The sequence below is a fragment of the Spinacia oleracea genome, chromosome 6, assembly GCF_020520425.1.
Source record: "Spinacia oleracea cultivar Varoflay chromosome 6, BTI_SOV_V1, whole genome shotgun sequence".
NCBI lineage: Eukaryota > Viridiplantae > Streptophyta > Magnoliopsida > Caryophyllales > Amaranthaceae > Spinacia > Spinacia oleracea.
This window is the reverse complement of record NC_079492.1, coordinates 72,227,453-72,299,541: the sequence shown is the minus strand read 5'-3', so window position 1 is coordinate 72,299,541 and position 72,089 is coordinate 72,227,453. Positions and strand designations below refer to the sequence as shown.

Here is a 72,089-nt window from a genome sequence, read left to right as displayed (position 1 = left end):
ATATACTATAGTTAACTTTTATATAGTTATCTTTATATACTATAGATACCTTTTCTTATAATATTTTTTGTACTTTTAATTAAATTTTCATATTATGTTCCATATTTAAATTTATGTATTTTGTTTTTTAGGATTTTCATGGTCAGTGGTTGTTGATGAAGAGAGATCTGGATGTAGTTTCAGCCATCCATGCTGAAGAGCTGTTCAAATTAAAGGCTTCAATGCCTTCGCAGAACCATGGCGATGATATTTTGGAAAATTCCACTTATCAAAAGATGGTTAATGAGTTGGTGGAGATTCATCAATTGGTGAAGAATCTACCAAATGGTTGGGATGATATTTTTGGTTCAAGTAACAATCCAGTTGTTACCGTTGCCCCTCAACCTTCTGCCGTTGTTCCAACTGAGCCTGCAAGTTTGTGTACTGCTGCTATTATTGATGCAACAACATCTACCCAAGCATTTATTCGAGAAGTTGATCCTGACACTCAAATACATGAAGTTCTTGATTCTTTGAAAAGCAAAGCTAAAGAAACTACGGAGGATGATGAAGAAATGTAAGAATATGAGCGCGTGTGGGCTGCATTTCAAAAATGCATCATTAACAACCATGTTGTATCAAGAGTGAATGTCAGTGTCTATGGCATAGAGGAAATGTGATGTTTATGTCTCCGTTTATGATAGCATTTGAAGATTTAATGAGGAATCTTCCAGCATTTGTTCAAGTAGTTGTGGACTTTGCTGCTTTGGCTGATGGAGAGGGTATTTTGAATGAGTAAGTAGAAGTTTTTTCATTTAATAATTTATAGTTACCTTTCATATAATATAGTTACCTTTCATATAATATAGTTACCATTCATATATTATAGTTACCTTTCATATGTTATAGTTACATTTCATATAATGTAGTTACCTTTCATATAATGTAGTTACCTTTCATAATTTATAGTTACCTTTCATATAATATAGTTACCTTTCTGAAAAGTGAAGTTGCTGCCTTAACTTTATAGTAACCTTTCATATAATATAGTTACTATTTGTATACTATAGTATCCTTTTGTTTACTATATTTACCTTTTATATTCTATTGTTACTTTTTATTTATTATAGTAACCTTTGTAATTCTTCTGACATATTTATTGTTTCTTTTTTATGTTTTTCAGTGATAAAGTTGTAGAATACAATCATTTTATTGCGGTAGCAAGAGATGACATGTGGACACTTCCTTCTACATTTGATATTCTTTTGATTCATATTGAATCTTGGGCTTTCTTATTGAATGAAAATGAAAGGAATCCTGCCGGTTCTCCTCAGAAGCTGTTTTTAGGTGGCACATATTGTGTAAGTTATATTTTTAATAATATAGAATGTTAATTATTTTAAATTTTTTTGGCCTTTGTTTAATTTTTCTTTTAATATTGATTTGCAGAAATATGTTGCTGATTTGATTGAGAAACCAGACAATGAAAAAGTCTTGTCTGAATTGTGTGTTTGTCTTAATTATGGTGTGAAAGATATAAATGGAGTTCAATCGTTGAAAGATTGTAATATGGTATGATTTATATTTTCTTTATATAACCATATTATCTTCTTTTTTTTTGTCTTCTTTCTTGTAGTTGTAATTTGTTGTTTTTCTTTTTTATATAGATTTTTGCTCCTGTTCTGATTGAAGACCCGAAGAATTATTACTTGTTTGTCCTTAGTATGAAAGACAAAAGTGTCAATTTCGTTGATAATATGCTTCTGGAACCAAAAGAGATGGAACAAAGGAAGAAATCTTATTCTGTCTTGGTAAGTTTTTTTTATAGTTACCTTTTTTTTTGTAGTTACTCTATAAATGTTATAGTTACCCTTATATTAGTCTTTCTTTTTTAGAGGAACTATATTTTTGACAAGGTTACTATTTGTTTAAAACAGTAACTATGTTTTTAAAATAGTTACTATCTTTTCTAGAAAGTAATTTAACTTTAAAGCAGTAATTATGTTTTATAAATAGTTACTGAGTGATTTAATAGGTTAGTACTATAGTTACTATATTATCTGAAAGGTTACTATATGTTATGCAAAGTTACTATACTGTTTTAGAAATAATTATGTGTACAAAGAGTTACTCTTTATAAAATATAGTAACTCTTTATACAATAGTTACTATATGATTCCAAAGGTTACTATATGATTTTAATGGTTCCTATATGATTTTAATAGTTACTATATGATTTTAATGGTTACTATATGATTTTAATGGTTACTATATGATTTTAATAGTTACTATATGATTTTAACCAACTGGTAATAGTTACTATATGATTTTAATAGTTACTATATGATTTTAATGGTTACTATATGTTGGTAATAGTTACTATATTTTTGTACAGTGTTCTTCATTGGAAAAACTACTGAAAGATATGGATAACATTCATCATGAAGATATTAGAAACTTCAAATTTATCCCGGTCGGTGGTAATTGGAAGCGAGGTGCTTATGACAAAGATTGTTGTGTCTATTTGATGATGTTTATGATAGTCTTTCATGGTGTTGAAACGGTACAAGATGGTGTTGGGATTTTTGACTTTGATCCCTTGGCAGATGTAAGTTTTTGTGTTAAAAATAATTATTGTTATTCATATTTTCTTTTCATTCTTTATAGTTATTGTTTTGTTATCATAGTTACTGTTTTTATTATAATAGTTACTGTTCAAATATTTGCAGGAGGATTTCAGGAAGTTTCTCAGGGCTTGTATGTGTGGCACCATTGTGTTGTCAGATTTGAATTGTTGCAGAGATGAATTTCTGAAACGAATGGTTGCATTCAGGAAAAACAGGAAACAAGATGTTTTGGATGCCCTAATTAAACAAAGGGAAGAGTTGACGCAGAAATACATGAATGTGTTAGGTTATGATTCATATGACATAACATAAATCATGCGGAAAAACCATAAAGCCAGGAAAGCATATTATTTACACATAATCATTTAGCATAGTTTAGATGCATACACTTTGTTGCGTGCCCTCCCTAGCTGCGCCCGAACCGAACAAGAACAAGTCTTTAGGACTCCAAGTGTCGTCCCTCTGTAGATAGTCCACAGCACGTCCGGATCCGCCTTAAGCTTGACCAACTAGAATCGCCCTTAAGGTAGCTTAGGAATTTCGGCTATTAGGTGCAAGTGTATGGCTGATTTTTCTTCAAAATCTTACCTTTAGAATACTTCAATTGTATCTATAAATTATGACCCTAGGCACCTATTTATAGAGGTATGGAAAAGGAACTGGAATCCTACTAGGATACGAATTAATTAAACTAGAATCCTAATAGAACTCTTATTTAATTAATTTATCCTTTTAGGATTATGAATTTAATCATATATCGAATCCTGATAGCTTTAGGATTCGTATATGAACACAAACACTCACACGCACGCACAGCAGCCCACGAGGGTCGCCATGCGCGCGCGCGCAGCCCGCGAGCACTCGCAGCCCATTGCCACGAGGCCCACACGCTGCCGCAACCTTGGGGCACGCTAGGCCTGCCTTGCGGTGGGCCTGGCGCAGCCTTGGCTGGTGCGTTGTGGCGCGCTGGCTTGCTGGGCGATGGCCCGGCTTCTTGCTGGGCCTTCGTCTGGCAAGCCTCGTCCGATTCTAATTCGTACGATACGCTTCCGATTAAATTCCCGATTCCGGAATTTATTTCCGATACGAACAATATTTAATATTTCCGATTCCGGAATTAATTTCCGTTTCGAACAAATATTTAATATTTCTGTTTCCGGAATTATTTTCCGATTCCGATAATATTTCCGATTCTGACAATATTTCTGTTTCTGGCAATATTTATGACTTGGATAATATTTATATTTTCGATACGATCCATATTTCCGTTTTCGGTAATATCATCGTTTCCGGAGTATTCATTTCTTGCTTGTGACGATCTCAGCTCCCACTGAAACCAAGATCCGTCGATTCCGAATATCCATAGATGGAGTATTTAATGCCATTAAATACTTGATCCGTTTACGTACTATTTGTGTGACCCTACGGGTTCAGTCAAGAGTAAGCTGTGGATTAATATCATTAATTCCACTTGAACTGAAGCGGCCTCTAGCTAGGCATTCAGCTCACTTGATCTCACTGAATTATTAACTTGTTAATTAATACTGAACCGCATTTATTAGACTTAATATTATATGCATACTTGGACCAAGGGCATTATTTCCTTCGGTCTCCCACTTGTCCTTAGGGACAAGTGTGCATTACCTAATTCCTTTGTCGCTTGATGCTTGCTCTTGAACATAAGGTAAGAGTTGTCATCCTTATTATGTCCAGAGGTGTTTCTCGGTTTCAGAGTTCAACTGATCAAATAAACAGATAATCATAGCCTATGATTCATCCGAGCACGGCCATGCATTTTACAGTTTCTAGCTCTCCGAGTGGCCTTGTACAACTTTTAAGCATCTCATCCCGATTTATGAGAGGACAATCCCAATCTTGCGATCTTGAGATTAGACTTCGTTTGATAGGTGATTACCTGAGCGTTGCCTTTATAGCCTCCTTTTACGGTGCGACGGTTGGTCAACGTCAAAGCAACCAGTTCTCAAACAAGTAATCTCAAATAACTCAGGTATTGAGGATTTAGTGTCTAATAATTTTAATGAAATTTACTTGTGACGGATTTTCATCTCTTACAGTAAAGTTTCATAGGTCTGTCCGATACTAGTCTTCCCAAAGTAAGTATCTATGCAAATGATTATGACATTGCCATGCCCACATAGTTCAAGAAACAGAACTACTAGTCATCTTGCATTCTAGTCGTCTAACGTCTTCTATGCGTCCAATTTTATAGAAAACTCCGACCAGGGACCATTTTCAACTTTTGACATTCAAGTTCACTTGATAGACATTTCTTAGTCACATGACTGGTCCTGACAGTCTATCTTGAATATATCGTCAAATTGAAGGGACTCATCATTTAATAAACCACAAATTAAATGGAAAAATGAATTCTATTCATTTATTGTGAATGATTAACCAATAATGTTTTACAAAGAATTAAACTCTAAAACTTTTAAAACATTAAATAAGGACATCAAAGCCATTCTCCAATATGCTTGATTCCCATAGCTGCAGTGTGCGAGTTGTGCTTCGCCTGCGGCAGAGGTTTAGTCGATGGATCTGATATGTTGTCATCAGTTCCAATATTGCTTATCTCGACTTCTTTTCTTTCAACGAACTCTCGTAGAAGGTGAAATCTACGAAGTACATGCTTTGTGAGGGGGTCGAAAAAGCACGAGGCTAATGCGTGACCTCGTCCCTCGTGGGTGTGACGCTTCTTTTTTGTCAAATCAAGTGTAATTGGATTTCCTGTGAGTTTACACCCAATTGACTAGTAATATAGGAGTCGCCATTCAGTTTTTAACGACAATGAGAAAAAATGACAAATCCCGGTTATCGTGACATAAAGGGAGTGCAATTATGTTTGACCACGACGGCCGTAGGTTCCCTTGTGATCCCTGGTGGTGGGGATCGCTCAACGTACACCCGCAGGGTAGAGATTGAGGGTTCGGGGGACTGTAACTACCGAGAGGAGTACTCGCTCTTCGATAACTCCAGAGGCAGGATATCCTTACTAGCTCAGCATAAATAATTGAAGGGACATGCGTTAACTATTAAACTAATCTGAGTTGATTTTAATAATATGCAACATATAGTACTAGATCGAGCGCGATTATCTGATTTAGATTGTTTTAAGGGACCTAGCATGATAATACAATTTCCTAAAAATATCATATTTATTAAGCGTGATCGAACAATCAGATTTTAGTTAGTTTAACAGTTCATAAAAGGGCGAGGAAAGCAATTAAACCATGGAAAAGGGACACATTACGACGCACCCTTGAGAGGTGCGTCACGGTTCTCTGAAAACTAACCACTTTGACTTTGCTATTTCTCCTTTTATTTAACGAATCTCAAATTATGGGACAGAATACGTTCTGTTCGATTTAAGGATCGATTGCGACAGAACGCGTGATCAGTTTTGCAGCGTGAGGCTTAGGCTTAGGGGTTTAGAGTCAATACTCAGAATATAATTGTGTGTTGTGTGTTCCTTTCACGTCGAACTAGCTTAAGGGTCTATTTATAGGAAAGAGTTCGTGGAAAGATAGAATTGCAGAACTCTAATCCACGAGGAATTAGGAAAAAACACGTACCAGGTATTTTCAGCGCCCAGAGCCAGGCGTTGAAAATAGGGTCTGGGCTGTTTTTCTTAGTCAGATTCAGATTCCTAGAATCTAGAGTATTTGAGATTTAATTGAGTCCTTTAGTGCGTATTAACCTTGTGACGGGATGCGTCTGGGCCCGTTACGAACTCTAGGCTCGTTAGGATTTTAATTAATACGTGACTCTTACTTCCGAATCATATTAGGAATAGGATTCTCTCGCAATTTCTATCTCATTTAGGATTTATGTTGGAGTGCAACACCTAATTCTGATAGGTTTCTATCTTTTATGACTTGCCACTTTTAACAACTACCCATTACGGCAGTTACTATTTTTAGCAGGTTTCCATAAATAGCAGGTTTCTATAAATAGCAGGTTTCGGGTGAAATGAAAAGGGGAATTGAGATTCGTTATTTTATAGGAGATGCGTTTTCAAGTGGATATTTACGTTCTCATCATCGAACCTTCCCTTTCGGGAATGGGGAAAAAAGTAGGTGTCTACAGTTAGCCCCCACTTTGACTGAGTCTTGGAATAAGACGATGGTCAAAGTACTAGACGGAGTGCGCCACCCAAGCCATGGTGACCTGCTTTTGCGAGGGTCTCACGAGCCCCCGAGTGATAACATTTGACTTAAGGGTCATCACTTGAAGTGTCGACATATCCCTCACGTGTCATTGGGATTCGTCAACGGATAGTATGCAAACTTCCTCACTTTGTCATTGGAAGGATCTAAAGAAGTGTAGAAACTCCCTCACTTTGTCATTGGGAGTAGCTACAGATGTTTTCGAAATCAATGCTATAAAGTGTAATTGGGCCTGGCCAAGCCCAACCACGAGGTAAAAATGTTTTTAAAGATTCTCATTTTCAATTCTAGTTAAACGAGAAAACCCCCTTGTTTTTATGGGACGTAAAACGAAGGAAAATCCAGCACATCGTTCTTTTTCGGAAAAACGGAAAACCAATCACATCGTTCTTTTTTGGAAAAACGGAAAACCAATCCTTTAATTTTTGGAAAAAGGGAAAACCGATCACATCGTTCTTTTTTAGAAAAACGGAAAACCAATCCTTTAATTTTTGGAAAAAGGGAAAACCGATCACATTGTTCTTTTTTGGAAAAACGGAAAAACAAATCCTTTAATTTTTGGAAAAAGGGAAAACCGATCCTTTAATTTTTGGAAAAAGGGAAAACCGATCCTTTAATTTTTGGAAAAAGGGAAAACCGATAAAGGTTATCGCTGCAGCGACTAAGGACCTGCGCGGTTAGTGACGCAGACCCCGCCGGCTAAAGATGGCGAGCCTGTCCGCTAAGGGTGGACACCCCGTCCGATAGAAGTGGACGAATCTGTTTTTGAAATTTGAAGATAAGGACCTACGCGGTTTGTGACGGAGACCCCGCCAGTTAAAGATGGCGAGCCTATTTTGAATTTGAAGACTTTATTTTTCGAAAACTGAGGACCTGCGCGGCTAGTGACGCAGACCCCGCCCGTTGAAGGTGGGCGAGCCCATTTTGAATTTCTTACTTTCTTTTCTTTTTGCCTATGTAGAAGGGCTTTTGTGATTACAACCTGTTGGTGGGTCGCAATATTTCCTGATTAGGTGTGTCCTATAAGTGGGCCCACACTGAGTATATTTCTGTTAGCGATATTTTTAAAATACCGTTTTTTTTTCTTTTCTTTTTTTGAGATTATCCAAACACGGGACTTGTGTATAGCGCGGCCCGGGAATGTGATTTTGATCGCGCGCTCTCTGTTGGAGTATACTTTTCGCGAGCCCCCAAGCACTCGGGCTTTGGTGGTCATTTTTCGCATACTTCATAACGTCTTTTAATCATGTTTGGGGTCGAGCTCGTATGTGCGAGCGACCTTTCATAGTGGTGTGTTACTTTGGCGAAGTCATGGGGTGCGACTTCAGTCTTCGGGCGACAAGGTTTAATATTATTCGGTTTGGCTTGGCCCGATTTAATCCTTTGACAGACAGACATTTTTCATTTGAGAAACCAACGACTTAACAACATTTTTTGGTGTTTCGAAGAATGACCTTGATATTTTTTTTGTTTTGAAAAGTGTACATATATGTTTCTTGAGACAAGTCTAAGTTTCGACCAAGTTTTACCATTCATTTTTGCTATTTGGGAGCTTAAAGGTGCTTTTGGGCTTGATCTTAATTGTACATAGGGCCTCGTGTCTAGCAACATGGTTTTAAGTCTTTTCCTGCTCCGCGTTTTGTGAAATCTGGGCCTTGGGCTGTATTTTTGACGCCCAAGGTTGGGCGTTAAATATTTCGGCGCCCAGCTTCGGGCGCTGAAAGTCATTTCCTGGCGAATTTTGACTTTCGGATTTCTTAACGCGTTTCCGAATGGGATCAGGATGTCACTTGATGCGTTCAGCTATATATAGGGGCTAGATACGTCCCTATTTTCCATCACTCTCAATTTCCTTTTTTCTTTGCTGTGTTTTAATTACTCCTTGCTTTTGTCATGTCGATTCCCACTTTCTCACTCCAACGGGCTGTTAGGCGTTGGCTACGGGCCCTTAATCCTACAGAAAAGGCTTTATTGAAAGAATACCACTTAGAGGCACTTTTAGGCTTACAACAAATTAACATTGACTATAATTTTCTGCACGCAGCCTTAAGCTTTTGGGACTCCGATCATCATGTTTTTGTCTTTCGGGGCAACGAAATATGTCCTTTGCCAGATGAATTTGCTGCGATCCTTGGTTATCCTACTAATGCTACCCCTGCCACTCCTGGCACTATCGAAGAGAGTAAAACAACCATAGGGGCTTTCCTAGGACTAGATGCTAACATGCTTGCTGAAATTGTTGTAGGTGATGAGGTTAATTTGGCAAAACCTGTAAAACACCACTTTAGGCCTAGTAAGAATATGACCGAACAGAAATTGAATATTCGAGCCCTTGTATTTTGCTTGTTGAATCATTATTTGCTGTCGAATAACAATGGCGAGTTCGGTGACATAAGGTTGATCCTCTTGATTAGCCAGATGGAAAGTTGCTATTCTATTATGCCGTTGGTTGTTGCCGAGACTTTGCTGAGTGCGGATGAGTTGAAGAAGGATGCCAAATCTGAACATTTTAAGGGAAGCCCCCTATTACTACAGGTAATCGATTTTTCTTGCGCACGTATACATTTTTTTCATATATATTTTTCATTCGTCCTGCCTTGGGGCTGAGTTTCAGCGCCCAGGGCTGGGCGCTGGAATTTTCGGCGCCTGGTCCTGGGCGTTGAAACTGCGCCCCAGGAACCGTTTTCTTTTTATTATTATTTTTTGATCGTACCCGTTTTTTGCAGATTTGGCTCGTGGAACGGCTTAGGCTCTTGGAAGCTCCTGCCGATCCTAAACATTATCGCCTATAGCCTTGGGTAACCGAAAATACTTGCACCAAGGCCAGGACGAGGCCGAATGGGCCTCCTTTTTTACTTATGGCATTTGTTCTATTAAGTGGGTGGTACCATGGTGGGGTTTGACTACTATGACGGGGGGTTCTGATGTATCGGTTTATGTTTCCTTGTTGGGGCTATCTCGACCCATTTATATTTTCCCTTACCGAGTCATGCGTCAATATGGTTTAAGGCAGACTATCCCCTTTTCTGATACGGTACCACCTAAGGTAGCGGCCTTTTCACAAGCACGGGTTCTAGCGTGGGCTAAGTATTATGATGGTCTCCCGCGTTGGGTCGTAGCTACAAATGGCTTTGTGGGTCTTTCTGAAAACTACAAGTTGTGGATGAGCTCCGATGATAAAGCTGTGAGGATCGAGGCTCGAAATGGGGAGCCGGCTGAGCTTTTGATACCTCGTATTCGTGTTAAGTATGAGGGTCCTGATTTTGCCAAACCTCGTACCTATGGTATTAAGACTGTGAAAGCTCGTCCTGATCGAAAGCGAAAGGAAGTTCCTCCTCGTTCCAGTTTCAGGCCTAAAAAGATGCCTAACATGAAGGGGCCTGCTGTTGTTAAAAGAAATGCAAGCTCTCGCGGAGATCGTCGCCGGAATAATGTATGGGTTAGGAAGGCTCAGCCGCCTGTAGAAACAGTGGCTAGTCTAGTTGATGATAATAATCCTTCTCCCACCATTGCTTGTGCCCTTGAGGCTGAGCGGGCTATAACTGAGAATGTTTCTGAAGCCTTGGCATCTTTGGAAGTTAGTGTCCAGGAGCCGGTTCTTATGGAGATTGATATCGGGGCAGTGCAGAAGACTGTGGGGGTGGATCCTGCGAACATTGCCCTCTACAAGACTTTATTTGATGATCCGGAAGAACTAGAGTAGTGTAGTTCTTGCTAGGGTGTAGGTGCCCTTTATTTATTTCAGTTGTGTTTGTTTTTTTCATTCCTTAGCACTTTGTTTTCCTTCTTATTATTTTTCAATAAAGGCGTATTTTATTTTTTCATTTTCATTCCTTGTTTCTCCTTCTTTTTATATTTTTACATGTCTAACACTTTTTGCACAATTTATGTATGTTTTTTTTTTGATTGGACCGAATCCTTGGTAAGGATTGCCTACGTATCTTGTCAGAATCAGGTCGCGCGTAGTCATGGCTAGAATAAGTTCTAGGATGCCAGATTTTAATAGATATGCCCTGAGGTGGTAGCATATAACTTAATCGGTCAAATGAGTGAAGTATTATCATTATTTTCGTCTGTCGTTTTTGTTTGCCGTAAGTCGCGTAATAAAAAATGAAATTCGACTACTTTTTGTATGGCTATGATTTTTGGTGAGCCTATTTGGATACGTGTTGTACCCCCCAAGTGTTCGTTATTTTTCCGTTATGGGCGGATAAAATGACGAGCACTTAAAAAAAATTAGGCAAGCAGAGAGTTTCAACGCCCAGGCTGGGGCGTCAAAGATTTCGGCGCCCAGCCCTGGGCGCTGAAAATGACTTGGGCGGTCGTTTTTGACGCTTTGCTTCACGTGTTCTTGCATTTATTTCTTTTTTCTCTTTTTTTAGTGCTTTGATTTTGCTCGTATTTAAAATCACTTTTGAGGCTAATTCGGAGGCCTTTTTTACTGTTAGCGTGAGATGCATTTTTGTCCGGATTAATTTTTTTTATCCTGTGACTCGAAACGGCTTTGAAAATGGGGTTAAGGTGTGGAAGATATGAAGATCTTTGTGTAGGCTTTTTGGGTGGATTGAGGTGCGCGTTGTTAGTGAAGGGTATGATGGAATTATGTTTTATGAATCTGTTTTTTTTTTGTAACATGTGCATTATTTTGGATTTTGATTTCCTTTGATTTCTTTGGGTAGCATGGATTGACTCTTTGTGATAACATTGGTTGACTTTTTAGGTTCTTGGGGATATAAATGGGATGGTGCGGTTTATTTTGTGGGTTTCGGGAACTGGTTCCCATGGCACTATTTCAAGACCGAGTGGGCCTCGTTTGTTGGACCTAGAGTGGGCCGCCTCTTTATTTTTGTATTTTGCAAGTACATTTGGTGTTCACTTAGTGTTAGAATAAAATTTTAGGAGAAATATTACGCCTTTATTAGTTTGGAAAGTAAGGAAAACACACTGAAACAAACTTGACCTATATTCTAAGGGGTCTTAGGACCATCTAAAGTCTTTATTACTTTTCTACCAATCTAAAGAACTACTAGGCGCTTTTTACTACGGTGCTCTATGTGACTCAAGCCTTGGGTTTAGTCTCGTAAAACTTTGGTCCTTCACCGGTACTCATCTTGAATTCTATTCCTTTTGCATTGACCCACTGATATGTCTTCACCCATCCGTTCCCGATCTCTTCTAGTGTTGATGCAGGAGCGATTAACCGGGTTGGATCGAAACCTTCATCGTGTAAAGCTAGGGTAGTCGTCACAGTCTCGTCCTCCATGGGCCTCGATTCGTTAAACAATGTCCATAGATCCTGGTCGTCCAATATTTCAGTTTTTTTAGTCTTGGTGAGGTGGGGTGCCTCATCCAAGGTGTGGCAGTCATGGAAGATTTCAAATCCTGGTTTTAGCAAGCCATCCTGAACGAAGGGTTCAGGAAAATCACAGCATGGGTGTCCTTCTCCTTCCCGAACGAACATCCCGTTAAGGGTTCTTTGATATGGGAGAAGGAGGGTGGTTTGTTTGGCCTTGTTGAGGAGTAGCCTAGACAGGCGGTCAGCAAAATCTTCCTCCGTTGGTTCATAGCCTAAGCCAAAGGGAGTAGATTTGTTGGGTAAAGGATGGAATGTGCATTCCTTCTTCCTTATGCCCAATGGGGTTCCAGGGAAATAACCTTGAGCTAACAGCATTCTAGGGATGACTCGGGATGCATGCGGGTCTAGGAATGCTGGATCATAATCTTCGATGAACTGGATTGTTTCTTCCCTTTGAAACCCGTAAAGGTCGTCTGCAGTTTCGGCCGTTCCAACCATAGTACAACTGACGTCGAGAGGAGGGGCGCGGATTTCTAGTATTACCCCGTTATGGTTAAGTTTAACCATTTGGTGCAAGGTAGAAGCCACACCTCCTAAGTCATGGAGCCAAGGTCGCCCCAAGAGGAGGTTGAAAGTGGGTTTGATGTCAATTATTTGAAACTCCGTGGTGCGTGCCACAGGCCCGGTTTGTATGGTGAGGTTGATTTTTCCCAACACAGGCCTTCGGGAGTTATCATAAGCTCGTACCCCTTGCGTGGAGGTTTGGAAGTCATCATTTCCTAGCCCCAAGAAATGGGCGGTTCGTAATGGGCAAACATTGACCGCCGAACCGTTATCTACGAGCGCTAGGGGGATGTTTTGTCCTTTGCATCCAACCACTAGATAAAGGGCTTTGTTGTGAGCACCCCCCTCTTTGGGCAAGTCTTTGTCAGTGAAAACTATGGCCTTTTCTCTGGCATCTCTCGTGACATGGCTAACCAGTGAGTCAGGTGTGATATCTGTAGGTACTGAGATGAGGTCGAGTGAGCGAATAAGCTTTTCGCGATGTTCCTTTGAAGTGCACATGAGATCCCAGATGGTAATTTCGGCTTTGGTTCTTTTTAGGTGTTTCAAGAGAGGATTTTCAATGACTTCCGCGACAATGGTGTGCCGTCCATTCTCAGGAGTTTGCCTAACTGGGATATCGCCCATAGGAGGTGGGTGAATATCCGGTTGGTATATCCTTCCAGATCGGGTGAGGTTGTCGACCTCGGGCTCCTGAGGGGTGGTGTCAATGAGAGCATACCCGGGCCAAGTTTCAGTAAAGAGGTCCTGGCCCGACGCTTGAGATAGGTAAATATCTTCAGCATCATCATCCCACACACCGCACACTTCTCTCTCGATTCGATCCATAGGGACCAGAGCGGGTGGTGCACCTTGGGGCGTAATGTACACCGTAGGGTCGAAGTTCTCATTTTCTGGTTGGTCGAGAGAGATGTGACAAGAGCCGAGTGGGCTCTTGTTGTTGTTAGGTTTGCCAACGTTAGGGAGACGTATCATTTCATCCTCTATCATGTCCTGGATCGTATGTTTTAGATTCCAGCAGTTTTCGGTGTCATGCCCATTTCCTTGGTGGAATTTGCAGTAAGTACCTTCGACCCAATATTTGTTCTTGACAAGAGGGTCACGGGTGGGGCCTATAGGTCTCAACTTTCCTTGATTGGTTAGTCTTTCAAAGGCTTGTACCAAAGTCGACCCGAGTGGGGCAAACTTTCGGTCTCGAACCCATCTTCCAGGGCTTCTTCGGGCTTGGGATGTGTTTCCCCTGTTGTAGGTATTGCTTTTGTATGCGGGTTTACTTTGTATTGTTTTTGCGAGATCATCCTTGATCTTTATTCCCACATCATAAACTCTTTTGAAAGTGTCAAGTCCCAGGTACCTAAGGTGCTGTTTGTAGGCCGGGTCCAGATTGTCAATGAATTTTTGGACCAATTCTGTTTCTGGAGGCCTATTGATTAGTTGGGCCGCCTGATCCCTCCATCTAGCAAAGTAGGTTGTGAAACCCTCATTTTTTTCTTTTGGAAGAGAACTTCCAGCTCGCGCATGGTGACTTGAAAATCCATGTTCGACGAGTATTGCTTGATGAAGACATTGACAAAGTCTTCCCAAGTGGGGAAGAGCTTAGGGTCCTGGTGATAGTACCATTTGAGCGGCACAGGTTTCAAGGACAAAGGAAAGGCAGGTAAATACATGGACTTGTCCACGCCTTTCAAGTTCATGGCATTCACAAAGCTCAATAGATGATCACGGGGATTATCCGTGGCTTTAAACTTTGGTAAGTCCGACGAACTAAACTTTTTTGGTAGTTTGCCAGGAAAAGGTTCAGGATCGAGGGAGAAGTACTTGCTCCCCATGGTTTGCTGTAGGACCATTTTTTCAATCCTCTTCTCGTTATCGAGGTCGTTTTTGGCTTGCGGAGCCGCTAAGGCTTCGTTTTCCATTTTCAGTTGGCCCATGAGTTGGGACATTTGAGCCATCTGCTCTTGCAATTCTTCGATGGACATGTTTGAGGGTGCGAATCGAGGTTGGGGAAGCGGAGATCCTTGAAATGAGGGATGACGGACGGAGCTTGGAGTCACTAAACCTGGTGCTGGCGATGTATCTTCGAGGCGCACTAACCGTTGATTTCCTGATCGGCACCAAGTGGCAGGACCAGTCCTATGCATAACATAAGCTAAAGCTTAGGTCCCAAAGTTTCAAGTATTACTTAGTCTAGACTTCGACTTCTCTATTGGTTTTTCACTCTTTCTTTTGTGGGTACACTTTCTTTTTAGTTTTTCTTTTGGTCATTCTTTGGATTTTCGAAACACTTGCCCGTGTGACATGAATAATTATTAGTATGTTCGGTTTTTAGTGCCGAGCATTGTCGTCGTAGGAGGCCTAACAACGACGCAAAGAGTTATTAATTTTTTACGAGTCGCTTTTGAAATCGCGTGCTTTTCTTACGCCCTCGTAGCAATTCTTTTTTACGAACGTTTTTTTTGTGCTACGTATTTTCCTTTTGCGCGGGCACCGAGGCTGTTGCGCCTGACCAGAAGGCCAAGCAGCAACTTCAGCGCCCCGCGTAGGGCGTGAGAAATTCTGGCGCCCAGCCAGGGGCGTTGAAAATGCATCCCTGGCTGGTTCTCGTTTTCTGTTTGCGTCTACTTTTGTTTACGCGACTTCGATTTTGCGTGCTTGCCTAATAACGTCCTTTACGCGTCGTGCAGGGTTTGTGGGATTCGTTACAGGCCATCCCGAGCGTCGCTTATTTTTGTGGCAATCGTTCGGGTTTGCGAAACACGTATTTCGGTATAACTCTTTGACAAATTGGTTTATGAATGTTTGGGAAATTTTTAAGGTCGTTGGTTTTTCTAGGACAGTTTTTCACACACAATCATATATTTCGCTACACATAACTAACATTCCATTATGAGGCAATAATAATATGTCATGTAGTTTATGATAGGCTTCTATGGGTAGTTATTTGCGCCTGGCTTGGTACCGCTTCTATCGTAGATCCAACACATGCCCCGGTCGAGGTAGTGTCTTCAGCAGACGAATTTCGCTCAAGAGGCCAACCCGCAAGTGCAAGCCAAGGGGGCATGCAGGCGAGAGGGACCTAATGGGCGAGCGATTGGGTTTGGGACGGGTGTACTACTAGCGAAAGTGCCGAGTGGACAACATTCGAAGTGTATGCACCCCCCGGTTAGCGATGGGTATCCTTAGTCCCAACTCCCAAGATGAAACACCAAGGGAGCCAAGATTCGTTATGCGGTTCTGTCCGTTCACATTAATATGCTGATTTTCAGGTCGTCCCAACTTGATTGGGAAATAAACGCGGGGTAGGATCGTTTCACCCTTCGGCTATTTTGATTACCTACAAGCACGAGTATTTCCTTCACTATCCCCAGTGGAGTCGCCACTGTGAGGGGGTCGAAAAAGCACGAGGCTAATGCGTGACCTCGTCCCTCGTGGGTGTGACGCTTCTTTTTTGTCAAATCAAGTGTAATTGGATTTCCTGTGAGTTTACACCCAATTGACTAGTAATATAGGAGTCGCCATTCAGTTTTTAACGACAATGAGAAAAAATGACAAATCCCGGTTATCGTGACATAAAGGGAGTGCAATTATGTTTGACCACGACGGCCGTAGGTTCCCTTGTGATCCCTGGTGGTGGGGATCGCTCAACGTACACCCGCAGGGTAGAGATTGAGGGTTCGGGGGACTGTAACTACCGAGAGGAGTACTCGCTCTTCGATAACTCCAGAGGCAGGATATCCTTACTAGCTCAGCATAAATAATTGAAGGGACATGCGTTAACTATTAAACTAATCTGAGTTGATTTTAATAATATGCAACATATAGTACTAGGTCGAGCGCGATTATCTGATTTAGATTGTTTTAAGGGACCTAGCATGATAATCCAATTTCCAAAAATATCATATTTATTAAGCGTGATCGAACAATCAGATTTTAGTTAGTTTAACAGTTCATAAAAGGGCGAGGAAAGCAATTAAACCATGGAAAAGGGACACATTACGACGCACCCTTGAGAGGTGCGTCACGGTTCTCAGAAAACTAACCACTTTGACTTTGCTATTTCTCCTTTTATTTAACGAATCTCAAATTATGGGACAGGATACGTTCTGTTCGATTTATGGATCGATTGCGACAGAACGCGTGATCAGTTTTGCCGCGTGAGGCTTAGGCTTAGGGGTTTAGAGTCAATACTCAGAATATAATTGTGTGTTGTGTTACTTTCACGTCGAACTTAAGGGTCTATTTATAGGAAAGAGTTCGTGGAAAGATAGAATTGCAGAACTCTAATCCACGAGGAATTAGGAAAAAACACGTACCAGGTATTTTCAGCGCCCAGGCCTGGGCGCTGAAGATTTCGGCGCCCAGAGCCAGGCGTTGAAAAGAGGGTCTGGGCTGTTTTTCTTAGTCAGATTCGGATTCCTAGAATCCGGAGTATTTGAGATTTAATTGAGTCCTTTAGTGCATATTAACCTTGTGACGGGATGCGTCTGGGCCCGTTACGAACTCTAGGCTCGTATGAATTTTAATTAATACGTGACTCTTACTTTCGAATCATATTAGGAATAGGATTCTCTCGTAATTTCTATCTCATTTAGGATTTATGTTGGAGTGCAACACCTAATTCTGACAGGTTTCTATCTTTTATGACTTGCCACTTTTAACAACTACCCATTACGGCAATTACTATTTTTAGCAGGTTTCCATAAATAGCAGGTTTCAATAAATAGCAGGTTTCAGGTGAAATGAAAAGGGGAATTAAGATTCGTTATTTTATAGGAGATGCGTTGTCAAGTGGAGATTTACGTTCTCATCATCGAACCTTCCCTTTCGGGAATGGGGACAAAAGTAGGTGTCTACACTTGACTCTTAGGTGGTGTCTAGGCTCCTTTGCCTGTGCAATAGCTCCGTTATTATCACAATACAAGGTCATTGGTCCTTTAATGGAGGGGACTACACCAAATTCACCTATGAACTTCCTTAGCCATATAGCTTCCTTTGCTGCTTCATGTGCAGCAATGTACTCCGCTTCAGTTGTAGAATCCGCAATGGTGCTTTGCTTAGCACTTTTCCAGCTTACTGCACCTCCGTTGAGGCAGAAGACAAACCCAGACTGTGATCTGAAATCATCTTTGTCGGTTTGGAAACTTGCGTCCGTATAGCCTTTAACAATTAATTCATCATCTCCACCATAGACCAGGAAATCATCTTTGTGCCTTTTCAGGCACTTCAGAATAATCTTGGCAGCAGTCCAATGTGCCTCTCCTGGGTCTGACTGGTATCTGCTCGTAGCACTGAGTGCGTACGCAACATCCGGGCGTGTACATATCATAGCATACATTATTGAACCAATCAATGATGCATATGGAATCCCATTCATTCGTCTACGCTCATCAAGTTTTTTTGGGCACTGAGTCTTGCTTAGAGTCATTCCATGAGACATGGGTAGGTAGCCTCGCTTGGAGTCTTCCATCTTGAACCTTTCAAGCACCTTATTGATATAAGTGCTTTGACTAAGTCCAATCATCTTTTTAGATCTATCTCTGTAAATCTTGATGCCCAATATGTACTGTGCTTCTCCTAGATCCTTCATCGAAAAACATTTCCCAAGCCAAATCTTGATAGAGTTCAACATAGGAATGTCATTTCCGATAAGTAATATGTCATCCACATATAATACTAGGAAAGCAATTTTGCTCCCACTGACCTTCTTGTATACACAAGATTCGTCTGCGCTCTTGATGAAACCAAAGTCACTGACTGCTTCATCAAAACGTATATTCCAGCTCCTGGATGCCTGCTTCAATCCGTAGATTGATTTCTTTAGCTTGCATACCTTTTTAGCATTCTTTGGATCCTCAAAACCTTCAGGCTGTGTCATAAACACAGTTTCTGTTAAAATGTCGTTTAAGAAAGCGGTTTTGACATCCATCTGCCATATTTCGTAATCGTAATATGCAGCGATTGCTAACATTATCCGAATAGATTTTAGCATTGCAACTGGTGAAAAGGTTTCATCGTAATCCACATCGTGGACTTGCCTGTAACCTTTTGCAACCAATCTAGCTTTGAAAACTTCAAGTTTCCCATCCTTGTCCTTTTTCAGTTTGAAAACCCATTTGCTTCCAATGGCTTGGTAGCCATCTGGCAAATCGACCAAATCCCATACTTGGTTTTCTGACATGGAGTCTAATTCAGATTGCATGGCTTCTTGCCATTTCTTGGAGCTAGGGCTCGTCATAGCTTGTTTGTAAGTCGCAGGTTCATCACTTTCAAGTAATAGAACATCATAGCTCTCGTTCGTCAAAATACCTAAGTACCTTTCCGGTTGAGATCTATATCTTTGCGATCTACGCGGGGTTACATCTCTAGATTGACCATGATTCTCACCAGATACTTCTAAAGATCTCTGAGTTTCATCTTGAATGTCATCTTGAGCATTCTCTAGAGTTTGTTGTTCGACTCGAATTTCTTCGAGGTCTACTTTTCTCCCACTTGTCATTTTGGAAATGTGATTCTTTTCCAAAAAGATACCATCTCGAGCAACAAACACCTTGTTCTCAGATGTATTGTAGAAGTAATACCCCTTTGTTTCCTTTGGATAGCCCACAAGGATACATTTGTCAGATTTTGGATGAAGTTTGTCTGAAATTAATCGCTTGACGTATACTTCACATCCCCAAATCTTAAGAAAATACACTTTTGGAGGCTTTCCAAACCATAACTCATATGGAGTCTTTTCAACAGCTTTAGACGGAGCTCTATTTATAGTCAGTGCAGCTGTATTTAGTGCATGTTTCCAAAATTCTATTGGAAGTTCGGCCTGACCCATCATTGACCTAACCATGTCTAGCAAGGTTCTGTTCCTCCGTTCCGATACACCGTTCCATTGTGGTGTTCCAGGAGGAGTCAATTCTGATAGAATTCCACATTCTTTCAGATGGTCATCAAATTCATAGCTCAGATATTCACCGCCTCTATCAGACCGCAATGCTTTAATCTTCTTGCCTAATTGATTCTCTACTTCACTCTGAAATTCCTTGAATTTGTCAAAGGATTCAGACTTATGCTTCATTAGGTAGACATAACCATATCTACTGAAGTCATTAGTGAAAGTGATAAAGTAGCTGAAACCACCCCTAGCATTTGTACTCATTGGTCCACATACATCTGTATGGATTAAACCCAATAGTTCAGTTGCTCTTTCTCCAACTTTAGAGAAAGGTTGCTTTGTCATTTTGCCAAGTAAACATGATTCGCACTTACCATAATCCTCTAAGTCAAATGGTTCTAGAATTCCTTCTTTTTGAAGTCTTTCCATGCGTTTCAAGTTAATATGGCCTAATCGACAATGCAACAGATAGGTGAGATCTGAATCATCCTTTTTGGCCTTTTTGGTATTTATGTTATAAACTTGTTTGTCGTGATCTAGTAAATAAAGTACATTGACTAATCTAGCAGATCCATAAAACATCTCTTTAAAATAAAACGAACAACTATTGTCTTTTATTAAAAAGGAAAATCCCTTAGCATCTAAGCAAGAAACAGAAATGATGTTTTTAGTAAGACTTGGAACATGGAAACACTCTTCCAGTTCTAAAACTAGCCCAGAGGGCGACGACAAATAATAAGTTCCTACAGCTAATGCAGCAATCCGTGCTCCATTTCCCACTCGTAGGTCGACTTCACCCTTGCTTAACGTTCTACTTCTTCTTAGTCCCTGTGGATTGGAACATAAGTGTGAGCCACAACCTGTATCTAATACCCAAGAAGTTGAATTAGCAAGTATACAGTCTATAACGAAAATACCTGAAGATGGAACGACTGTTCCGTTCTTCTGATCTTCCTTTAGCTTCAAGCAATCTCTCTTCCAATGCCCCTTCTTCTTGCAGTAGAAGCATTCAGATTCAGAAGTGGGTTGACTGACCTTCCTCTTTTCAGATTTGGCGCCAGCTGGTTGCTTAGTTTGGCTGGCCTTGTTGCCACCTTTCTTAGCATTCCTCTTCTTTCCAGATTTCTTGAACTTTCCCCCACGCACCATAAGCACATCTTGCGTATCACTTTTGAGCGTCTTTTCAGCGGTCTTCAGCATACCGTGAAGCTCAGTGAGCATTTTGTCCAGACTATTCATACTGTAGTTCAGTTTGAACTGATCATACCCGCTATGAAGAGAATGGAGGATGGTGTCTACAGCCATTTCCTGAGAGAATTGTTGATCCAGCCGACTCATATTCTCAATGAGTCCAATCATTTTGAGAACATGTGGACTTACGGGCTCGCCTTTCTTAAGTTTGGTCTCAAGAATTTGCCTATGAGTCTCGAATCTTTCGACTCGAGCCAGATCTTGGAACATGTTCTTTAACTCACTGATGATTGTGAAAGCATCTGAGTTGATGAAAGTTTTCTGTAGATCTGCACTCATGGTTGCAAGCATTAGACATTTCACATCCTTGTTGGCATCAATCCAACGATTGAGGGCTGCCTGAGTGACCCCTTCGCCTGCGGCTTCGGGCATCGCCTCTTCCAGGACATACTCCTTTTCTTCCTGCATAAGAACTATTTGCAAGTTCCTTTGCCAGTCAACTTCTCCTTTTCGAGAATTGATCGAATGTTGAATGAATTGTTGTTTGCCATAGTTAAAACTACAATTGAAAAGAATAAACAAATAAATAACCATTCACAGTTTCTCTTAATAAACTTAAATTCTAGCCTACATTCATAATTCAATGTTCATTAAGCATTTTATTCAAGTTATGTGTTCCGGCAGGTGTGAATAAAATGATTCCAAGACCCTAAAATCCATTGAAGAATTAAGCACATTATGTATTTAGACTCAATTCTAAAATCTTTTAGGTAAGCAAAAGCCTTTTGCTAATAGTCTAGAAACTATTCTTGGTTGATAGGTACGTCTAAGAACTTATTAGGTAAACCTATCGATTTTGCCACGACATAAAAGGACTCCTTACTTATATCGTTGAGTTTCACCAAAACTAACATGTACTCACAATTATTTGTGTACCTTACCCCTTTAGGACCAATAAGTAACACCTTGCTGAGCGAAAACTATTACTAGATTGATGTAAAGGATATCCAAGAAAGTGTTTATTTTGGCATGGCACCTTTTAACTCAATTTTTTAAAGTTTGGAACTTAAGGCTCTTACTATGTTGGTTAGATTTTAAGTGAACTAAAATCCTTAATCATGCAACATAATCAAGCTTTGATCTCATGCATATTTAAGACATATTTAAAAGCAATAAATAACTTAAAACATGCATAAGATAAATGTGATCTAGTATGGCCCGACTTCATCTTGAAGCTTCAACTTCAAAGTCCGTCTCGAAAATGGTAACTTCGTCTTGAATTTCACCGTGGGAGGCGCCATTTTCTTCAAATAGGATAAGCTATAATTAAACTAATTACAACTATTTGATGGTACGCAGACCATATTTGAATTGAAAAATAATTTTTGATACTTTAGACCAATTACATTCAAATTAATGGTACGCAGACCATATTTTCTATCCTATTTGGGCCATACTAGTCACTTCATAACCTGCAAAACAGTACATATACAATATATACCATTCACCCATTCATTATCATGAATGGCCCACATAGCTGGTTAGTAAAACACGTTATGCATCACATAAATATTTGCAGCAATTAATTAAGGGCACCAACAATCTACCAATTATTCAGTCCTTATTAATTCTAATCAAGTTGTTTAACCTTAAAGGATTTGTAGACCTAATCAAGAGTTTATGACTAAAAATGCTCCCACTTAAACCAATAAATTCATATGCTTTACTAATTTTAAACATAAAAATGTATTTCTAGTCTAACTGGAAACATAAAAATTTAATTAAAATTTAAAGCTCATATAAATTTATAATCGAATCCATTAATTTAATTTATTTCAGTTGAATTAAACGAACTTAAATTAATCAAGATTTAGTTTTAGTAAAATAATTAGTATAAATAAAATTTATAATAATTATATTATTCAAAATTAAAATCCAAGAAAACAATTTAAATTACGAATTTTAAAATTAATTAAAATCGTTTCCGAACTGAAAATTAAAAATTAAATTCAAAGCGCATCAATCGGGTCAAGACGAGGCCATGGGCTTGCGCCCATGCCCCGTCGTGTCCACGAGGCAGCATCGCCCCTCACGAGTGATCGCACAACAAGGCACGAGCAGCTGCCACGCGCAAACGCAGCAAGCCGAGCCACGCTTGCGCGCAGAATCGCTCGCTGCTTCGTAGCGCAGCAGTTGCTTGGCGAGGCTGGGCGAGGCAGCGCTCGTGCTGTGAGGCACCCCTCGCTGCCCGCGCGCGCGCGCCTGCCATGCTCGCTCGCCTTGCTTCTTCGCCCATCCGCCCATGCATCATCGCAGCACTCAACGCAAGGCAGGGCTGCTGCTTTGTGCTCGCGTGCTACTCGCCTTGCTCGCTGCATTCGTACCGCATGGGCGACGAGCTCCCTTGCTCGTCGTCGCATGCCCGCACTATACAACACCCCTTAAGGGTAACACGTAGCGTCCATTGCTTTGTGCGTGCAAGTTTTATGAGCGAATTTCATAAAATTTAAAACTTTTATTTCCAAAATTAATGACAAATTAATAAATCATATTAATTTCATAATTTTAGGGCGAAAAATCGAAAATTTATTAATTAATTGATTTCCGATTAACATGGATTCAAATCTAGGTCATAAAAATTAAAATTTTAACATAAATTAACAAATTTTATGGTGGATTTTAATCATGGATACCTAATTAAATTATTAATTAATTATGAAAATCAAATTAATTCTAAATTATTCGAATTTCAACAAATTAATCATAATTACAAATTAGGTTGTATAATTAACAAGGCTAGGCATTCAAACTTGTTAAACATATACTGTAGGTCAATAAAAATTCAAAATTTATCAACAAGAATCGCAAATATTTAATTTAACATCTTAAATTTACAAACTTTTGCGTTCGAAAAACTAAAACCTCCGAAAAGTCATAGTTAGGCTTCGAATTTGGGAATTCTGGGTTCGGCCGAAAAAAAAAAAAATTTGTCAAAATTTTAGAATGCCTTTTACATGCGGAATTGACACAAAAATCACTCGATTTGGATGAGTAACGAAGAAACTGCCGAAAACTGCGTACATATAATTAAATAAACGCAATTTGCAATTAATTAACAATTACGAAAATTAATCACCCCTTTTTAATTCCTTGCAAATTTGTAAAATTTAACCATGTTCATGAAATTTAGATTATGAAAATAATAAGAGGCTCGTGATACCACTGTTAGGTTATGATTCATATGACAAAACATAAATCATGCGGAAAAACCATAAAGCCAGGAAAGCATATTATTTACACATAATCATTTAGCATAGTTTAGATGCATACACTTTGTTGCGTGCCCTCCCTAGCTGCGCCCGAACCGAACAATAACAAGTCTTTAGGACTCCAAGTGTCGTCCCTCCGTAGATAGTCTACAGCACGTCCGGATCCGCCTTAAGCTTGACCAACTAGAATCGCCCTTAAGGTAGCTTAGGAATTTCGGCTATTAGGTGCTAGTGTATGGCTGATTTTTCTTCAAAATCTTACCTTTAGAATACTTCGATTGTATCTATAAATCATGACCCTAGGCACCTATTTATAGAGGTATGGAAAAGGAACTGGAATCCTACTAGGATACGAATTAATTAAACTAGAATCCTAGTAGAACTCTTATTTAATTAATTTATCCTTTTAGGATTAAGAATTTAATCATATATCGAATTCTGATAGCTTTAGGATTCGTATATGAACACAAACACTCACACGCACGCACAGCAGCACACGAGGGGCGCCATGCGGGCGCGCGCAGCCCGCGAGCACTCCACTAGTGGAAAAAGGGTCATTTGCATCGCACTTTTAAGCACATTTGCATCGCACATTGTGCGTGGCAAAAGATCTCGATGCAAATGACTAAAAGTCATTTGCATCGCACAAAAGTGCGATGCAAATGACCCTTATTTGCGTCGCACATTAAGCAAATGTGCGTGGCAAATGACTTTTCAGGCACCATGTTGAAAAGTCATTTGCCACGCACATTAGCTTAAAGTGCGTGGCAAATGACTTTCAGGCGCCAAAAAAAAGTCATTTTCCACGCACAATAGCTTAATGTGCGACGCAAATGACAATTTGAGCGCCAAAAAATTAAGTCATTTGCCTCGCACATTAAGCTAACGTGCGTGGCAAATGACTTATTTTTTGTTTTTTTTAAATTGGTTTAGGCACAGTTCTGTGCAGATCAGTGCACAGTTCTGATCAGAACTGACCAGTTCTGTGCACTGATCTGCATAGTTCTGATCTGATCTGTGCAGATCAGTGCACAGAACTGGTCAGTTCTGATCAGTTCTGTGCACTGATCTGCACAGCTCAGATCAGTTCTGTGCAGATCAGTGCACAGTTCTGATCAGAGCTGACCAATTCTGTGCACTGATCTGCACAGTTCTGATCTGGGCTGTGCAGATCAGTGCACAGAACTAGTCGGTTCTGATCAGGTCTGTGCACTCATCTGCACAGCTCAGATCAGTTCTGTGCAGATCAGTGCACAGTTCTGATCAGTTCCGTGCAGATTTTCGCACCCCATTTCCCTTACGGTACACCGAAACAAGCTCAAATTACCTTCAATATGACGGATTTGACTATCTTGGATTGTTTCCTCTCTTTTTTTCTTCTACCCAAGCATCTGCAAAATTAAAGGGAGCAGAAGTTTATGGTTAATAGCAAAATCAAAGAGTCTAAGAAAGTAAAAATGACATTTTCGAACCCAACTTTTAACTAAACAACTTAAGGAATGTTTTCAAACTTATTACATGTCTCATATGCATAGTTATAACTTTCTAAGACTCGTACTAATCTATTATTTCACATTTAAGGCTAATTGGGTCGTTATAGTACATATTTAGGCAAAAATGACATTTTCGAACCCAACTTTTAACTAAACAACTTAAGGAATGTTTTCAAACTTATTACATGTCTCATATGCATAGTTATAACTTTCTAAGACTCGTACTAATCTATTATTCCACATTTAAGGCTAATTGGGTCGTTATAGTACATATTTAGGCAAAAATGACGTTTTCGAACCCAACTTTTAACTAAACAACTTAAGGAATGTTTTCAAACTTATTACATGTCTCATATGCATATTTATAACTTTCTAAGACTCGTACTAATCTATTATTCCACATTTAAGGGTAATTGGGTCGTTATAGTACATATTTAGGCAAAAATGACGTTTTCGAACCCAACTTTTAACTAAACAACTTAAGGAATGTTTTCAAACTTATTACATGTCTCATATACATAGTTATAATTTTCTAAGACTCGTACTAATCTATTATTCCACATTTAAGGCTAATTGGGTCGTTATAGTACATATTTAGGCAAAAATGACGTTTTCGAACCCAACTTTTAACTAAACAAATTAATGAATGTTTTCAAACTTATTACATGTCTCATATGCATAGTTATAAATTTCTAAGACTCGTACTAATCTATTATTCCACATTTAAGGCTAATTGGGTCGTTATAGTACATATTTAGGCAAAAATGACGTTTTCGAACCCAACTTTTAACTAAACAACTTAAGGAATGTTTTCAAACTTATTACATGTCTCATATGCATAGTTATAACTTTCTAAGACTCGTACTAATCTATTATTCCACATTTAAGGGTAATTGGGTCGTTATAGTACTTATTTAGGCAAAAATGACGTTTTCGAACCCAACTTTTAACTAAACAACTTAAGGAATGTTTTCAAACTTATTACATGTCTCATATACATAGTTATAACTTTCTAAGACTCGCAAAAATGACGTTTTCGAACCCAACTTTTAACTAAACTACAAATTAACTTGGTGAAAAAAATAGTTGCCAAAATAGTACCTATCTCACTATTTCTCTTTTTCAACATAAAATCCTTCATCATGATCTCGGCGCTTATAACTCATGTCAACATCGTCAATTATTTGAGGGATATGCCAGGAGGAAGGTGGAATCTCATTAAACTGCTCATCATACTCTTCTTCATCATCTACATCCTCAACACCAAGTATTCTTCTTTTTCCTTCTAGAACAACTGACAAACTACGGTCGGCAGGGTCAACCATGTAAAAGATTTGTTTTGCCTGTGATGCTAATATGAAAGGATCTGCAAGATGCCCAACTCGACTAAAGTTTACAAGTGTCAGGTACCCATGTTCATCCTTTTTGACACCGCGACTAATATCAACCCACTTGCACCGGAATAGAGGAATCTTAAAATACTTATATTCCAACTCTAATATTTCTTCAATGACTCCATAGTAAGAGTTCGTCTTATCTACAAGTGTTCTATCTTTTACACTAGCATACTCTGAAGACAAACATATTGCCGTAACACCACTATTTTGCATCGTCGTTTTGTCATCTTGTCGCTTTGTGTAAAAAGAATAGCCATTGATGTCGTACCCCTCATAAGATATGACTTGACATTTAGGACCATATGCCAACCATCTCACCATGTCAGATACCTAATTAGGCGTGTCGGAAAATTGATCCATCACTCGACGCTTGAACCATGTGAGGAATGAACGATTATGCTCTTTTATCAGTTGAGGACCATTTTTTGAAGGATATTGCTCTCTAAGAAAGTTCATGTGCTCAGCCACGTATGGATGGACTTCACTAAGACTTTGCACCACAAACAGCTCAACCTTACACATCATTTCAGAACCGATTGATATCCTTTTCCTGCCAATTGTACCTTGACCCCCAAGTCTCCCATCATGTCTAGACTTTGGTACTCCGACTTCTTTCAAACGTGCCATATATTGAGAAACCCATGCAGCAACTTCCTCCGCGACAGTTCGTTGGACAATACTAGCTTCAGGTTTGGCCGGATTCATCACTCTATCTTTCAAGGTACCCATTTCCCGTTCAAAGGGATACATGTACCTCATACAAACTGGCCCACAAAGCTTAATTTCACGAACAAGATGAATAATCAAATGAGGCATCATGTCAAAGAATGATGGCGGAAAATACTTTTCAAACCGACACATGGTCTCAAGTACATCGGCCTGCAAATCATCAAGTATTGTTGGATTGATCACCTTGCTACAAATTGTGTTGAAAAAGAAACACAATCTTGTAATGGTATACCTCACTTGTGGCGGCAATATCCCTCGAATTGCAACCGGCAGCAATTGTTTCATCAACACGTGACAATCATGAGATTTCATTCCAACTAATTTCAAGTCAGACATGGACACAAGTCTACGAAAATTTGAAGAGTAACCAGCAGGGACCTTTAAGCCATGCAAAGACTCACAAAATCTAGCTTTCTCCTTTTTAGACAAGGTGAAACAAGCTGGGGGAAGGTACCAGCGTTTTCCCCTTTCTTGAGGTGCCAACTCGGAGCGACCCATAGAAGCCATATCTTGTCTAACTTTAGGCCCATCCTTCGTTTTCCCTTGCATATTCAACAATGTCCCAACAATGGCATCACAAACATTTTTCTCAATATGCATTACATCCAAACAATGCCTAACTTCCAAATCTCTCCAATATGGGAGATCCCAAAAGATAGACCTCTTCTTGTAACCACCACTTGGCTGACCTTTATAAGGCTTACTAAACTTTGTCTCAATGTCTTTAACCCGTTCATAAACCTCACACGCACATAAGGGGGCAGGAGCTTCTCTCATCTCCAATTCTCCATTAAAAGCTTCCTTCTCTTTTCGAAATGGGTGATCTTCAGGAAGATAAATCCGGTAATCCATGTACACATCTTTCCCACAAAATTTTAGGCGCCTCGAGACCAAATCATCATGACAAACTGGACATGCCTTCTTTCCCTTTACAGAATACCCTGACAAATTTCCATAAGTCGGGAAATCATTTATCGTACAAAAAATCATGGCACGTAAAGTGAAATTGGTTTTGGTGTATGCATCAAACATCAACACCCCTTCATCCCACAACAATTTCAAATCTTCAATGAGTGGCTCTAGATACACATCTATGTCATTTCCGGGTTGTTTAGGCCCAGAGATTAAGAGCGACAACATGATGTATCTACGCTTCATGCATAACCAAGGAGGCAAATTGTATATGGTGAGAAGAACCGGCCAAGTGCTATATTGGGTACTAAGTGTCCCAAATGGGTTCATTCCATCCGTGCAAAGACCAAGCCTGAGATTCAGAACTTCTTCCCTAAAGACCTTGTACTTTCGATCAATGTTCCTCCATTGTGGAGAATCAGCAGGATGCCTCATTAACCCATCTTTCTTCCTCCCTTCGGCATGCCACCTCAAAAGTTTTGCAGTTTTCTCTTCTGAGAAAAGGCGCTTAAATCTTGGTATAATAGGAAGATACCAAAGCACCTTAGCCGGAGAAGGTTTCTTCTTTGTTGATGTTGCATCATTCTCCACGATCTTGTAACGGGACAATCCGCATCTTGGACACTCATGCAGATTTGCATACTGCTTTCGATACAACACGCAATCATTTGGACACGCGTGTATCTTCTCGTAATCCATACCCAAAGGACACATAAGCTTATGGGCCTCATAGTTAGACCTTGGAAGTTTGTTTCCTTCAGGAAGATTACCGGACGTGGCCTCCAAAAACTGTGAAAAACTCTTGTTGGTCCAACCGTTTTCCACCTTTAAGTTGAAATATTTGATGACGGCACCAAGTACAGTTTGTGTAGAACCGGGATATAAAGGTGTTGCGGAATCTTTGATTATACTATCATACATACGGGGACGCTCAACGAAATGATGGTCTTCCATATCATGCATCATATCATCTATCCTATCTTTCTCCTCTTCTTCCTCACTTTCAACACCAATATCATCCTCAATTTCATTATCATCACCATTATCACAATTATTATGCTGACGCGAGCTCGGCATACTAGAACTTGCCCCATGATCTATGCTCTCACCATGCCATGTCCACGTCGTGTAGTTACCCTTAAAACCGCGACGAACTATGTGATCAACAATATCATCAATATCCTGATACCCCCTTGAATTATTGCAATCACAACAAGGACACAGAATTAAACTTGATTCATGTTCTGATTGATGTTTTAAGGCAACCTTAATGAACTCTTGAATCCCTTGTAAGAACCTTGTAGAAAATCGTTTACTACCATACATCCAACTCCAATCCATTTTCAACCACTAAAGATAAAACAATATGACCAAATTTTGTCAAGATGTTAGAATATAAACTAGGCTATTCATATCATTATAAATCCATGGCTTCCAACAAAACCTACCATAACTAATAACAAGTTCCCATAGTACAATTCATTTCACATCACAAATTCACAAACCCAAATTTTGTAGCAAACCCAAAACATGATTTCATATATCGATCACCTAAATTCATTTCATAACCTAAATTCATTTCATAACCTACACAAACCATCTCATAAACCTACACAAACCCAAAACTTCATTTCATAACTTTTAATTCAACAAAACCTAAATGTAATAAAAAATTAGAATTCAACAAAACCAACTATTATAATAACCTATTCCAATTCATCAAAAACTACAATTAAAATTCAACAAAACCTAAATCCTAAAATGTACCCAATTATTCAACTAAATAATATCCACAATTAAAATTCAATCTTAAATTTCAATTCAAATGTACAACTAAAATTCAATCATAATATCCACAATTCAAATCAAAATGCACAATTAAAATTCAATTAAAATTTAACTAAATAATATCCACAAACTTTCAATCTTAACATCAAAATTTAAATTCAATCTTAAATGTAACAACTTTTTTATTCAACTAAATAAATTCCACAACACTAAATTTAAACCCAATTATATATTGAAAGTATAAATATTTAAAAACAATTTAAAATGTACCTAATTATTAAAAGAGGAGAGACGACGTGACTGAGCAGGGGCGCCGGCGGAGTGTGCGGCGGCGTGGTCGGCAGCGTCAATAGGGACCAGCGCTGCATCGTCTGGAGAATGACGGCAGGGGCCGGAACAGGGGCCTTGTTGTGCGCTGCGTCGTCTGGAGAATGACGGCAGGGGCCTTGTGGTGGGATGCGCTATCAGGACGAACAGAAGAACGACGCAGGGGCCGGAACAGGAACGACGACAATGAAGCCGCCGGTGAAGCAGTGTTGTCGTTTGTTGAGTTTGGGTGTGAAGCAGTGTTGTTTGTCGAGCAAAACCTAGGTTATTGCTCACAATTCGTGGTGGTTTCGTTGGGGAGGGCGGTAGTGTTGAATATTCGTTTTGCAATTAAGTGTGAGCGAGAATTCGAAAAAAAAAATCAAAAGCTTGTGCATCGCAGATTTATAATTCTGCGTGGCAAATGACTCTAGGGGCACCCTAGAGTCATTTGCCACGCAGAATTATAAATCTGCGATGCACTTGATTGAGTAATTTGCATCGCAGATTTATAATTCTGCGTGGCAAATGACTCTGGGGGGCATTCTAGAGTCATTTGCCTCGCAGTTTAACAAATCTGCGATGCAAATGACTAAATTTTATGCTAAAATTTGTTATTTGCTTCACATGTCCAGAATGGCGTGGCAAATGCGGGGATGCAAATAAGCCTTTTTCCACTAGTGCTCGCAGCCCATTGCCACGAGGCCCACACGCTGCCGCAGCCTTGGCGCGCGCTGGGCCTGCCTTGCGGTGGGCCTGGCGCAGCCTTGGCTGGTGCGTTGTGGCGCGCTGGCTTGTTGGGCGATGGCCCGGCTTCGTGCTGGGCCTTCTTCTGGCAGGCCTCGTCCGATGCTAATTCGTACGATACGCTTCCGATTAAATTCCCGATTTCGGAATTTATTTCCGATACGAACAATATTTAATATTTCCGATTCCGGAATTAATTTCCGTTTCGAACAAATATTTAATATTTCCGTTTCCGGAATTATTTTCCGATTTCGATAATATTTCCGATTCTGACAATATTTCCGTTTCCGGCAATATTTATGACTTGGATAATATTTATATTTCCGATACGATCCATATTTCCGTTTCCGGTAATATCATCGTTTCCGGAGTATTCATTTCTTGCTTGTGACGATCTCAGCTCCCACTGAAACCAAGATCTGTCGATTCCGAATATCCATAGATGGAGTATTTAATGCCATTAAATACTTGATTCGTTTACATACTATTTGTGTGACCCTACGGGTTCAGTCAAGAGTAAGCTGTGGATTAATATCATTAATTTCACTTGAACTGAAGCGGCCTCTAGCTAGGCATTCAGCTCACTTGATCTCACTGAATTATTAACTTGTTAATTAATACTGAACCGCATTTATTAGACTTAATATTATATGCATACTTGGACCAAGGGCATTATTTCCTTCAGAATGACGCTTCAAAAATTGAAATTGTTGCAAGAAATAATTCAGCAAGGAAATCCAAACATGTTGAAACAGAAGATGAAGCTGAGACAGATGTCAATGTTGAAGAGAAAGGACGTGGCAAAGGCGGGAGACGCGCCAGAGGAGGCAGACACGGTTATGGACGTGGACGAGGTGCTTCACGTGGTTAATAATCATTGGTGAAAAAACAATTTAATTTTTTGTGTTAGTATGCATGTAGTCAAATTACTGTTTAGAAAGTACAATTAATTCTAATTTTGATATAGCTACTCTCAGTGTTTTTTAATTGTTTGATATATGAGAGTAATTATAACTTTTGCAGTATTTGTGTCATATTGTTCAATTTACTCAGTATAAATATAGTTTCTATTTGAATGATATAGTTACCTTTCTAAAAATATAGTTACTCTTATAAATTTGTTAGTCATATGATTGCATAACGAAGGTTACTATATTGTCAAAATAGTAACTATATTTTATATAGAGTTACTATATGTAAAGAAGGGTGACTACTAAATGTGAAGAGTTAGTATATATAAATAGTGAATAATTTTGTGTATAAATTCAAATAGTTACTATCTTACAGATATAGTTATCTTTAATAAGATAAATTACTCTCTTTTTTATGGTATTTTATTATTTGATAAACAGATTGTTACTATAAGTCATTTTGATTGCATAATATTTTTTTAGAATAGTAACTATATTGTATTAAGAGTTACTATATTGTCAAAATAGTAACTATATTATATAAAGAGTTACTAATTGTCAAAATAGTAACTATATTGTATTAAGAGTTACTATATTGTCAAAATAGTAACTATATTTTATAAAGAGTTACTATATTTTCAGAATAGTAACTATATTGTATTAAGAGTTACTATATGATTCCAAAAGTTACTATATGTTGGTAATAGTTACTATATGATTCAAAATAGTAACTATATTGTATTAAGAGTTACTATATTGTCAAAATAGTAAACTATATTGTATTAAGTGTTACTATATTGTCAAAATAGTAATTTATAAAGAGTTACTATATTTTCAGAATAGTAACTATATTGTATTAAGAGTTACTATATTGTCAAAATAGTAACTATATTTTATAAAGAGTTACTATATTTTCAGAATAGTAACTATATTGTATTAAGAGTTACTATATTGTCAAAATAGTAACTATATTTTATAAAGAGTTACTATATTGTCAAAACTATAATATAAAACAAGAACATCACTAAAATAGTTGTTCTTTAGGTGTAAATAATTGAATATTTGGTGTCTTGGATCCAAATTCTTTGTGTTTCTTTTTTTCTTTCTTTGATGGCTGCTTGTAATTGTCATATTGACCCTTTATTCTCTTCTTACTCTTTCCTTTAGTATTAGCACGATCAGGATCAAGCACAATTGTTATTTCAGAATTAGTTGATTCTTCGTCTTGTGTTTGTCGTTGTGCTTCAGCTTTTGTCTTTTCTTGTTCTTTTATCTTTGCAGCTTCTTCTTTTGCCTTCCTTTCTTCTTCCTTTTTTATGATTTCATCAACTTCTTTATTATCCGTTTTAAACTTCTCCTCGATAAATTTTCTGGCCTTTGCTATCTTATGCCCTTTCAAAATTAAGTTATAGTACATGTGGTATAAAGTTTAAGCATGAAGTTGAAGGAAATAATGCCCTTGGTCCAAGTATGCATTCTATGTTAAGTCTAATAAATGCGGTTCAGTATTAATTAACAAGTTAATAATTCAGTGAGATCAAGTGAGCTGAATGCCTAGCTAGAGGCCGCTTCAGTTCAAGTGGAATTAATGATATTAATCCACAACTTACTCTTGACTGAACCCGTAGGGTCACACAAATAGTACGTAAACGGATCAAGTATTTAATGGCATTAAATACTCTATCTATGGAAATTCGGAATCGACGGATCTTGGTTTCAGTGGGAGCTGAGATCGTCACAGGCAAGAAATGAATACTCCGGAAACGATGATATTACCGGAAACGGAAATATGGATCGTATCGGAAATATAAATATTATCCAAGTCGTAGATGTTGCCGGAAACGGAAACATGGCACGTATCGGAAAATATTATCGGAAATGGAAATATTACCAGAATCGGAAATATTGCCGGAAACGGAAATATTGTCAGAATCGGAAATATTACCGGAATCGGAAAATAATTCCGGAAACGGAAATATTAAATATTTGTTCGAAACGGAAATTAATTCCGGAATCGGAAATGTTAAATATTGTTCGTATCGGAAATGAATTCCGGAATCGGAAATTTAATCGGAAGCGTATCGTACGAATAAGCATCGGACGAGGCCTGCCGGACGAGGGCCCAGCACGAAGCCAGGCCATCGCCCAGCAAGCCAAGCGCGCCGCACAAACAGCCACGCCAGGCCCAGCGCAAGGCCAGGCCCAGCAGGCCGTGGCAGCGCGCACAGCGCGCGCAGCGCGCGCGGGAGCTGCGTGGGCTTGCAGCTCGCGCAGGCCTCGCTGCGTGGGCTGCTGCTCGTGCGCACGCATGGGCGGCCCATCGTGGCTGCCGTGTGTGCGTGTGTAAGTGTTTGTGTTCGTGCACGTTTCCTAAAACGTGCAGAGTTCGGTTAATGATTAAATTCCTAATTCTATTTGATAAATTAATTAAATTAGAGTTCTTGTAGGATTCTAGGTTTAATTAATTTGTATCTGAATAGGATTCCAATTCCCTTTCCATAACCCTATAAATATGTGGCCTGGGTTCACAGTTTATAACGAGTTTTAAAAGTATTCAAAGTGAGTTTTTGAGAGAAAAATTCAGCCACACATCTTGCTCAAAAGTGCCGAAAATTCTAGTACCTTAAGGGCGATTCTAGTTGGTCAATCTTAAGGCGGATCCGGACGTGCTGTGGACTATCTACGGAGGGACGACACTTGGAGTCCTAAAGACTTGTTCTTGCTCGGTTCGGGCGCAGCTAGGGAGGGCACGCAACAAAGAGTATGCATCTAAATTATGCTATATGATTATGTGTAAATAATATGTAATCCTGGGTTAATGGTTGTTTCCGCATGATTTATGTAATATCATATGTATCATAACCTAACAGTGGTATCACGAGCCCCTTATTATTTTCATAATCTAAATTGCATAAACATGGTTAAATATTACAAATTTGCAAGAATTAAAAGGGGTGATTAATTTTCGTAATTGTTAATTAATTGCAAATTGCGTTTATTTAATTATACGTACGCAGTTTTTCGGCAGTTTCTTCGTTACTCATCCAAATCGAGTGATTTTTGTGTCAATTCCGCATGTAAAAGGCATTCTAAAATTTTGACAAAAACAGTATTTTTCTGCCGAACCCAGAATTCTCAAATTCGAAGCCTAACTATGACTTTTCGAAGGTTTTAGTTTTTCGAATGCAAAATTTCGTAAATTTAAGATGTTAAATTAAATATTTGCGATTCTTGTTGATAAATCTTGAATTTTTGATTGACCTACTGCATATGTTTAACAAGTTTGAATGCCTAGTCTTGTTAATTATGCAATCTAATTTGTAATTATGATTAATTTGTTGAAAATTAGAATAATTTAGAATTAATTTGATTTTCATAATTAATTATAATTTAATTAGAAACCTATGATTAAAAACCACCATAAAAATTGTAAATTTATGATAAATTTTAATTTTTTATGACCTAGGCTTGAATCCATAACAATCGGAAATCAATTGGATAATAAATTTTCGATTTTTCGCCCTAAAATTATGAAATTAATAATATTTATTAATTTGTCATTAATTTTATAAATTTTAAATTTTTTATGCGATTCGTTCATATAACTTGCACGCACAAAGCAATGGACGCTTCGTGTTACCCTTAAGGGGTGTTGTATAATGCGGGCATGCGACGACGAGCAAGGGAGCTCGTCGCCCGTGCGGCACGAATGCAATGAGCAAGGCATGGTGCACGTGCACAAGGCAGCAGCCCTGCCTTGTGTCGTGGGCCACGAGCAATGGACGAATGGGCATGGGCGAAGGGCGAGCCAAGGCAGTCGCGTGTGGGCAGCAAGCGAGCTGCGCCACAACGCGCAATGCCTCGCGCAAGAGCGCGCAGCGAGCGCAAGCTCGCGTGCCACGAGCGCTGCGCCCAGCGTTGCTCGCGCGCACAGCGAGCGATGTCGCGCGCCCAGCGAGCGATGTCGCGCGCCCAGCGAGCGATGTCGCGCGCCCAGCGAGCGATGTCGCGCGCCCAGCGAGCGATGGCTCGCACGCACAGCGAGCGATGTCGTGCGCCCAGCGAGCGATGTCGCGCGCCCAGCGAGCGATGTCGCGCGCCCAGCGAGCGATGTCGCGCGCCCAGCGAGCGATGTCGCGCGCCCAGCGAGCGATGTCGCGCGCCCAGCGAGCGATGTCGCGCGCCCAGCGAGCGATGTCGCGCGCCCAGCGAGCGATGTCGCGCGCCCAGCGAGCAATGTCGCGCGCCCAGCGAGCGATGTCGCGCGCCCAGCGAGCGATGACTCGCGCGCAGCGAGCGCTGGCGAGCGCGCACAGCGAGCGATGGCTCGCGTGCGACGAGCGCTGGCGCGCGCGCAGCAAGCACCACAGCGTGCGATGGCTTGCGATGGAGATGCAGCAGCTATGCGACGAGCGCATGGGCTGCGCGCACATGGCCAGCGATGGTTGTGTGCGTGCGGCCCATGGGCGTGCAATGCGTAGGGTGTTTGCGTTACGATTAGATCGTTTTGAATGTTTAATTTGAAAATTTCAGTTCACGTAATTTTAATTAATTTTAAAATTAATAATTTAAATTATTTTCTTGGATTTTAATTTTGAATATTGTAATTATAATAAATGTTATTTATTCTAATTATTTTACTAAAATTAAAATCATGAATTAATTTAAATAAATGACTGAAATTAAATTAAACTTTTTGGATTCAATTATAAATTTATATGAGCTTTAAATTTTAATTAAATTTGTATGTTTCCGGTTAGACTAGAAATACATTTTTATGTTTAAAATTAGTAAAGCATATGAATTTATTGGTTTAAGTGGGAGCGTTTTTTTTTTAGTCATAAACTCTTGATTAGGTCTACAAATCCTTAAGGTTAAAACAACTTGATTAGAATTAATAAGGACTGAATAATTGGTATATTATTGGTGCCCTTGATTAATTGCTGCAAATGTTTACGTGATGCATAATGTGTTTTACTAACCAGCTATGTGGGCCATTCATGATAATGAATGGGTGAATGGTATATATTGTATATGTACTGTTTTGCAGGTTATGAAGTGACTAGTATGGCCCAAATAGGATAGAAAATATGGTCTGCGTACCATTAATTTGAATGTAATTGGTCTAAAGTACCAAAGTTATTTTTCAATTCAAATATGGTCTGCGAACCATCAAATAGTTATAATTAGTTATAGCTTATCCTATTTGAAGAAAATGGTGCCTCCCACGGAGATTTTCAAGACGGACTTTGAAGTTAAAGCTTCAAGATGAAGTCGGGCCATACTAGATCACATTTATCTTATGCATGTTTTAAGTTATTTATTGCTTTTAAATATGTCTTAAAATGCATGAGATCAAAAGCTTGATTATGTTGCATGATTAAGGATTTTAGTTCACTTAAAATCTAACCAACATAGTAAGAGCCTTAAGTTCCAAACTTAAAAATTGAGTTAAAAGGTGCCATGCCAAAATATACACTTGCTTGGATATCCTTTACATCAATCTAGTAATAGTTTTCGCTCAGCGAGGTGTTACTTATTGGTCCTAAAGGGGCAAGGTACACAAATAATTGTGAGTACATGTTAGTTTTGGTGAAACTCAACGATATAAGTAAGGAGTCCTTTTATGTCGTGGCAAAATCGATAGGTTTACCTAATAAGTTCTTAGACGTACCTATCAACCAAGAATAGTTTCTAGACTATTAGCAAAAGGCTTTTGCTTACCTAAGATGTTCTAGGATTAAGTCGACAAACTGTGCTTAGTTCTTCAATGATTTTAGGATCTTGGAATCATTTTAGTCACACCTGCCGGAACACATAATTTGAATAAAATGCTTAATAAACATTGAATTATGCATGTATGCTAGAATTTAAGTTTATTAAGAGAAACTGTGAATGGTTATTTATTTGTTTATTCTTTTCAATTGTAGTTTTAATATGGCAAACAACAATCAAAACATCATCATGGGTTCTGAGCTTATGGTCAAGCTGAACCTGACAAATTTTCTTGAATGGGAAGCTAAGCTAGTTGAAATAGTCAAACTCAATGGACTTGAGTATGTACTGTCACATCCCATGCCAAGCTACTATGCCAGAGACATGACCCCTGAGAGATTTTACGCCTGGGATGCGGATCTCAAAAAGGTTATGAGTCTCATGCTGAACAATATCCCTGATGATTGGGCTAAAAGGTTTGTAGCCTATGAACCTTTTACGCTCATCAAGAATCTGAGGGATATCTGTCGTGGAAGTACGGAGGATAGGGACCTGAACGTCCATGAGTTGATTGAATCAATGTCTGGTCTAAAGGTTAGTTCTCCCAACAGGTGTTATAGGATGGAGGTCCAAGAAACACATGTTCAGCTCCTTCGCACTAAACAGAGGGTAGGCGTCCCACTGAGGTTCCATGTGGATCTTATGTGTTCATATTTTGATCGCCTAAGTCTACTAGGAACACCAATAAGCGAAAGGATGGCAGTCTCTGTCTTGCTCAATTCACTACACAGTGGGTTTGGTCGCTTCAAGCAACTATACCTAAGTGAACCAAGAGAAGAAACAGTTGCAGAATTTATTCACCTTGTCAGAAAGGCTGAAATAGTACTGGACTGTGAAGCCAAAGGTTTACTCAAGGCTAGAAAGAGACCATTCAAGAAAGGTGGAAAGTCCAAGGGCAATGCTAAATCAAAGCAGGACAAGTCCACATCAAGCTGTCTTTATTGTGATGGAATAGGCCATTACAAAAGAGAATGTCCAAAGCTAAAGGAAGATCAGAAGAACGGAACAGTCGTTCCATCTTCAGGTATTTTCGTTATAGACTGTATACTTGCTAATTCAACTTCTTGGGTATTAGATACAGGTTGTGGCTCACACTTATGTTCCAATCCACAGGGACTAAGAAGAAGTAGAAAGTTAAGCAAGGGTGAAGTCGACCTACGAGTGGGAAATGGAGCACGGATTGCTGCATTAGCTGTAGGAACTTACTATTTGTCGTTGCCCTCCGGGCTAGTTTTGGAACTGGAAGAATGTTTCCATGTTCCAAGTCTTACTAAAAACATCATTTCAGTTTCTTGCTTAGATGCTAAGGGATATTCCTTTTTAATAAAAGACAATAGTTGTTCGTTTTATTTTAAAGAGATGTTTTATGGATCTGCTAGATTAGTCAATGGACTTTATTTATTAGATCACGACAAACAAGTATATAACATAAATACCAAAAAGGACTTTGACAATTTAAGGAATTTCAGAGTGAAGTAGAGAATCAATTAGGCAAGAAGATTAAGGCACTGCGGTCTGATAGAGGCGGTGAATATCTGAGCTATGAATTTGATGACCATCTGAAAGAATGTGGAATTCTATCAGAGTTGACTCCTCCTGGAACACCACAATGGAACGGTGTGTCGGAACGGAGGAACAGAACCTTGCTAGACATGGTCAGGTCAATGATGGGTCAGGCCGAACTTCCATTAGAATTTTGGGGACATGCACTAAATACAGCTGCACTCACTATAAATAGAGCTCCGTCTAAAGCTGTCGAAAAGACTCCATACGAATTATGGTTTGGAAAGCCTCCAAATGTGTCTTTTCTTAAGATTTGGGGATGTGAAGTTGCGTCAAACGATTAATTTCAGACAAACTTCATCCAAAATCTGACAAATGTATCCTTGTGGGCTATCCAAAGGAAACAAAGGGGTATTACTTCTACAATACATCTGAGAACAAGGTGTTTGTTGCTCGAGATGGTGTCTTTTTGGAGAAGGATCACATTTCCAAAATGACAAGTGGGAGAAAAGTAGACCTCGAAGAAATTCGAGTCGAACAACAAACTCTAGAGAATGCTCAAGATGACATTCAGGATGAAACTCAGAAATCTTTAGAAGAATCTGGTGAGAATCATGGTCAATCTAGAAATGTTACCCCGCGTAGATCGCAAAGATATAGATCTCAACCGGAAAGGTACTTAGGTATTTTGACGAACGAGAGCTATGACGTTCTATTACTTGAAAGTGATGAACCTGCGACTTACAAACAAGCTATGACGAGCCCTAGCTCCAAGCAATGGCAAGAAGCCATGCAATCTGAATTAGACTCCATGTTTGAAAACCAAGTATGGGATTTGGTCGATTTGCCAGATGGCTACCAAGCCATTGGAAGCAAATGGGTTTTCAAACTGAAAAAGGACAAGGATGGGAAACTTGAAGTTTTCAAAGCTAGATTGGTTGCAAAAGGTTACAGGCAAGTCCACGGTGTGGATTACGATGAAACCTTTTCACCAGTTGCAATGCTAAAGTCTATTCGGATAATGTTAGCAATCGCTGCATATTACGATTACGAAATATGGCAGATGGATGTCAAAACTGCTTTCTTAAACGGCGTTTTAACAGAAACTGTGTTTATGACACAGCCTGAAGGTTTTGAGGATCCAAAGAATGCTAAAAAGGTATGCAAGCTAAAGAAGTCAATCTACGGATTGAAGCAGGCATCCAGGAGCTGGAATATACGTTTTGATGAAGCAGTCAGTGACTTTGGTTTCATCAAGAACGCAGACGAATCTTGTGTATACAAGAAGGTCAGTGGGAGCAAAATTGCTTTCCTAGTATTATATGTCGACGACATATTACTTATTGGAAATGACATTCCTATGTTGAACTCTGTCAAGATTTGGCTTGGGAAATGTTTTTCGATGAAGGATCTAGGAGAAGCACAGTACATATTGGGCATCAAGATTTACAGAGATAGATCTAAAAGGATGATTGGACTTAGTCAAAGCACTTATATCAATAAGGTGCTTGATAGGTTCAAGATGGCGGACTCCAAGCGAGGCTACCTACCCATGTCTCATGGAATGACTCTAAGCAAGACTCAGTGCCCAAAAACACTTGATGAGCGTAGACGAATGAATGGGATTCCATATGCATCATTGATTGGTTCAATAATGTATGCTATGATATGTACACGCCCGGATGTTGCGTACGCACTCAGTGCTACGAGCAGATACCAGTCAGACCCAGGAGAGGCGCATTGGACTGCTGCCAAGAATATTCTGAAGTACCTGAAAAGGCACAAAGATGACTTCCTGGTCTATGGTGGAGATGATGAATTAATTGTTAAAGGCTATACGGACGCAAGTTTCCAAACCGACAAAGATGATTTCAGATCACAGTCTGGGTTTGTCTTCTGCCTCAACGGAGGAGCAGTAAGCTGGAAAAGTGCTAAGCAAAGCACCATTGCGGATTCTACAACTGAAGCGGAGTACATTGCTGCATATGAAGCAGCAAAGGAAGCTATATGGCTAAGGAAGTTCATAGGTGAACTTGGTGTAGTCCCCTCCATTAAAGGACCAATAGCCCTGTATTGTGACAATAACGGAGCTATTGCACAGGCAAAGGAGCCTAGACACCACCAGAGAGTCAAGCATGTACTTCGTAGATTTCACCTTCTACGAGAGTTCGTTGAAAGAAAAGAAGTCGAGATAAGCAAAATTGGAACTGATGACAACATATCAGATCCATTAACTAAACCTCTGCCGCAGGCGAAGCACAACTCGCACACTGCAGCTATGGGAATCAAGCATATTGGAGAATGGCTTTGATGTCTCTGTTTAATGTTTTAAAGTTTTAGAGTTTAAATCTTTGTAAAACATTATTGGTTAATCATTCACAATAAATGAAAAGAATTCATTTTTCCATTTAATTTGTGGTTTATTAAATGATGAGTCCCTTCAATTTGACGATATATTCAAGATAGACTGTCAGGACCAGTCCTGTGACTAAGAAATGTCTATCAAGTGAACTTGAATGTCAAAGGTTGAAAATGGTCCCTAGTCGGAGTTTTCTATAAAATTGGACGCATAGAAAACGTTAGACGATTAGAATGCAAGATGACTTTCTGTTTCTTGAACTATGTGGACATGGCAATGTCATAATCATTTGCATAGATACTTACTTTGGGAAGACTAGTATCGGACAAGACCTATGAAACTTTACTGTAAGAGATGAAAATCTGTCATAAGTAAATTTCATTAAATTATTAGACACTAAATCCTCAATACCTGAGTGATTTGAGATTACTTGTTTGAGAACTGGTTGCTTTGACGTTGACCAACCGTCGCACCGTAAAAGGAGGCTATAAAGGCAACGCTCAGGTAATCACCTATCAAACGAAGTCTAATCTCAAGATCGCAAGATTGGGATTGTCCTCCCATAAATCGGGATGAGATGCTTAAAAGTTATACAAGGCCACTCGGAGAGCTAGAAACTGTGAAATGCATGGCCGTGCTCGGATGAATCATAGGCTATGATTATCTGTTTATTTGATCAGTTGAACTCTGAAACCGAGAAACACCTCTGGACATAATAAGGATGACAACTCTTACCTTATGTTCAAGAGCAAGCATCGAGCGACAAAGGAATTAGGAAATGCACACTTGTCCCTAAGGACAAGTGGGAGACTGAAGGAAATAATGCCCTTGGTCCAAGTATGCATTCTATGTTAAGTCTAATAAATGCGGTTCAGTATTAATTAACAAGTTAATAATTCAGTGAGATCAAGTGAGCTGAATGCCTAGCTAGAGGCCGCTTCAGTTCAAGTGGAATTAATGATATTAATCCACAGCTTACTCTTGACTGAACCCGTAGGGTCACACAAATAGTACGTAAACGGATCAAGTATTTAATGGCATTAAATACTCTATCTATGGATATTCGGAATCGACGGATCTTGGTTTCAGTGGGAGCTGAGATCGTCACAGGCAAGAAATGAATACTCCGGAAACGATGATATTACCGGAAACGGAAATATGGATCGTATCGGAAATATAAATATTATCCAAGTCGTAGATGTTGCCGGAAACGGAAACATGGCACGTATCGGAAAATATTATCGGAAATGGAAATATTACCAGAATCGGAAATATTGCCGGAAACGGAAATATTGTCAGAATCGGAAATATTACCGGAATCGGAAAATAATTCCGGAAACGGAAATATTAAATATTTGTTCGAAACGGAAATTAATTCCGGAATCGGAAATGTTAAATATTGTTCGTATCGGAAATGAATTCCGGAATCGGAAATTTAATCGGAAGCGTATCGTACGAATAAGCATCGGACGAGGCCTGCCGGACGAGGGCCCAGCACGAAGCCAGGCCATCGCCCAGCAAGCCAAGCGCGCCGCACAAACAGCCACGCCAGGCCCAGCGCAAGGCCAGGCCCAGCAGGCCGTGGCAGCGCGCACAGCGCGCACAGCGCGCGCGGGAGCTGCGTGGGCTTGCAGCTTGCGCAGGCCTCGCTGCGTGGGCTGCTGCTCGTGCGCACGCATGGGCGGCCCATCGTGGCTGCCGTGTGTGCGTGTGTAAGTGTTTGTGTTCGTGCACGTTTCCTAAAACGTGCAGAGTTCGGTTAATGATTAAATTCCTAGTTCTATTTGATAAATTAATTAAATTAGAGTTCTTGTAGGATTCTAGGTTTAATTAATTTGTATCTGAATAGGATTCCAATTCCCTTTCCATAACCCTATAAATATGTGGCCTGGGTTCACAGTTTATAACGAGTTTTAAAAGTATTCAAAGTGAGTTTTTGAGAGAAAAATTCAGCCACACATCTTGCTCAAAAGTGCCGAAAATTCTAGTACCTTAAGGGCGATTCTAGTTCGTCAATCTTAAGGCGGATCCGGACGTGCTGTGGACTATCTACGGAGGGACGACACTTGGAGTCCTAAAGACTTGTTCTTGCTCGGTTCGGGCGCAGCTAGGGAGGGCACGCAACAAAGAGTATGCATCTAAATTATGCTATATGATTATGTGTAAATAATATGTAATCCTGGGTTAATGGTTGTTTCCGCATGATTTATGTAATATCATATGTATCATAACCTAACAGAAGTCAAATATCAACTGTAGTTGTAACTATATGAAAATGAACTAATGTATATTGAAAAATTACCTTTTGATCATATGTAATCTCCAACCAGTAAAATTGTTGATTTCACCTTTCTCCCTTTTTATTGTATCAACCCTTTCCCATATCTGTTTCTTTGCATATCTAGTCCATCTTCTTGTTATGTAACGATCTGGAATTGTATTGATTGAATGTAAATGCAATATTCTCAAACAATGGAAGCACAACCATCCAGATTCTTCAAAGTTTTTGCATGTGCAAGTGACGGTTGAATCTTCCATTTTGTATTGAACTTCTTGTCTTGATCCTGTTAGATTATTTACATATAATATAATATTATTCAAAAGAACATCTACTCCAAATATTAAATAAAGATTTATAGTTTTTTTACCTGTTATTCCTTCTATCCACACTTCAAAAAACACTGTTCTTCCAACACTTCCCTTGAACATTGTACTACTTGCCACAGAAAGCTTGAACTCTTCTTCAAAATCACGGAAAAGTGTTATCGTGTATACATTTGCTGCCTGTTTCAATATAGCACGCATACTTAGCTCTGAAGTAGGTATTCCCCTTGTACAGTCAAAGTCGTCTTTTTCTTCGGTTTTTCTCCATCGATTTATTGTAGCTTGAAAAATACTATAGAACTCTGTTAATGTTGTACTTTTATTTGCTTTAAATCCAACAGCATGATTTGTACTTTCACTTCTTTGTGAAGAAAGTATACCAGCAGAAAAAAAATCTTTACTTAAAGCTGTACACCATTTTTCTTTAAGACCATACAATCTGTTGAACCAGTTATTTTTTTCCAGCTTAAAAGTGTTGATCATAGATTTCCAAGTTTCTTCAAAATCATTTGGTGTTATACACCCACTTAAACACTTGTAGAATGCGTTTTTGAAGTTTTTATCAGACTTCAATAAACCAAACCTACTGTTTGCATTTTTACTCAAGTGCCACAAGCATAACCTGTGTCTTGAAGAAGGAAAAACCTGAAAAACAATAATGAATATATATATATATAGTTCCACAAAATAGTAACTATATTTTATAAAGAGTTACTATATTTTATAAAGAATTACTATATTGTCAAAATAGTAACTATATTGTATTAAGAGTTTCTATATTGTCAACAGAGTAACTATATTTTATAAAGAGTTACTATATTGTCAAAATAGTAACTATACTTTATAAAGTGTTACTATAATTTCAGAATAGTAACTATATTGTATTAAGAGTTACTATATTGTCAAAATAATAACTGTATTTTATAAAGAGATACTATATTGTCAAAATAGTAACTATATTTTATAAAGAGTTACTATATTGTCAAAATAGTAACTATATTTTATAAAGAGTTACTATATTGTCAAAATAGTAACTATATTGTATTAAGTGTTACTATATTGTCAAAATTGTAACTTTTTTTTACAAAGAGTTACTATATTGTCAAAATAGTAACTATAATATATGAAGAGGTACCTGTTCTATTCCAGCAGCAATAGCTGCATCTTGATCAGTGAAAATTGATATAGGGTGCTTTCCTCCCATAGCCTTCAGAAAAGTTTCAAACACCCAAACAAAAGATTCTGTGGTTTCACCCCCAATGAAAGCACAAGTAAACATTGTGTTTTTCCAATGGTTATTGATACCAACAAATGGAGCACATATGAGATTGTACTTATTGGTTCTGAATGTATTATCAAAAACTAGAACATCTCCATATATTTTGTAATATTCTCTCATCATAGAATCCCTCCAAAATAGGCACTCAACTTTTCCTCCAGCATTGAGTCTTACTCTGAAAAAGAACTCGGGATCTATTGATTGTATGTCATACAGTTTGTTCACTAGTGTTTGTGAATCCTTGCCATCAATTTGCTTCATTTTTAACTTGTAGCAGTAGTTTAGATGATCAATCATCGTATGACCTACACAGTCTTCTCCGCCAGTTTCTGTTGACATATACCTATAAGACTCCATTGGTCTTAGACCACATTCTGACATTGCCTCAATAGCTTCTTTTTTAGGTTCTGTCATTTGTCGTTCCGATCGGTGGAGATAATTACTTATTTCTCTTGTCAATGGGTGATTATGTACCACTACATGCTTTTCTATTTCAAAATCTCCATTTTCATTCTTCTTTCCAAATATTTGAGCTTCACATTTTGTTCTTGTTATCATTATCCTCTTTCTCCTTTCTTTCTTCTTTGCATCTGATTGATCATCTTCATTTTGAGTTCTTTGTTTTTAGGAGGGTCTCTTATTCCAGCAGCAGAGCAGTAGAAGTATTTTCCTTAACAATTGTGGTTCCTTCTTTATATCTATTCTTCCCTTTTCGTACACTAAAAGTCTAAAACCAATTATAGCAGCATGTTTGCAATATAGATCATAAATCTCATCGGTTGTTTTCCTTGCTTCTCCAATTAAACTGCCATCTAATTCTTTATCAATGTTTTCTTCCTGCTCATTATTTGGATTTTCAAAGATGCTGTGGTTTGTATTAATTAAATGTATTATTGAACCTGTACAAATACAAGTATAGTTATCATTAATTGTGATAGTTACTCTTCATTTTTATATAGTTACTCTTTATATGTTATAGTTACTATATATTTAACATAGTTACTTAAGATCTATTGATTGTTATAGTTACTCTCCAGTTCATATAGTTACTCTTTATTTGTTATAGTTATTCTATATTTAACATACTTACTTAGGATCTATTGATTGTTATAGTTACTCTACAGTTAATATAGTTATTCTTTATATGTTATAGTTATTATAAGTTAAATGTAGTTTATTTCTTATATAGATTATTTCGTTATGTGAAGTTACTCTATAATTAATATAGTTACCTTTCATAAACTATAGTTACTTTATTTTAAATATAGTTATCATTATATGTGATAGTTACTCTTTATTTTATATAGTTACTGTTTATATATTATAGTTACTCACAGTTAATATAACTCCTGTTTATATGTGATAGTTACTCTACAGTATATAGTTCCTCTTTATATGTGATAGTTACTCTTCATTTTATATAGTTAGTCTCTATAGTTTATAGTTACTCTACAGTTACTATAAGTCCTGTCTATATGAGATAGTTACTCTACATTAAACATAGTTTCTCTTTGTATGTTATAGTTACTCTACGTTAAATATAATTCCTCTTTATATGTTAGTTACACTACTCAATTATAATATGTTAACTATATCAACATAACAGTTACTATATATATATATTAAGAGATACTATATCATACCTTCTTCAATACATTGATTTGCAACCATAACTTGCTGAGATGTGCCTTCATCTTCATCTTCAACGTCATATACTTCTCTATGATTCTCTAAATTTTCTAAAATAATAATAATTACTCAACGAGTATGAAAGTTACTATAATTCTTCGTAGTTAGTTATTAGGATTAGAATATTACCGTCATAATTATACAATTTTTCTTCTATTGCGCGATATAAATCGATATTCAAATCGATTAAATCGTCCTCCATTGTTGAAGCTCGAAGAGAGAGAAGCTGTTGGAGGAGAGAGAAGCTGATGTAGGAGAGAGAAGCTGCTGCTGTAGGAGAGAGATTTCAATTTTAGGGTTTCGCGCATTCTGTTATTTTGGAACACGTGATTTCAAACGGTTCAGCGCTGCAAAATTACTTAATTACCCTGGTCCATGGTAACCTTATGGTGGACCGGGTCCATGCAAGCGGAATTGATATATATTAGATACATTAGATTCACACCCGGACAAAATTGGCAAAATTTCTCATCTCTCCTGGCGTTTTCTCTCTTCGACAACCACAAGCAATTCTTCCAATTGTAATTCGTAGAACGTCTCATCGCCGGCGATCAAACCAAATGCAGCAAGCTGGAGATTTCAACGCCCCTCCTTACTATCACCACCCCAACGACCCCCACCACCACCATCAACCACCTCCAATTCAATATTACACCGGTCCTGACCCCCCTCATTCATCTCCTTCCCCACCATCCTACGCTTCTGCGCCTCCCTACGCCGCCACAAACTCCTATTTATCTCACACTTCCGCCGCCACCGCCGCCGATTACTCTTCATCATATTCCCAAAATTACCCTCCTTTTCCACACACTTCCGATCCTCTCCCTCCCACTGTTCCTCCTCCTCAACCTCACTACGCTCCTCCGCCACCTCATACTCCGCCGGCGCCACCTGTTATGCCTGATTCTCATGGGCATTACCCTCCTCCGCCGGCCCAATTGCATTTTCCCCCAACGACGCCGTATTATCCACCGTATGAACCCCAACAATCAGCTCCCCAGAATTACCCCCCTCCTCCACCTCCACCGACTTACCCTAACCCTAATTTAAACTCCAACCCTAGTTATTATGAGAAATCTTATGATAATAGCTCGAAATTCGATTACGGACCGGGGTATTTTGACGAGAATTTAGGGGGATATGGGAGTTCCGGGTGTCGAAGGTCCAATTCGGGAGGTGGCTATGATTACAAGGATGATGGGGCGTATGCTTATGAGGGGAAATCGGAACCCTATGGTGCCCGTGGGACAGCGTCGAAGTCGTCCAATTGGTCTGGGTTATTTGATGATTATGGGAGGGCGATCAGCTTTCCTTCTGGTTCCTCAAAGAAGGAGAAGGAAAAGGAAAAGCCTAGCTCTTTGAAGGTTGTGAGGGCAGTGCCCAAGGCAGAGTCGAATACCGATGCTAAGAGTGGAGTTCAGAAGTTTAGGGTCAAGCTGTTGCCTGAAAGTGGTGGCCAGAGTATCATGGATGTTCTCTGTATGGTATGCTGTTCTTGCAGTCTTTTACATGCGATTTATTCTGTTATTGTTGTGCTTATTGATTTTGGCGTCTGTATGTCCTTTAGCGAGCTTGGATTTCCTGTTGCCTTTCAGTTTTAGAACAATGTATTGTCATCATGAAGGGGATTAGAATTTCTATATGTGGTTTTGAGTGAGATGTTTGGGAAAGAACGGGATTTAGTTGGTTGTTAACTTTTGAGGTCAGCTAGAATGTAGCTAAATTAGCGAGTTTTACTGCACAAACCATTCAAGATGCACTTGTAAAGTATTCCAATGTGTGAATGGTTTGTGCATTTTTTTTAAGTGGTATAATAGAAGTGGGAATGAAGTTTGGAAGCTTACTTGATGGTGTGAAAGTATAGCTTACTATTTTCAATGGTGTGTCTAGTGCCAATCTGGCTGAACAATCTATTCATTGTGAAAGAATTGCTATTCTTATCTGGGCATACGAAAAATACATTTCATTCTTCTCGAAAGAGTGTATCACTTACCAATTTATTTTGTAAGAGTACTTGGGAATAAAAGCAACACACCTTATTTGCGTGGGTTTCTCTCTATCTCTGTATTCATCACATGAGACCTTATTTCATCTTACTCTATCTCTCTCCTCATCGCATGAGTCTCCATAGTTTTTTTTCCTATCCTCTATGTTGCACTCCTTAAAGATCGAGGTAGTTGTGAAAAAGTTGGTAAAAGTGAATGATGCATTTTAATTTGTCTTGGCCAATGATGCATTGTGTCAATCAGACAAATGAAATTATATGCTTTATTAGCTACAACACAAGCAATCTATATAAGACACTCTTTTGAAGCTCTATGTTGCCTTTTAAATCCCGAGCTCATGCCTGATGCATTATACGAGTAGGTAGTCGGTTAACACAATCTGTGTACCTACTTTTCTTCTGATTAAATGAGGCAGTAAGGGTGCGTTCTATTCACCTGATTTTCACTTATTTTTTCTGAATTTATCTTATCTGAACTTATCTGAACTTATTAAAACTTATCAAAACTTATTTTAGTTATAAGTTGTACTTGGTCAACCCTTATTTTTCCTGAACTTATCTTATCTGAATTTAACTGGGCTTCTGAACTTATTTTTCCTGAAATAAGTGGAAATTAGGTGAACTAAACAGGGCCTAAGTGTGATACAAACTTGTTTATGTACCTGTTAACTTTCTCATTCTTTCTTCTGAATTTCTGATGTTAATAATTTTGTAGGGCATAGCATTTATAACTATTGAGTGTGACAAATTGTATAACCTATTGAAAGTTTCTTGTGGGCATCCAAATTGTCTTCCGTTGCTCGCTCTCTCTCCCTCCCTCCTTCCCATCCCCCATGGGCATACAATGAAATTATTTGACAATTTTTTTTCTGTCTTGTGCTTGCACTGCCCACAAGTTTTTTTTCTTAATTATATCAAAATTTGTTGCCATCCATGCTCAGGTTGGTTTGGACGGGATACGCATGCTTGATCCTAATACCAGTCGTACATTGAGGATATACCCACTTGAGAATGTGACACGATGTGATGTAAGTTGACAAAAATCTAAAGATCCCATCTCCATTTATGTTGCAATGGTTAGTGGACTAATTTTCCTTCTCCGTTTTTTGATTTCTTATGTAGAAATATGACTCATCTACATTTGCGTTCTGGTCGAAGACTCCTGTTGATGTGGAGCCTAGACGTATTAGACTGCAATCAAATAGCTATACTACAAATACAATTCTGGACACAGTGACAGCTGCTACCGTGCAGGTTCGTTATCCTAAGCAATGTGTATCCCCTTCCTCCTACCCCATATTTTAGCTGTGTTTCTTACCTTTGATCACAGCCGTTAGGTATATTCAAGTTTTGGACACGTCAGTGTACACAATTCCTAATATCTGGACGTGAGTGTGGGCACACAAAATTCATTAAACATATTCCTGATTGTAAAAGACTTTTGCATGTGCTTTTTTTTTTTGTTACATATAAATTTCATGTTGACTCTTTCGCTAGTTCTTGTTAAATTTCTGATATCACGTTTATATGTGATTATGTGAGCATATGCACATAACTTTTTCTTCTCTTTCATATTCGCACATACCGTTGTTGGAGTGCTGACCTTCTTATACGATATACATGCATGTTAGATGAAATGATTAGCTTTCTAATGGCAAAATCATGTGCATCCTAAGTCTGGGAATTTGAGATATTTAGCCATGCTAGTATGCCTTTAAAGAGCTTATTTCGGAAGATAATGACATGTGAAATAAAAGCTTCCTTGAGTAGGTATAATTATAAATGTTATTTGGCCCACATACTTGCAAATGGGAATTGGGAAATGACATGGAAAAATGAGAAGCTAGGTACATGTTCAAAGTTAATAGTCTCATGGCTTTCCACTAATACTAGTTATGGAGCGATGCCGACTGGTCATTGCAAGCAATATGAGATTTTAAATGTTTTTTAATTAACGAAACTGTTGAAGATAATTGGGGAGATGGTTTAATGCGTGATAGAGGCATAATTGATAATAAGTTATACTCGTAATGATGAATATTTATTAGAAAGTACATGTACCAATTGAACTCTCTTCTCTAGAATAGAAGTTGACACATGTCACATGTGGTGCACTAATGTGGCACCATTTCAGCGATTAAGAGGAGGCTACATGTGGCAAGGTAGCATTTTTTTTGCCTTGGGTTTTAGGAATAATATACATCGTACATTTTTCCTACCTTTTCTTTTGAGGGGATTATCTACCTAAGTTAGCTTGGAATTGTATAAGGGTTGGGAGAGCTGACCTCTAGGAGTCTAGGATCCCATGATCCCATCTTCGTCTGTGCTACTTAATTTGTTATAGATAGAAAGCAGAAAAATGGTAAAAGCACCCCAGAGTTACTTCCCATTTTTCTCTTTCTCAAATATTTTAGAAAAAGGACCAACTATGCTATTAAAATCTGAAATGGCTTCCTATCTTATTCCTACTTGTGGTCCCTAAAATTTGGAGAGCTTGGACACGTGTCAACACTTGGTCGTTCCCTTTTGATTTACGGGGAATCCCCTCCGAGAGCTGCCTCCCTGCCGATGGAGATACTCTCATTCTCTAGACATTCAACAACTCCTGTTTCTGGAATAGGATCTAACTTTCTATCTTTTCCCAGGGAGGCACCCAAGGTCCTCTACATGTACATGCTAGGAAGCTTTGTGAAACTGGGTGAATCTTGGGAAAGGCAGGCCTGAGCTTTTAGATGGGAGGGGTCGTGAAAAATGGGATTCTTTTTAATCTTGAAATAAATCTGAGTTATATATGAATGACTTGTTTTCATCTATAGTGGAAAAAAAAACCATGGCTTCCAAGATTTCCATAGCTTCTCTCCCTTTCTTCAAACTCCACTATCTCTCTACTTTCCTCCATACTTCTTTTTGCGAGTAGAACAAATCATCATCCCTGCCAGAATCACTAATGCTGCCATTGATTCTCACTTTTCATTCTTCTGCCTGCTACTGTTGAATCTTTTTTGTGATCATAACAACAGAAGCTCATGCAATTTGTTGCCTCTTTCTTCTAAGATTTTCTGAAGCCAAGGAATTCTCTAAAAAGTCTGTGAGTACTCCCCTATTTGTTCTAAGATCTGAAGTGCTTGTGTTCGAGAGGAAATTTCCCAACTTCACTTTTTATGAGTTTTTCCCCCTCTCTGTTTCTTGCAATCATTTCTTCAATTCTTCGAGATAATTGATTTCCATGTTTGCTGCAATTGAATATTGAATGCTGACTTTTCAATCCAGTAAGTGGTCAGTGGATTTTTTTTTATAAATTCCTAAATGCGTGGAAGTGGGTTGGGAAATTTGGTCTTTGGAATTTGATTAGATCATTAGATTGATTTTATTTATTTTTATATTATTCGGGGGAAGTTGATAGTTTTTGAACACAGTGAAAATTAAAGAGGTACGGCGTCGCAGTCAAACAGAGAAAAGATTGACCTGGGAGGCTGGGACCGAAGGCGAGGATCGATCTGTTTAGGGTCTTCACCGCCCTGCTAAAGATTCTGATGTGCAAATCTGGTTAGGCTCTGTCCATCAACATCGTGGGTTGGGTCTTACCTGTTTATAACCGAGCTGAATCAGGAACACCGTTGAACAGGCCTTTTCATTATCATTATCATTACCCCATTGCCTCAAAGAGGCTCCCGCAAGAAACGAGGTAAGGGGGGGTCGGACGTACGCAACCTTACCCTGCAATTGCAGAGAGGTTGTTTCCAATTGACCCAAAAGCGATAAATACTTCGTGAACACAAAAGCTAGTACAATGTTACTTCCATGTAGCTGGGATGGTCTTTAAATCAACAAATCAGCTAACATTCTTAAAATTGCTTGGTGGATTACTGGGTTTATCTCGTATAGTCTTGTCCTCCTCTTTCCATGTATGTAGTTTGAACCATACAAAGCTTTTGAAAGTTACATGGTTCCTTGCTTCCTTTTAATTTTGACCAGCTTTGCACTCCATGCCCCCATGGACACACCTTGTGGTAACATGGATTCCTAGAGTTTAGGGGCTGCATGGTGAAGAAACCAATTGGTAGCACAATGAGATGGAGTGACATCGTGACGATGACAATATTAATCAGCCAGCTACATAGATTATTGGAGCAGTCATGATGCCATTCTCTCTATTGGTATTTGAGATTGGTGTGCTATTGCATTGACTCCTTGTTGATTATGAAAATTTGACAGGAACTAGATTAAGGAACCTCAGGTTTTAGATAAGTGTAGTCAGGAATCCTGGCACCATAAGGTTTATATTCCATGCATAACTTTTCACACCCCACATTGATGCACTATGTTAGCTTAGTACTCCATTTCTGCCGTAGTCATCCTACTGCTCTTAACTCAGCCTTCTTTCGTTTCTATTATGGGACTGTGAGTTGATAAATATGAATATTTTCAAAGTAATTATGTTATTGAACCATTCAATATCATGGCATGTTTTTTCCAGTTGATAGGAAATGTTGTTGCTGGAATCGGACTACCTTCATTTTTGATGAGAAAAGGACTTCAAAAAAGGTGCTTGCTTATGTCCCCTTTCTTTGGTATGACAAAAGCCAACTTTTTATTCTACCCCCTTCGGAGGAAGGTGCTCCAATTTCGAAGGGTAAAACAGGGTAGCACTGAGAAAGTATTTAGGTGGGGTAGGGGGGTTTGGGTGCTAGTCGTCAAGGTATCTGTATCAAAGTACCATTTTAACATTTTGGTTGTTACGTGGGGCCTTTATGGTCAAGGCTCTAACTGATGCAACCTCTTTCCAGTTGTAGGGTAGCTTATATTTTAATAGAGCCTTTCTTTGTACAGTATACAGGCTGCATGTCCTTACCCTGCCTTAGCCCTTAGGCAGTAGCCTCACTAATGCATTGGGGATAGTGGTATCTGGTATGGTATGGTGGTATTATACTGTTATGAAACTGATCCAGCTACTTACCCAAGTTCTCAGATCAAGTTCATATTTGTAGGTGCAAGTGGAAGGTTAGAATGAATAGAGCATGAAAATTGCCCGTTATAGGTTCTGCTGTGATGTCAAATGGAAGGTGTGATCAGCTTGGTGGAAGTTAGTTATACAGGGGTATAAATACAAAAGGGAAGGCAAACGTATTCATTGAGAAAAATATCATTTCAATTGTAATTCCTTGGGAGTTAGTTGTCCACTCGAATGCCAGATAACTTTGTTTTGCTTTTCTACTATCTGCAAATTTAATACCATCTTTCTCATCTCTCTTCAGCTCTCTTCGTATATCCGATTCTCCACCTACTCTTAATTTTTGCAACTAAAACTTCATTCTACTTCATGTTACCAATGTATCACAACAAAGTTATATGGTACCTTTTCAAGAATTATGTCTTTAGGAATAAACATTAGCTTGTGATGAATTGATGATCTATGTGCTTTTTTTTGAGGGTGGTGTACATAGTTGTGACATTTTCTGTGTTCAATTTGCAGTTCAAGGAGATGGGTGGGAGGATCAGGTCTTCTGAGCCACCCAAAGCCATGGATCAGTCTGCAGAGAAGAAGAAAGGTTTTGCTGACTGGATGAACAAGCTAAAACCTGTCAATGAAGAGAAAGATCATTGGGTAATGATTTCTCTTCACTTTCTTTTCACTTCCATGTCTGTTATATATCAATATTGGAGGGTGGCTTTGCTGCTATTGATGCTGAAATTATGTCCCTAAATCTCCTGGTAGTGCTTTAGCCCAAACCAAATGCTTGGATACTCTTGAATGGATGTACTTTTTTTTTTCTTTATTGGTGTTGTGTAATTTGAATTGTAGTATGGATATCCTTTATGCTGTATGGTTTTTGAGTTTCCAAGGCTTGTCTTTTGCTGGAGGGTTTTCTCGAGGAAAGTAATAGACATAGTTATTTTAATTTGGATATTATGTCCAAGAGTCAGTATTGATGCTTTTAATATTTAAAGTTGATTCCTGATTAGTAGCATGATGCTTTTGAAGCCACCTATTTCATGTTTTATCGTTTATTCTTGCCATTTTATGTGGGCACACTCTTTCTTTAGTTATGGGGTTCCCTTTTAAATTCTGTGCTGGCTCTTCTACATGAATTTTGTGGCATATTCTTGTTCAGAACTCAGAAGGTCGTTGCTTGATCAACTTATTCTTCGTTGGATGAATAAATTGTAAATTGGAAAGCCGAAGGCAATGGTAGCATTGTTGGCTCCTTTATTTACTGTCTTATGTATTGAATAATGTGAGAGTTTGTTCATCATATAAATTATTTGCATGTTATATTAGGTACCCGATGAAGCTGTATCCAAGTGTACAGGATGTGGAGGAGATTTTAGTGCCTTCAATCGTAGGGTATGTTTGGAACTGAGTATTGAGAAACTTTGGTTTCTTTGTCACGTGTTCTGACCCTGGCTTTCTCTGTCTAGCATCACTGCCGAAACTGTGGAGATGTATTCTGTGACAAATGTACTCAGGGTAGAACTCCCCTCACTTTGGAAGACAGTGCTCAAGCAGTTCGTGTGTGTGATCGATGCATGGTATGCATTTGACTGGTTTATTTGCATTATATCCTGATACTTGCAAATCATGTTGGTAGAAATTCCTATGATCTGCTTGTCCTATCCGTGTTTTCTGTAACAGTTTACATTTCCTTTCATGTCTTATAAAGTGTAATAATCTTACTTGGTTACTGTATCCGTTCATTGTTATTCTTGTATATTTAATATGGGGGGGGGGGGGGTGAATCGTCGTTTGATGTTGAAAGCTCCTGTGGAATTTTGAAAAGCACAAGGTCTTTGCATGGTGATTGGTGTCTCTTGTTTCTTTTACTTTTCTGGCATGTACAAAGTGTTCGAGGTGGAATTTTACTATTTTGAGCTGTACAGCTGTTTTTTTTGTTTCGGTTTTGTGTTCTTGTGGTTTAAGCTTCCTTGTACTATCTCTTAGTAATTAATAAATCCCTTTTTTTAGTTGCCAAAAAAAAAAAAAAAAGTTGCTGATCTAAATCATCCAAATCTCATGTGTCTTAAAATTAAAGGCCAGACAGAGGCATTTGCTGTGGAATACAAGTCCAAGTAATGTAATACTGTAATGTACGAGTAGTGGTAACTGGTAAGAAAGTGAGGCATTTGGCGTAGAGCATTGTTCATTCTGTTTTAGCAGCTCATTTTCATGGATTCCTAGGATATAATTTGAAGTTCACTCATGATGATAAACGTTAATTGTTTGTGTTGGTTTCATGGCTAGTATTGTGAAAGTCAGATGTAAACGTAGTAGGTCTGCTTATTTGAAATGATTCATAGTAGGATACTAGGATGGAGTAACCTCTTCTCATGATACAGGCACATGTATCTCAAAGGCTTAGTATGGCGAAGGAAGCATCTACCAGACCAATCTCTTTGCAGAGTCACGAAGATCTTGCCAAGAAGCTTCAGGTAACTACTTACTAGTATATGTTTGTTTCCTTGTCATGTGCCTTCTTTATGGTTCACTTCAGGCACATGTAGTTTATATTTTGGGTTGAAGTAGGAAATGGATGCATTTAAGCCAATTACTCTGTACTTTTAGGGGAAGGCTTCTGCCACTCATATAGTTTGCAAAACTTGAGTAGCATGAATGATAATTGGATTGATACTCTGTACTTTTACAGTTTTACTTGAAGGAAACAGTAATTTTTCATAAGATTTAGAAAAAGAGGGTTTCTTGGTGAATGTTTGTGGTACTTTCCAAAGACCATATGGAAAAGCCGTGTCTTTCCTTAGTTTTGTTGAGGAGCCAAAGGCGGGGTTTTGAGGTGGACTGTAGTTGTCCTTAGGAGAGTTCTTGACTGGTAACAGCTTAAACAATTTTGAGGGTTATATATTTGAATATTGAGTGATCATATCTTACGCTCGGAATATTAGGGATTGTAGCTGTCAATTGTCTGCCTATAGTAGTGTAGTTTGTCTCAATGTCTAATATTTATTCTTTTGGGTTTTTTTTTTCATCATGGCAGGAAGAAATGGAAAAGAACCTGAGAATTTCATCAGGTAAACATCGCTTCTTGGTTTTGAATATGCTTGAGAAAATAATGTATTAATGCTTGAGTGGTAAGTTGCTCCATGGCTCCATCTAAGTATCTAACAAACATACTGAGTTGAATACTAAATGTCTGCATGCAGGTTCAAAGATAGAAGGTTCTGGTGGTAAGCGGATGAGAGAAGTTGCATGTCCTACATGCACCGTCCATTTGCAGGTTTGTTTGTAATTTCTGCATCTTTTCTTTCAGAATATTCCAACTGAAGCTGAAGCTCTGACTCAAACCAAACCACTTCCTCCGTTCTTATATCAGGTCCAAGTACCATCTTCTGGTTCAGAAACCATTGAGTGCGGTGTGTGTCAGCATCCATTCCTCGTGAGTGCTCATTGATGTCGCATCGCCTCCTCTTGTCGTATCAAGTTTTATATTTTGTTCAGTTACATTCATTGGCTAAGTGTTTAATAATTAACGGATAGCTGGTAGTGTGATATCCTCTTCTTTTCTACTCCTCCCCAAGTTCTGGGTCAAGTTCTCTTACTGGGTTTGTATATGAGTTTCTGTTGCCCTTTTTTTTGTCTCAGGAAAAGATCACCAAGGTGTTTTGTCAAAATCGAGATTTTCATGTTTGTGTATACAATTCTGTGTTTGTCCTGTAAGTAGGTTCAAGGATGGAAAGTTGTGTTTTATCGGGTTTCTCGGCTGGTTGTTGTTGTGTTTGATCACATGTCTTGTTCTGGTTGTTGTTGTGTTTGATCACATGTCTTGTTCTGAAAATGACCGTCATTGTTTTTGACATCACTGTTCTTCGATGTAGTTGCATATTGTTAATTTGTCTTTAATTGGCATTTGAGTATTTTTGAAATTACCACCTTAAAAAGTTCCAACTTTTGAAATTACCACTTTATGTGTATGTTTTTTATTTTTTTTGAAAATTACCAACTTATAACGAAGTAAGGGTGAGGTACTATGGGTAGGACATGTAAAAGTGATAATTGTCAAGGTTGGAACTTTTTAAGTTAACGAAGTAAGGGTGAGGTACTATGGGTGGTAAACGAAGCACTTGATCCCTCTATAGTCTAAGCGAAGGCAATGGTGTTTAGCTTACAAATGAATGCGAGCTTGATAGTGCTGCAGGGAGATTGCCTAAATGTGATCAACAAATGCAAAATCGAGAAATTTTAGCACTTGTTAATAATATTTGAATCTGTTTGCTTTGAGTATTACGAATGTAACTAGAGAAGCTACTGGACTGGAGTTTGGGTGGGTGGGTGGGTGGGTGTGCATTAGTGGTAGAAGATATTGTGGGGTCTGTATTGTTTTGCCTTGAATAATACGTAGATCTTAACTATAGTATAAGAGTTTGGGTGGGTAGGTGGGTGTCCTTGAATAATAGATATTGTGGGGTCTGTATTGTTTTGCCTTGAATAAAAAGTTTTTTTTTTTTTCTTTTTCGGTTCACCCTTAAGGCTAATCTGGAATCTGGACGAGTTATGGGTGGATAGGTTTCAATCTCCTCCTAATTGTTGTTGCGGGGGATTGAATACGGGTTCTCTCTTTTAAGTTCAGCTTCAATTACCACAGAACCAACAAGCAATTAGTTGAATAAAAAGTTTATGAGGGTTCTTGAAGTTTGAAGATATGTTAGTAATTTATTACTACGTATGAAAGTTAGTAATCGTTAATTCGTTATTATGTTAGTAAAAAGGAGGAAGGAAAGTTAGTAACAAATTAAATCGTCATGTTGAATAACATTTTACCATGTAAAGGTATAAGAAGATCATTAAGCAATGGAAGGTGTGGGAAGGGGTGTGCAAAAATTGGTCCGGACCAAAAAAATGGACCGGATGGAACTGACCTAGACCGAATCCGATCGGATCGGAGCTTATCGGTCCGTTCTTTGGGTTGAGATATATCATTTTTCGGTCTTCAGTCCGGTTGGTTTTTCCTTAATAAAATATAATATACACTATTTAAAAATTTAATTATCTCCTTTAATATGTTGTACAATTTATTCTTGACTATAAACGTACAAGGTTCATAAAACGGATCAACAAATTAAATGAATGGAAAAGCACACAATAATACAATGGATGGAAAAGCACGAAGCAAAGAGCGCACACAATTATTTTCAAGTTATCAGAAAATAATAAACTTAGAACCTTAAAATAAAAAGCATACAAATTAAAACGCTGATAAAAGACAACTTCATTGTGAAAGATGATCAAGAATACTTTGAGAAGTTCACTTTATTGTTAAATCCATTGAATACGATGAATGTTTAAGTTGAGGTATTACTCTAATAAGAAAACTTTGGTAACATGGAAAATGCCTTCTAAACAATAAATAATGAATTTGTCAAAAGAATTTCTAGCGAAGTACTCCGTATTATTATAAACCAATTTTCTTGATTTACAAAAGGCGATATATATACTTGTCAATTACCAATCTGACGAGAATTTGATAACCTTTCTCTGTAGGATGGTAGCTATCCCAAAATAAGTACTTTGAGTCATCTTCACAAATCAAGTCAAACTTATTGCACAATACCGATACTTCTACTAGTCCTGTGCCACAACATCCTTTCTCTACTTGTTCAAGCCCTGAAAAATCAATTAGACAACCCATAATACAAGTTAATGAAACCTGGCATCATCTGCTAAGAAAATGAAATCGGCCTGGACAACCCAATAGGGAAGAGTGTTCGGTCCACGTTTAAGCGCACCGAAGGTTCTACACTAAAATCAATTTGGCAATAGTGGGAGTAATTTCTCAAGGCAATAAGTTGGTATTGTATCCAATATGGAACAACTCACATGCGGGTAGCATTGAGTTTCAACTGTTCACATTCAGAAATTTGGACGAACCATTAAGAAAAATACACATATCCTATCCGGTCATTTTTGTTCTTATCATTTGAAATCTTATCACTTTTCACAATAAAAGAGAATTTTAAAAAATCCAATGTGTTAATGTTTCCTAGTTAAGACGACTGTTTGTGTTTGACATTATTCCACCTCCAATACAGCTGGTTTATTGTGCAAACACATGACTAGACCTGGTTATCGGGCGGGGCGGGTCAGGGTCGGTGCGGGTCAAAAGAGGGTCGGGTATTGAAAGGGTCATTTTTAGCGGGTCGATAATGAGCGGGTCAAAAGCGGGTCGCGGGTCAATAGCGGGTCATTAGTGGGCGGGTCAATAAACGAGCAATGAAAAATGAAAAACAAAAGAGCCATGTGCAAGTACAAGTAAATACGAAGCTATACACGTAATTTTTTGTATCATTACTATTTTAATTTTCAAAATAATTGTAGTATAAGTTTGACCCTATAATGACCCTGTCCAATAAAGGCCCTGTCCAATAAGAGCCCTGCCCAATAAAAGCCCTATAAATTTGACCCTAACCCTATATCCATTGGACTACCCTGTCTAATAACCAGGTCTACACATGACAAATCAGACAACTCATATGGAGGAGTAATCAGAGAGATAATTAATAGTTTGTTGAAATAGTGATTTAAATATGTAAGGAAGGATATGGTTTCTGTATATTAATAAGTTTTAGTGTGGCCAAAGGACATGCTAATTAATGTAATCAATAGTCCAAAACATCGTTGGAGAATTAACAGATATTGGGACATTACGGAAAAACAACATTTATAAGCTCTGTTTGTTTCTATGGAAAACAATTTACATGGGAAAACAATACAGGAAAATAGTTTCTTTTGTTTGTGTAACATGTTTAGCTTAAGGAGGGATGCGAATATGCATGAAGACATAATAAGATAACAAGAAGAAATATATATAATAAGTACGTACCATATTTAAGAGGATGCTGAATAATATCAAACAAAGGGGTGTAGATGTCAGTATAAACAATCTTTGAGTTAGGAAGCTTAAGAGTGAGAGAATCAAGTTCATCAGACAGCTTAGAATTAAACAATTTAGCAGCGTCGTTGTAATTCTCAGCACATTCTCTAACAATTCCTCCTCCAAGTGTTCTTTGCGATGGCACACATCCTATTGGTGGCGCACCAAATACTGAAATTCTTCGTGCACCAAGTTTGTACAACTCCTGTTCGTTTTCAAATATTATAAATATACCATCATATTAATTAAAAGCCCAACTACTACTTAAAATCCCGATTTCAATGTTACACATACATAATTAAACTACTACCTCACTTTATAATGATATTTACGATTACTATTTATATAAATAGTAAGACAAATTAAAAAGCCAGAGAGACTGTAAAAAAAGTGGGTGAAAAAATGACTAAAGTACGAAAATATGAGTTAAAATTAATGCGTAAATGTTATGGGATAAGTGATAATATAGTAAATTTTCAAGTCCATATTAGTATAAACCATAATGTCAAAAATATTAAAAAAAACTGACTAAAACGAAAATGGTCTAAATAATTATGAAACAAACGTAATACTTACTTAATAAGAATTGCTAAAAAATTGAGAACAGAACGCATTTACCCATATACGGGGTTGTTCTGTAATTGGACAGGAAATTACTAAAATATCCTTATTCTTTTGCGATTTTCCTAACAGGCAATATATATACCAACTTGTCTATATCAAATATGTACTTGGGCAAGTTTCAATTTGAGTAGTATACTACGGAGTAGTACTTATTTTGTTGATAACACACTTGATATAAAAGTAAAAGGATCGAGCAGGAAAAGGACTTAATTATAAATGCACTTAACAAAAACTTTGACATTTATGTCATGCCTTATAAATTATAATTAACCCACGCCTATGATAACGACTATTCTTGAGAGGTGATCTGCATGGTTCAAAATTAACCCACTTTTGAGGGTATCTAATCAACCACCTATTTTCGTAAAAAATAAAGTATGTCACGCATGTTAATGGCTTAAATTGAGCTACCCCGTATTCTGGATAGACCTGGTTATCGGGCGGGTCGGGTCAGGGTCGGGGCGGGTCAAAAGAGGGTCGGGTATTAAAAGGGTCATTTTTAACGGGTCGATAATGGACGGGTCAAAAGCGGGTTGCGGGTCAATAGCGGGTTGCGGGTCAATAGCGGGTCATTAGTGGGCTGGTCAATAAACGAGCAATGAAAAATGAAAAACAAAAGAGCCATGTGCAAGTACAAGTGAATACGAAGCTATACACGTAATTTTTTGTATCATTACTATTTTAATTTTTAAAATAATTGTAGTATAAGTTTGACCCTATAATGACCCTGTCCAATAAAGGCCCTGTCCAATAAGAGCCCTGACCAATAAAAGCCCTATTAACTTGACCCTAACCCTATATCCATTGGACTACCCTGTCCAATAACCAGGTCTAATTCTGGATGGAGGTAGCATGATGAAACTATTTAAATTTCTATAGGTCTTCAATAATCGATTTACCCAGTAGTCCCTCCGTCCAATTTTCTCATTGATTTGAACAACTTTTCAATTAAATGGAAATTTCGTAAATAACTTGGTGGAAAATCACATGGATATAAACTTAGGTGTTGACTGTATATTTGTAATTCTTGATTAAATAGAGATAGATATTAATTGTATACTACTAGCTGTTGACAATATATTTTTAGGTCTACAATATGTACTAAAATGAAATATTATTGTTTACATTTAAGTAATGGACTATATATCTTATAGTTGTTGATTGTATATTGATAGATTTTTATTGTATAATGTTAGTTGTTTGATGGTATATTAAATAGTTGTTGATAAATTACGAAAATGCAATGCTCACTGAGTCACTGTATGTGAGGCCCACCCTTAATGACATGTCATTGTACTTGAGGCCCACATTAATAGCATTTTCGTAATAAAATCATCAATTATTCATGAAAGTGTTATTATTTGATTGAAAAAATTTCTCAATCACTGAGATAAATTCAGAAGGGCTCCCCATATTATTTATGAGAACGTTTTGTTGTGTTAATTTTCAAACTTCACATTCAAGCTCCATTTAAATCCTATATTTCCACTAAATTCACAAGTTCTCAATAAAACTAAAACTTTAAATAACGGTCAATCAGTATATAACTGTCAGTTCTGTGAAGGGGCTTAAGAGCTAGTTTAATGCCAAATTACAGCACATTACACGTGTCATGTGTCATCACAAATCTTCTTCCACGTATAAAAAATGACTTGGTCAAGACTTTAGAACCTAGTCCCTACAACCTTATTTAATTCAACAACTAGTGTTTGAGCCTGGGCTTTGCCCCGAGTTAGTATGTTAATAACATTTGAAGTACTTATTTATTTTTATTTTCATAAGATAACATGAAATATGTCATGTTTTAGTGGTAAAGACATTAATGTTCGAACATAAGGTTGGGCCGGGGGTTCAAACCTTATGCAAACCATATTTGCCAATTTTTTTTTTAATGTATGTGAAGATCGCATGGAGTGAATGACTCATAAGCAGAGGGCCACATGTCACATAAACTTCATTATAAACGCCCAACATATAATAATACTCCGTAATACGATTATCAGGTATCTTCAAGACAACGGAGAATTCAATCGGTTTCCCTTCACATCATGCCCCAAACATAAAAAGATACGGAGTAAGGTAGGAGTATTTCAAAATATATTCATGAGAGATCTTGTTTTGTTCGTCTCAATGTGTAGTTTAACAATATCATATTTTTATATTTATTTAACACATATTTTAGGATATTACGTTTAAGTTGAGTTGAAACGGATGAAAACGTCAGAAGGGGACTAATATTTAAGAACGGAGGGAGTATTCATTTTTATAATTTTCACACAATTTCATATAATAACTATGTGTAATTTAATGTGAAAGTTATATCGATATCCAAAAGCGATAAAAAAAAATGAACAAAAGAAGTTAGTTAAAGAGTTAAATATCATCGCATTTATAACCTATCATCATTTTTTTTTTGAAGGTTAACCTATCATCATTTATAATTGTATTAGTCATCAAACCTTTATTTTGCCAAATAACTATATTTGAATAATAAAATAAAAATATGAAATAATTATTACTCTCACTTCTCGATTGGTATCCAGCCATAAGTTTTTTTTTCCGGTGTTTCACACTACCACCCGGTTCACCCTTAAGGCTAATTTAGATTCGGGGCGAGTTTTGATGGATACGTTCCAATCTCCTCCCAGTTGTTGTTGTGGGATTGAACACGGGGTCTTACCTTCCATGTTCAGCCCCAATCACCATAATGGATGTAGGGATAGAGTCAAGTTAATATGACTTTTACTGGGCAGGGCTCTTATTGAAAACGGTCATTATAGGGTCAAACTTATACCGCAATGATTTTGAAAACTAAAATAGTAATGATACAAAAAATTATGTGTATAACTTCGTACTCACTTGTACTTGCACACGACTCTTTTGTTTTTCATTTTTCATTGCTGGTTCATTGACCCGCCAACTAACGACCCGATATTGACCTGCGACCGCCCATTATCGACACGCTAAAAATGACCCTTTCATTACCAGATCCGCTTTTGACCCGCACCGACCCTGACCCGACCCGCTCGATAGCTAGGTCTACCCACAACAGATGGCAAGTCAGGTATTGTGGCAACCTCCTCCAATTGGTACGATCAAGGTTAATGTAGATGCGTCGTGGGATATGCAGTCATGGGTAGCAGGTATTGCAATTGTTGTTCGAGATGATAATTAAGGGGATGTGGCTATTTGGGGCACACCAGAAATTAACATCCAAGAATGGTATGATAGCAGAAATATTTGCAATTCACTACTGGCAAATGATAACAACTGGAACAATTATTGATGCCCTATCAACAATAAAGTAAAGTAAAAAAATTGCAAAAAATACCTGGACAAATGAAGTTGCTGAATGAAGCATAAGATCAGTGTAAGAATTAACATCATAATGTGATCTTCTGAATGGTGTACCAAAATAAGTGTTGGCAATATCATCACTTCCAGCAACTACAAAGTAAATACTGTTTCTCAATATGAAATTTGCCCTCTCTTCTCCCACTATATTTTTCACCTTTTCAATATATTCTTTAAAATCCTCTAGTTGCTCGGTTAGTGGTAACGCTGACTGCGTACACAATACGTACAATTAAACGTATTAGCACAAAAATTAAAATATAAATTATAAATTATTCGCGTATCTATATAATTAAACGTTCTTCGCTGTGAATGTACATGTACCTTGTGACGCACATTACAAAGAAATAAGTGACAAAGAAGAAACAACAAGTTTGTTAATTGAAAAGATCAAATATGACCGTTGTATAACATTTCGACTTCATGTTCTAAGTTTTAAAATAGCCATGGGTGGCGTAGCCTAAAAGGCCGATATTTGGATCAAAATGGGTGAGAAAAGTTGCTCATTTTGATCTTATATGTTGCAGTGGCTAATTTAGTTATACAATGAGTTAATTAAAGTGATTTGAGATTGAACATTAAGGAATGTCATATATAAAGGAACTTATATAAGGTTTAAAAAATGTTTACCGCAATTTTAGATGTCAAAGGGTCAAATCCAGAAGCACCAGAAGCAAAGCTAACACCGGTAAGGAGATCTTCAGGACTCAAATTGGCGTCCAAATAAGCCGGTAAGTATTGCTTTATTGATAGTTCTTCCGCTGAAATATAATGTACAAAATTGTATAGCCATTTCTATGATCGTATAGTATATAGTATATATGAGTCTGAATCTTCTGTCCCACAATCCATATACCATTTGTGTGTCACTTTTTTCCATTGGGTTAATATTAATATTATTTTGGATATAAAAATAAAAGTGGTTCACACTAACTTACAAAATCAACCAATACGAAGAAGGGACACATAAGTGGTACATAAATTATGGGATCGAGGATTTTGACTCAGTATATATATATATATAGTAGTACCTATTAAGTCGGTAGGGATTCTTCCATTGCTGAATCTGCCCGTAGAAACTCCATCCATGAAATCTTGGCCATAAGGAGGAAAATTACACTTGACAATTGTAAGAATATTGTTGTTGTTGCCGGGGTCAATGATTGAATCTCCAAACCCAATGATAGCCGGAACTGTAACGTTCGGAGGAAGCTTTACGACTGCCGCCGTTGGGGTGATGGCAGTGAAGATGGTAATTAAGATTAAAGAGTATATAGACAAATATGATAATGAACAAGTTGAAGGAAAATAATATTGCATGGTTCCTACTTCCTAGTAAAGTAGATAGTAATAAAATAATAATAATTAAAAAAAAAATGAACGATCTTTTCCTCTAAAGTTGGAGTTTAAGTTGAAAGATATTATGTAATATATTCCATGTGATTTGGTCTCATTTATACAGGTTGAATCAACCGTATTATTTAAAGATCGTAAGTAGAATAATTATTGATTAGAATGTGACTAGAACAAGTTTTAGCCGTGAAGTCGGCATTCTTCAATGAAAAATTATCGACGATAATGTACTACCTCCGTTTCATAAAGTTATTTACAGTTACTATTTGCACGGACTTCAATGTAATATTTAATTACTAATAGATCAAATTTTGTATGTAAAAAAATTATAAACAGTTGATATTCTGTAAATGCATACCGAAACCAATCTAACAAGATCTTACATGTAACGTTTTGATGTACATAATAGTGAGAAATTATGGTAAAATTTTTCATACTTTTGACACATTTTTCAAAGCGTAAAGAACTTTCAGAAACAGATGTAGTATATAATAAGAGGTTAAAAACCCCGACCACTCATTTTCCAGTGATATGTCACTGCTTTGAACCCTCAACCTTAAATATGAAAGACTTACGGATAGTGGGAGTATGTACAACTCGAGGCATCGCCCACTCCCAAAATCTTCATGCAGCACACAAAATATGCGAAGTATAATTAACAGGTTTGCGCGCACTTGGTATACAATAAATTTATTGTATATTGAGTAACTTTTAGTCTTTTACCCATTTTTTAATACTCAGTTACTTTTAACATGTTTTGATTAACTTCTATATTATAAAATTGTATTTTATGGATAAACTTTTTAAAGGTAAAATGGTTATCTTTACACATTATAAGTGATTTTGAAAGGATGTTTTAGGCCCTGTTTAGTTCGCCTTATTTCAGGACCTTATTACTTATTTCAGATTTAATCAGATCAGATCAGATCAGAAAAAATAAGTTCAGATCAGACCAGACCATATATTATTATTATTATTATTATTATTATTATTATTATTATTATTATTATTATTATTATTATTATTATTATTATTATTATTGGTATATATTTATATCATTGTTATTATTACTATTATTTTATTAATATTATTGCTTTAATAAAAACAGAATGTTGTTGTCGATGCAATTAAAATCTATTATTTAAGGCATAAAAAAACATTAACCAAAATATTCAAATTCATCATGTACGTCCAAATTAAAACCATTAAGTTCAGATCAGAAACGATATGATCAGATCATGTCCATATCAGAAGTAATTTTTACAGATCAGAACCATTATATATCCAAACCAGAACCGATATGATCACATAATATCCAGATCATGTTCAGAACTGCAAAGATCTTTTCTAGATCAGAACCGATCCTTACATAACCAATATGTTTAGACCAGAACTAATTTGTACAGATCATGTCCAGATCAGAATTGATATGTCCAGATTAGAACTGGTCTAGATATCGACTCTGTACAGGTTATGTTCAAATCAGAATTGATCTGCAAAGATCATGTCCATATCAGAATTGATTTGTACAGATTAGTCTATAAAGATCATGGCCAAAACAGAACTGATCTGTACAGATCATGTCCAGACCAGAACTGATTTGTATAAATCATGTCCAGATCATAATTGATCTGATTTGTATAGATCATGTCTAGATCAAAATTGATATACAAAGATCATGTCCAGATTAGAACCGATTTGTCCAGATCAGAACCCATACGTGAAGATCAGAACCCATATATTCGCATCGATCTATCTAGATCATGTCTAAAATCTGTACTGATTTGTCAAGATCAAGTCCATATCAAAACCATATGTCCATATCATGTCCGAATTTGAACCGATCTATTTCGATCAAAACTGATCTGTCTAGATCATGTCGTCCAAATCAGAACTTGTCTGTACAGATCATGTCCAGATCAAACTTCTCTGTATAGATCATGTCCAGATCTTTATTGATCATGTCCATATTAGAACCGACATCTCCAGATCAGAACCAAATTTGTACATATCATCCTCAAATCAAAATCAATCTGTACAGATCATATCCAGATCAGAACTGATATGTCCAAATTATAACCCCTCTATCTAGATCATGTCTAGGTCTATCTAATATAAGGAATAGTTAAATCATGAGCAAAGTCAAATAAATAATAACAATATTACTCCCCCCGTTCCTAAATACGTGTCCACCTTGGACATTTACACGGTAATTAATAAAATTGGATGATGTGTAAGAGTTAATGATTCAGAATGTTTTTTTTTGGGGAAAGGAAAAAGTAGATAATTGTTTATTAATAAAGTATATATAAAAGTGGATGTGGTGATTGAAAAGTGGTAAAAGTGTAAAATGTGAAAGAAAAAGTAATAATGATTTATAGAAAAGTGGGAAAAGTGGGAAAAGTGTATGAAAAAGTGGGAAAGGTGTATGTCCAAAAATGGAAACTTGACACTTATAAGGGAACGCTATTTATGGGAACTGGACACGTATTTAGGAACGGAGGGAGTATAAATTTGTGTAACATTTATTTTACATGTAAGTCGGTTAATATTAATTAATGTAGATTTTTGTTTAAACTTAATTTTGAAAAATCAGATCAGACCAGCTCAAATCAGATCAGAAAAAATAAGTTCAAATCAGATCAGATCAGAAAAAATAAGTTCAAATAAGATCATACCAAACCAGATAAGGAGAAATAAGGTAAACTAAATGGGGCCTTAATTAGAAAGAAAATATTTATCACTAAAAGTAAATACTACTTTTACATAATATTGTGTTAGCTTTTATGTATTTAATGGTAAATTTGTATCCGTCTTATACTCCCTCCGTATTTATTTAAGGGATACACTTGCCTTTTTCGGCTGTATTTATTTAAGAGATACACTTGCCATTTTTAGTAACTTTTCAACCCACCATCTAATTAAATAATCTATCTAATAAATCTTATGTCCCACCACCCTATTAAACAAATAATTTCAGAACTACATCCCACCACCCATTCCTAAAATGACATGGTCCGCACTTGTTTTACTTATTAAAATATCTACCCAACCCCCGCAATTTAGAAGGTGGACAATGGTGCACGGTGAGCATGGTGCACCTTAAGAACACTAGTATATAATTAAAAAAACATATAGTTACGTGAAAAGAACATGAGTAATTTTTTATTTATATTTTTAATAAATAGTGAAATAATATATTATTTTTTATAACAGAAAAGTGAAATATTATACCGCATGTTCTTTTGTCGTAGTATCATGTTCTTTTATGTATGCACATATGATCTTTTGGTGCACCATGCTCATTGTGCACCATGGTCCATAGTCATGGTGCACCTTAAGAACACTAGGATATAATTAAAAGAACATCTGGTTACGTGAAAAGAACATGAATATATTTTTTATTTATATTTTTAATAAATAGTGAAAATAATATATTATTTTTTATAACAAAAAAGTGAAATATTATAACGCATGTTCTTTTGTCGTAGTGTCATGTTCTTTTGCTTATGCACATATGTTCTTTTGGTGCACCATCATCACTGTGCACCATGGTCCATAGTCCACGGATTGCTACCCCCACTTGTTTTATTACTTTATTTCATTCAATTCTTCTTCTTAATACCCGTACCCGACCAAGTGTATCCCTTAATAGGTAAGAAAAAGAAACCCTACTGAACCAGCACCTAGCACAAATTAATTAGTCCAGCTACTCCAGTTACTTAGTTTATCTTGTTTTAACATGAGAACAAGATACGACAATGTAGAGAAGTTGATTAGAGAGATGGTCCCAAACTTCTGTTCTAGCTAACAATATGACTCGCACCCACATTATTTAACGGTTGACAGTTGGGAATTCAAAGTAATCACTCTTAAAAAGTAGTATTTTGATATGTTTCACCGGCACATTAATTAGTTCGAGCTAGCTTCCAAGAAAAGATAAAGTGTCAATGATCAACATCGAAATTGGGCTACTTTTAATTACTCAATTCTTATTAATTATTGATCTACGTGTTCATTGTTTTTATTACAAGTAGTTTGTTAGTTCAACGCCATTTTGTGTGACATCTCAACGATATACCTTAAATGTAACATATCACATCACCAAATCACCACTAATCCCCCCTTCAAACAAAAATAACAACGATAAACCCAACGATCGTACTGAAAACGATTTCGCGTCACCCCGATACAGAAGAAACATTGTGATTGTCCTCATAATTGACACCACTCTGAAGTTTGTACATTCACAAACCAGAGATTGGTATTTTTTTTTTAACAACTAAAATAAATAATGTATTCAAGACTCAAAATCAATAACAAATCATGAGCAAGGCATTGGTAATATTTTCTTAAATGGTAAAAATATTGATATACACAACCTTCATTTCATTGAGCTTTTTACGGTTATTGTTATGTACTAATGCCGTATTAATTCAATAAAGATCGAAAGATTTTGATTTGTGGTTTTCTAGTTGGGAAATAAATGAAAAATAATAAATACTCAAACAAAGAACACCAAATTTATAGTTGTTCACTCATAAATGAGATACATCCACTTTTGGGGAGGGAGATTAATGCTTGTATTAATCACTTCGAACTATAAGGAGGTATTACAAGTAGAAATGGTGTGAGAATGAGTTTAGATTTACTTTCTCTCTCTAACTCTCTTGTGTTTATGTGTTTGTCTCACTTATAAACCCACCACACAAATCGAAAATAGGTTTAGTTGGTATATATAGTACCAAAGAAAAATTAGATCAATGAAGTAGAAAAGCCCACGTAGCCCAAAACAAACGGCGAGAAGAGACCCGGTCAGTTGTACGCGCGCACAACCCTGTTGGGGGGGGGGGCGCACAACTCTACTTATGCGAGGGAACAAATCTGTTGTCGGGGCACACAAAATAGGCAGAAACCTTCCAGGAACTCATGTGAAATCTGTGTGTGCGCATAGTACAAAAGAAGCAAATTGATTCATTTATTTTCTTCCTTCAATTCTTCTTTGCGTAATTAGTAAACCCAACTATATTAATCCTCCATTAAGGATATAATTCACCTATTCACAACAATTCTCCACCTTGAATTAAATTCTTCACACTCCTCAACCTTGAGTAATACACAACAAGCTTCCCCCCTCTAACATACCCCCTTGGGGCTCACTTCGAGAATGGAGTAGAACCAACTAAGTCCACGCACAAAGTGAACTTAGTGGTTGGCAATGGCTTTGTCAACATGTCCGCGGGATTGTCCTCAGTACCAATCTTTTCCAAGACCAAGCTCCTTTTCCTTAGCTTGTCTCGAACGAAATTGTAATTCACATCAATGTGTTTCATTCTATTGTAGAATGTGTTTTGGTTCTTTGACAAATAAATTGCACTGTGAC

At 37.8% G+C, this 72,089-nt stretch overlaps 3 protein-coding genes across 3 annotated transcripts; 1 reads left to right on the top strand and 2 right to left on the bottom strand.

Annotated features, from left to right (window-relative positions):
* Positions 1-44,217: 44,217 nt before the first annotated feature.
* Positions 44,218-46,360, bottom strand: LOC110786339 (protein FAR1-RELATED SEQUENCE 5-like). The gene is made up of 3 exons (XM_056832339.1): positions 45,659-46,360; positions 44,568-45,168; positions 44,218-44,483 (listed from the first exon to the last, which is right to left on the bottom strand). The coding sequence occupies exons 1-3, from the start codon at positions 46,358-46,360 to the stop codon at positions 44,218-44,220; spliced, it is 1,569 nt and encodes a 522-aa protein (XP_056688317.1).
* A 1,578-nt stretch (positions 46,361-47,938) lies between these two features.
* Positions 47,939-58,227, top strand: LOC110786348 (protein FREE1). Its single transcript, XM_021990893.2, has 10 exons — positions 47,939-48,975; positions 50,438-50,524; positions 50,619-50,750; positions 54,970-55,101; positions 55,777-55,842; positions 55,917-56,027; positions 56,832-56,924; positions 57,485-57,518; positions 57,651-57,724; positions 57,821-58,227. The coding sequence occupies exons 1-10, from the start codon at positions 48,052-48,054 to the stop codon at positions 57,896-57,898; spliced, it is 1,731 nt and encodes a 576-aa protein (XP_021846585.1). The 5' UTR covers positions 47,939-48,051; the 3' UTR covers positions 57,899-58,227.
* Positions 58,228-59,726: 1,499 nt separating this feature from the next.
* On the bottom strand, positions 59,727-66,876 carry LOC110786349 (GDSL esterase/lipase EXL3). Its single transcript, XM_021990894.2, has 5 exons — positions 66,385-66,876; positions 65,984-66,114; positions 65,331-65,564; positions 61,325-61,580; positions 59,727-60,108 (listed from the first exon to the last, which is right to left on the bottom strand). The coding sequence occupies exons 1-5, from the start codon at positions 66,671-66,673 to the stop codon at positions 59,918-59,920; spliced, it is 1,101 nt and encodes a 366-aa protein (XP_021846586.1). The 5' UTR covers positions 66,674-66,876; the 3' UTR covers positions 59,727-59,917.
* Positions 66,877-72,089: the final 5,213 nt, after the last annotated feature.

Bases quoted from the DNA above. Each gene is read 5' to 3' on its own strand.
- LOC110786339 (XM_056832339.1), bottom strand. From the start codon at position 46,360: ATGATAACAAGAACAAAATGTGAAGCTCAAATATTTGGAAAGAAGAAT. The intron at 45,169-45,658 runs GTACCTCTTCAT...ATTGTTTTTCAG, and splicing joins TTGCTGCTGGAATAGAACAG to GTTTTTCCTTCTTCAAGACA. The intron at 44,484-44,567 runs GTAAAAAAACTA...ATAATCTAACAG, and splicing joins GTGGATAGAAGGAATAACAG to GATCAAGACAAGAAGTTCAA.
- LOC110786349 (XM_021990894.2), bottom strand. From the start codon at position 66,673: ATGCAATATTATTTTCCTTCAACTTGTTCATTATCATATTTGTCTATA. The intron at 66,115-66,384 runs GTACTACTATAT...ATTATATTTCAG, and splicing joins AATCCCTACCGACTTAATAG to CGGAAGAACTATCAATAAAG. The intron at 60,109-61,324 runs GTACGTACTTAT...TTGATTTTTCAG, and splicing joins TCAGCATCCTCTTAAATATG to GGCTTGAACAAGTAGAGAAA.
- LOC110786348 (XM_021990893.2), top strand. From the start codon at position 48,052: ATGCAGCAAGCTGGAGATTTCAACGCCCCTCCTTACTATCACCACCCC. The intron at 50,751-54,969 runs GTTCGTTATCCT...TTCAATTTGCAG, and splicing joins TGACAGCTGCTACCGTGCAG to TTCAAGGAGATGGGTGGGAG. The intron at 57,519-57,650 runs GTAAACATCGCT...GTCTGCATGCAG, and splicing joins GAACCTGAGAATTTCATCAG to GTTCAAAGATAGAAGGTTCT.